Source organism: Rissa tridactyla, chromosome 5, assembly GCF_028500815.1.
Source record: "Rissa tridactyla isolate bRisTri1 chromosome 5, bRisTri1.patW.cur.20221130, whole genome shotgun sequence".
NCBI classification, from domain to species: domain Eukaryota; kingdom Metazoa; phylum Chordata; class Aves; order Charadriiformes; family Laridae; genus Rissa; species Rissa tridactyla.
In genome coordinates, this window is record NC_071470.1 from 18,586,137 (window position 1) to 18,658,225 (window position 72,089).

The following is a 72,089-nucleotide window of genomic DNA, read 5'->3' on the forward strand; positions in this document are numbered from 1 at the left end:
GGAAGTAGGATTGTGCACGATTGTGTGCTTCCTCTCAGTGAGATGAATTGCAATATCACTGCAGAACAATCTGCAGCAGTTCGTCATGTTTCTGAGGTCCTAGACTGTATGAGAGACCTTTCTTCTTTCTGACTGGTTGAATTCAACTATAGATGAATCAAGCACAGAGCCTGGATAAAATTCTAGCACGCTGAAAGGTAATAGTAACCCCCCACTGATTTCAATGGAATAATTTTCTGCTTTCCACATCTAAATTATCATAACTCAGGTAGAGTCCAACTGAGAAACCTAGATATGAAAACAATTCTAAGCTGTATTTCCCCACAGTTTTTGTATGCATAATGTTAGAGTTCATTACAAATGACCTTATAAAAGGTTAAGTACATTGTATTCTTAATGGAAGAAGAACTTTAGAACAGCAATTATTTAAATACAGATTTGTTGGGTATGTAAACAGGTCACTTACTTCGCTCCCATCTTTCCACAAAATTACAGAACTGTTCTCTCTTCTATTTTTATAAAAATACCACAATTAACACACACAGAAAATCTCCTATTTTAAATCTCGTTCTTGAAATTAAGTGGTTTGAGAAAGTCTGTGTAAGATTGTAGTCATTATATTTATTAAAGGTAACTTAAAATTTGGTGTTTGTAAATTCCCAAATCTCCCAGTATTTCCAATGTATTTTTTTAAAAGTGTTGAACTGCTTTTATGGCTTTGAAGCATATGCCATTATTTTAGGATATAAATCATATTTTGGAAGATCATCATAGCAAAGCTATCTGTATCACAGTCAATGCTTATTTTCACCTTCTAAACATGGTTTGTAACACGGTCATATGGAACAAACAGTAAGCATAATTTACTTTCTTCTCAAAGCATTACTGTAATTATGCAATCATTACAAAAAATATATAATGTTTGTACTTACTTTTCATTTACATTGTTATGTAAATAGCAAAGTTTCCATATTAACTTTCTTCTTATTATTAATAGTTGTATTATGTCTAATTACTCAGTCCATTCATAACAGATTTAGCAGGAAGTAAAAGAGTTTTTGACAAAATGTTTATTTTCAGAAGCTTATCGGTGAGAATGTGGATTGTCTGAAATATTCAGCAAGAGTTCCAGATTTCCATTCATGCCTTCAAGCTCCAATCTGCCTTAAAAATAGACAGGATGATTTAAATTGCAGTTGTGTTTTTGACAAGTGCAGCACTGAATATCTATTACAATATTTAGAAATATATGTGTCTGAATAAATCTAAAAGCTGATAAAATTATTTTTTCTCTTGTTTCTGCTTTGTTTTGATTGAGAATGGGGATAGAAAGCATTTTCCAAAAAACACCTAAATGCCATAAAAAAATAATTACAAATAATAAACAAATAACTAATCCCCAGGTCACCAGTATCTCGAAAGTTGAAACCAGTTAACAAGATTAAGAGGTGTTAGATTGCCAAGAACATTATCATCACTGCTTTTTGAAGATAAGGGCATGGTGCCATGGGATAGGATGAGTATTTCAGATGACTCTGGGCATCAAGGAAGGTTCTTCCTCAAAACTAAAAGGACACATTTTACCAAATATACATGAATATAGAAACGCTTTAAATGTAAAAAAGACTCAGGGAATAATTTAGTTCTGTAAGTTACAACACGCAATTTCAAAGAATTTCAGAGAACATGCTATAATGCTGTTCAAGACAAAACCACTGAGGTTTTCTCTGGACTTTTTCACCTTTTCCCTGTTCACCCAGCTGTCTCTACTGCCTTGCTGTCCTTACTCATTCAGTTATTCACAGAAGAAATTAAGGAGGGGTTTACAAGAAAAGTAGGCAAAACAGATGGAAAGAGCAAGATCATGTGACAATTAACTTAAATGCTGAATCAAAGTCCAAGCCCCCCAAATAAGTTGTGACTGATGGAGGAGAAAGAACATGCTAAATGTTGCTGGGTATGAGAAAATGAGCGTCTACCTCTCGTGCTGGAGTTTTCTCAGATGACAATGAGATGTTTAGACCAAAGCATACCCACAAATGTTAGTTCAACAGCTCACTCTGGATTTTTATTACTTTATACTGTGATAGGTTTGGGGTTTTTTTGTTCTGAAGAAGGACTTCATAAAAATTAGTATTGTAAAACAATTCTTAATTGTGGACTTGTTAAGGCAAATGCCTATACTGCTTTTAAGCTCTAGTTATGACAAAGTATATATTTTTTCTAACTTTTGAAAATTATATTTCCTGAACTTTTATACAAAATAGCTTCAAAATTCTGAATAAAGTCACAATAAGATAATCCCCAAATTCTTTGTTAAATGGTTTTTGGAAGAAAAAAGCTCCAAAGAAACAAACAACAAAAATTCTGCACTATCTCTCCCCTTATCCTCTTCTTGCACATGTTTACATTTTTATTTGCTGTCAGATATCATCGTCAGGACCCAATGATCTGATTCCTGATACCAGCAAAAAAGATACAAAACAGCGTGAGTTTCCTTTTGTACCCATCAGTGCAGTGAATGTTCTTATATTACATGACGCACTTGCTAGCTGTGCAGCATCTTCATTCAGATAAATGTTGCATGTGTCCCTAGACGTAGTACATTGAATTATTTTTGCTTTACATCATTTTGTGACACACACATAAGAAAAATCTTTATTTTTGATAGCAGTTCTTCCAAATATTGTGATACCACAAATACGCTGTAATCCAAAATACATATCATCACAGTTCACTAAAATCACATTAAAACTTTCTGTGAATTTAGAGTAGAAAGATACCATAAAAGAAAGAAAGATAAATATATCCGCACGTACCCCCACTCCCTTCCTGGAATCACAAAGAAAAAAACACGTTGGTTGACTTTGGTAGTTCTTACCCTGAAAATCTGCAGGGTATTCTTCATCTCTTTCCTTTTTACAAATCTTTTGCACAGCACTCCACCAGGTAATTACGACTCCAGAGGACCGATGTTATTTTAGGACTCAGTTCTTAACAAAGTATTCTAAGGATTTATGGATCTTTAAACAGCAGCAGGGTACAGATAAGATACCTGATTCATAAAGAAGAAAAGCACAAACTTAACCAAATGCTTTCAATCTCCTGGAAGGGCCTTCAGAAATCAAATCTGAGAATAAGAACACAAAGCAATGAAAATATTCTGTATTAGTACAACAGGTTTAGACCATTGGTATTATCAATTGAATATATTTATGTTCGGGTAAATAATTATAGAAAGCATGGATAAATTTTTGGATTTAAAAAAAATAACTGTACTATTTAAGCCTTAAATTGATAATAAAAAATGTGTGAACAAAAATAAAGAAAAGCATACACCAAGGTATGATCCGCTCTAGCAGTCTAACAGTTAGACATCCAGTTTAGCCAAGGCTGTGGATGACCAGCTGTGACCATCCTGCGGTCTGGCTTTTTTCTGTGTTTGGTGAAAAAAGGAACGAAGAGAGAAGAATATGCTCTCAAAGAGCCATCTCAGTTTCCTGAGATGTGTATCTTAGGATATGATAAATGATGTAAAAAGTGTATTTTTTATCCTGATGCAATGCATATCCAACATACACGCATGCATACATACATACATACACATAGAGTTTAGTTTCCATTTCGAATACTAGGAAAACTTCTGTTTCACAGATGGAGACTGACAGCATATGCAGAAATCATATTCTTTCCATTACTCTTACAAAGGCTTTCAGCTGTAAAATATGTTTTCCATAGATGCCCCCTATATTATCATCTCCAGATGCACCTGGTACAAAGATACACATATGCAAACAGATCTCTCCATTGACCCCAGACCAATGGTCTGACTTGGACCTCCTGGCCAATTCCAGCAGTCAACTCACAGACTCTGTTCTCCCCAGTATCCAGCCCAGATTTATAGCCACTTCAATACAATGGCTCCTGAACCTCTTACCCTACTTGTCAGCTACCCCAGCTTGATTTCTGCTCATAATTACACACTAATATCTACCTATATAGTATGCACATACTCTGGTCTTTGGCACCACAGTCCCTCTGACCTGTGATCTGACTCCTATCACTGACACGCCTCCATACATGCTTGTGCATACACAAAGGAGATACCCTCATCCAGGAAAACAACAACGGAGCACAGACTGTGATGAAGGGTGCAGGCACAGCCTGACAAGCATTTTGACCAGCAACATTTACATGGAACCCAGCTCACGTGTACATCTTCACGGCTCCAATGTGACATCCCAATTGCTATGATTTGTTTTTTGGGTTTCTCTCACCTGCTATTGTTCTTTTACATGTTTGGAGGTTTTTTTTATTGGTTTGGGTTTTCGTGGTTTTTTGTTCATGTGTACAAGTCTTTAATCACATAACCATGTTGAGGGAACTTCCTTTATAAGCGATGAAATTTTGATCACAATTATCATATATATATTCTTCTCAGTGTAAATAAGAGAATTTGAGTTAAAGACAAACACCTCTTTGGACGTATATTATGGTTTCTTTGTTCCAACCAACCAAAAATTTTAGATGCTAAGTCATAGAATAATACTGTTATACAAATTACAACATGAAAATGCTAACAGTATACAATAGATTTAGGCATGTAAATAGTTGCATAGAATTCAGTAGTACTTCTAATACACTTAAATAAAGTGCATATATCTTCTAGTGCATTGTCGAATATTTTTCCAAGTGTCACATGTGATTTCTGTACTTGTCATATAGATACATAAATCTCTGAAACAGCAAAATTGAATTATATATTTTAGATCATTAATACACAAAAAAGATTAATTATTTTATGTTATGTCTACAGAAGATAATGTCCTTTAAAATTACATCTGATGCCCACATAGAATTGGCAAAAAGCCTTAATTATGAACAAAGGCCACCAATGTCAAAGACCATTCAAATGATATTTCCTTTTTTTCTTTATTTTGTTTTAAGGCATTTATCTAAGTTTTCCTTTCATGAATGCAAGGGTCTTGAAAATTAAAGTTTGACAGATATGTTTTCCTCCTTTTTTACCCCAGTCATCTTCAAGGAAACAGCTCTAGCAATGCAGAAAAGATCGCAATATTGACAACACACAGGCACAAGAAAGGTCACTGTACCGAATACAATATTAGCTAAATTAAATAGAAACTGACAGGTCAATATTAAGACATTAAGGAGTAAACTGGTACATTTCATATTGATGATTCACTTTTTTATTCCATATTGAGTCATACTTCTTTGAAACCCTTTTCACTTGCACATTTTGCTCTATGTTTTGATTCCTACCTGATCTTTTCCCCTGAAGTTAATGTGAAGCTACTGCTCTCTTAGGTGTAAGGCTGGTTCTGGTGTAGCACTGACAACCTGATTTTTGCCACTACCAGTAAAAGCCATGGTCTTTGCAGTGACCCAAAAGTGCCCACAGAAAGACTGAAGGACTCAGAGAAACATTTGCAAGGAAGATTCCAAGACAGATAATAAGAAGCTTTAGATGATAGAAGCTTTAGAAAGAAATAACTTTAAATATTTTTCCATTAGAAATTTTGGGTGCCACACACAGAAATTCTGAAATTCCAGGGCAGCTACCAAGTGGATGTATCAAAAATCAGGTTTCAGAAGAAACTTCCCTCCTTACTGCTTTTAACTAGCAGCTCACTTTCCTTATGTTTCTTGCAGGCATGGCTTATATCCAACTCAGTCACCTTTTTTTTCTCCTTTGGAATTACCACTGCTGCTTTTCCGTTCCTTTAGACACACAACTATAATCAAAGCATTCCTCCACATAGCAATCTGCACAATAGGAGAGGTTTTGAATCTGAAGAATCATATATGAGTTCATATTTGTGCCCTACTTTTACCTATCTCAACCAAACCCTCCACCGCCAGAACAACAAAAACCCAAACCAACAAGACAACACCTTTTAAAAAAATCCCGTTCATTCATTTAGTCTTGATGAAAAGCATTAACTATGGGCAGTACCTTTCTGTCAGATGGTTTTGTTCAACTTTCAGCACAGCAATAGTCTTTAATTGGCAGGAAGAAGGTATATCAGCATAATTACTAGTGCCACTTAAAAATGTCAAGCTAATGTGAAAAATGAACACAGCTGTAGGAAACAGTTTTTATATAGTTAAAAAATGCAATTATTACAATGATTTTTTTTTACCGAAAGTTACCTTTTCACTTAGAGCTCCAACACAGTTATAGGATAGTATGTAAATAGCAAAATGGTCAGATAATTTTGGAAGGCTGCATAAAGAAACAAAGGTGTATGTTTAGCAAAATTGTTCTATTCCTTCCCAACCGGTTGTATTTGTTATTTATAATAACAGGTAAAATTCAGTATTTTAAAAAAGGTGTTTTCTTGTTTGCTAGCTACCGAGTTACAAATTTTCTGCTAGCTTTTATCGTCTTTACTATCTTTTTGCAGCAAGGCATTATGTATTTTTTCCTTCAGCAGACCTACTGACAATGTCTGTATCAGAGCATTACAAAAACTTTACCAATGGCCTCCCTTTGTAGAAAAACGCAGTTAAGTGGTCAAATGACAGTTGTTGAGGAGGGAACATCTTAAAAGGTACACTGAGACAGAATTTTCCTACAGCGGCATGTACTTCAGAATCTCTTTTTTAGGACACTATACAGAACAGAAAATGATTTTCCTTTCCCATTGATCAGAAATGCCACATGCAGCATTTCAAATGCAGTGGACCTCCATAGTTCAGGAAACTTCAAGCTGGTATTAAGTGGCTGAATCCAGTCCAATGCTAGGTCTCTTCACTATTGACCTCAGTCATTGAACTATGCAAAACTGAAGTATTTGAGCTGTCCAGTGGGAACATTTGTGAGTGCTTTTCTACCCCGAAGGAACAAATATAAAATGTAATTGACTCCAAAAGCAAATTGCAAAATAACTCGGCAAACAGTTTTAGAACATAAATGTGATATACAGTTCAAAGGGTGGTTTTATTTTTTTTCCTGTTGTGGTTTGGTTTTGTTGCTAGTAGAAAGCCTAAAAAAATACAGATTTTCTTGGTTGAAGTTCTGCTATTTCTGTACAACAACAATCGTAGCACAGCACTAATATGTCTTAAATATGAAATGTGAGATAAAATGTATCATTAGTAGATGTTACTCACAGTCTTTATGTAAAAACCAACAGCATATACTGGTTTATACCTTAAAAAAACATTTGCTTAGCAAGGCTCTCTGCCAGTGGCTATTATTTTATGGTCTGAATGATTGAGGTCTATAATAATAAAAGACGACATGTCACATTTTTGTCAGTACAGCTCTTGTTTTGTTTCCTCCATTTGCATAACTACTAGGTTTGTAAGGAAAGAAAAAAACTAACAAACAGATAATTTTTTCTAACACAAAGTTGCTTGTAAACGTAGATAATTTCGGAAACTGAAGCAGTCCTTGGCTAGTGTCGTGTAATGCTTTCTTAGAAAACGTACAGTATACAGTGAAGACAGGTGTGCTATGAAGGGAAAAGCCAAACAAAAACAAACAAACAAACAAATCTCAAAGAAAAAAGAAACAAAGAAAAGTAAAGGAACTAGATTTAAATTCCGCTCTGAGCTGTAAACTGACACACTGGGATCTGGAATTGCAGATTATACTCTGCTAATCTCAAAGTACTATGTACCTAACCATATATTATTTTAAAAGGATAATTACCATTATTCTCTGTATTATGTATTATCATGACTATTGAAAATTCTTCATGATTACTGATTACTTTGATGTAGTTATTATATATCTCAGTACAGGTTATTTAGAAGGACCTGCTTATCAGAAGAAATTAGGACACTTTTTGATGTTAAAATGATTAGCCAAAAACCTGAGGCAATTTACAATATCGATCATTATTAATACTTTATAAGGTAAAGAACTAGTTAGTTTTGGAAAAAAAAAACCACCTAGATTTTTAAGTCTTAAATGTAACATAGACATAGCTATATTGTTGCAATCCCTAACTCTTTCAAGTGTTTTTATATAGCCAAGAATTAAAGATTCTTGCTTGTGTCCCATCCTAAATGAGAGGCCTTTTTTTTTCTTATTTTTAATCACTCTGTTGTGCCTATGATTTATCGCCCGGTGTCTCTCTTTTATGCAAAAGAAATTTTCTACACATTAAGGTTTTGTTTGTCTGTGGTTTTTTTTAATTTGTAGGGTAAGTGGGTTACACAAAGATGAATAGTCAGATAGGTTTTCCAGTATCTGGATGGAAATTTTTTCAGATTGTTTTTAGCATTACTCCTTTGACTCTTCAATACCTGTTGTCCCCTTTCAAAACTTTCTGCAGATTGTCAGACCTATTGACCACATGACTGAATACAAGACCGCTGCAAAACAGAAAACAAATTTGGTTCCTGACTTTAAGAGCTTTTCATTGCTTTCTTATTTACATATTCTGTAGCTCCTTACATAAGGAAAATAAAAAATATCTGAAAACAACTACAGTGTTAGTGAAGTTCATGAAAGCTTTTTGTTTTCAGAGAGATGCATCAGAATAATACAGTATAAGTTTACGCCACTAATTTGAGGGAAAATGTGGACCCCATATTCCAGTATAGGTTAATTGGTTATAAGTCTGAAACAACAAGGAAAAAAACCTACTCAGTTAATTTAATTATATTGCTTTAATACATCCTCTACAATTTTTACAGCTCCTGCACACATTTCACATTATTTCGTCATTTGCAGTCGTAATGGATAAATGTTTAAACTGTTGTAACCCATGACTGGGCTTGTACGTTATAGGAAATACTATAGCAGGATCCACTCAAACCAAAGAAGGATGAGCCTTGAAAGACACCATTGTAGTGGTGTTGGACTAGATGACATTTAAAGGTCCCTTCCAACCCAAACTGTGATTCTGTGATTCTGTGATTCTATGGTTCTATGACCAGATCTCATGTTGGCAACAATCCTATTTCAGACTGAACGTTGGATCAGATTACTTCTGAGATTTCTTGCAAACAACATTGCTGTTAGTCTATGAAGTGAAGGAAAACAAAACCAAAACAACAAAAAAAGCTATGGATGGAGAACTTAGATGTAAATCAAAACAAAGGAGCTGTCCCTCCTTGTACTGACGCAACAGTGCAGAGTCTCGGGATTGGTCTGGGCTTGCCTTAGAATCATAGAATCATAGAATCATTCAGGTTGGAAAAGACCCTTGGGATCATCGAGTCCAACCATCAACTCCACTCTACAAAGTTCTCCCTTACACCATATCCCCCAACACCACATCTGAACGAGTCTTAAACACATTCAGGGATGGTGACTCCACCACCTCCCTGGGCAGCCTATTCCAGTGTCTGACCACTCTTTCTGTGAAGAATTTTTTCCTAATGTCCAGCCTAAACCTACCCTGCTGCAGCTTGAACCCATTCCCTCTTGTTCTATCGCTAATTACCTGTGAGAAGAGACCAGCACCAACCTCTCTACAATGGCCTTTCACGTAGTTGTAGAGAGTGATGAGGTCTCCCCTCAGCCTCCTCTTCCTCAAACTAAACAGTCCCAGCTCCTTCAATTGCTTCTCATAAGATTTATTCTACAGGTCCTTCACCAGCTTAGTTGCCCTCCTCTGCACTCGCTCCAGCACGTTGATATCTCTCTGACATTGGGGTGCCCAAAACCGGACACAATACTCAAGGTGTGGCCTCACCAGTGTTGAGTACAGGGGGACAATCACCTCCCTTGTTTTGAGATGGTTTTTACATTGTTTGAATAGCTGTCTGGTGGCCAAGTGACCAGTGAGGCGTCACCTGCTTCAGCTGAAGCTCTGTGAAGGCCATCCATGGTAAAGATTTGACCAATCTTTATGTCAGTCTAGCTGAGAGATGGTGAGAAGGAAGCAGATCGATGAGAAAACATATAAAATAGCTTCAGGTGGACCCCAGAACTAAGGGCAAAGAAACCTGCTCCATAAACACCATCCTCGTCTTCCAGCGAAGAATGCAGAAGTGATGATGACAATTTTCTGCAAGCAGCGAGGGCTGGCTGCTCTGCATGAGAAGGTGAGCTGAGTGACAAGAGTCACAGGAAGACAGGACAGAGAAGTGATGTGACCTGCAAGGATCCGGGATGAGGAGTCAGAAAGTCAGAGTCAGGATCAGGTCTGGCAACAGTATTCATAAATTCCTTTTTCTGCACAAAGACAATAAAGTCTGCCATTATTTGTATTTTCTTATAACTGGGTATTTTTTATTATTTGTTTTTTAAGCTTTTATATTTAATTTCATTTTAATATGTCATGATAATAATTACGATTACCAATAATAAGGCTATAAACTTATAAATTTTTAAAATTGTAATTCAGATACAGAAGTATTCCAGACTCAGATTTTTATGACACAGTGCCTAAACACTGCAAACATTTGAATGGATCATTTATCGTTTAATTATGCATATGTGGTTGGTTGACCTTCACTGGAGCTTGACTTTGGTTCCCACAAAAGCTGGTCTATCACTCCCCCTCCGTAGCTGGACAGGGGAGAGAAAATATAACGAAAGGCTCATGTGTCGAGATAAAGACAGGGAGATCACTCAGCAAATACTGTCACAAAAAAAACAGACTTGGCTTGAGGGGAAAAAAAATAATTTAAATTAATTTAATTTATTAGCAATCAAATCAGAGTAGGATAATGAGAAAATAAAACTAAACCTTAAACCACCTTCCCCTCACCCCTCCCTTCTTCCTGGGCTTAACTTTAGTCCCCATTTCTCTACCTCCTCCCCCTGAGCAGTGCAGGAGGATGGACAATGGGACTTGCAGTCAGTTGATCACATATTGTCTCTGCTGCTCCTTCCTCCTCACGCTCTTCCCCTGCTCCAGCGTGGGGTCCCTGCCGTGGGAGACAGTCTTCCATGAACTTCTCCATCATGGGTCCTTCCCACAGGCTGCAGTTCATGAACTGCTCCGGTATCGGTCCATTCCATGGACTGCAGTCCCTTAGGAACAGACTGCTCCAGCATAGGTCCTCCTCCCACTCCTTCTTCACTGACCTTGGCGTCTGCAGAGTTGTTTCTGTCACATAGTCTCACTCCTTTCTCCCAGATACAGTTGCACAGCAGGTTTTTTTCCCCTTCTTAAATATTTTATCACAGAGGTGCCACCACTGTCGCTAATTGGCTTAGCCTTGGAGCCAGCAGGCATTGGCTTTATTGGACTTAGGGGAAGATTCTGGCATCTTCTCACAGACGCCACCCCTGTAGCCCCCCTGCATAATATCAAAAAAAAGCCAATACTCCAAATGTGGAAAGACAAAGTGCTAAGAAACTTATCCAAACACCAGCATCCTGGAAACTGTCTTTATAATCTTATGGATACTAAGGATCCTCAGAATTACAGTGTGGAATTTATGCACTAAGGATGAGATAACATCACTGTTATAGTAAGAGTGCCCAGATGAAATATATCCAAATCTAAAATTCTGGATTACAGAGGCATAACTAGAATAAAAATTCTGTTTTCACTTTGTAGATAACTGTATTTTGTTGGCCCTGTGGTTCTGAATAATTCCAGGAATTTTTAAATAATATTAATTCTGAGATGATGGTACTTTGCATTGTATTTGATCTTGCAAAATTAAAGTCCTTAGTGATATCTTTCTTAGGAAAAGGATGAAAAAAGGCATGCAAGTAAAAAAGCAAGTCAAGTGACATCACGTAGGAGTTCTGCAGTTTCTGTAGTATCTTTGTTGAGACAGTATCTTTATTTTCTACAGTTAGCATTAACTACAAGTAATGTTATTTATTTTTTTAATTTGAAGGATTTATGTTCAGTTTGCATATTTATAAAATTCCTAAGAACATTTAAGAATATATGAAGCTATTACCTCCAACACTGAAAAGCAGAAATTCATGAGCCTGAGAGTTTCTTAACCTTCACATTGCAAATATGAAGCTATAATAAAATCTAAAATAGAATCTTCCCTGAGTCCAAAGGCCTAAGGAGTATCCTCATTGCAAATGAGATTCAGAATATCATGCTCCGCTCATTGCTGCAGGAAATTTCTATTTTTAAAAATCCAAGACTTTAAGGCATTCATTTTAGGAAAAAAAAAATCTCTAACAAATTAACAAATATTTCCCTCTATCTTTTTTTGATATGAAATTTTGAAACAACTTATTGCTTTTTCTTTTTTTTTACTGAGATTTTCTTCCAAATCCTTGCCATTAATCAATAAATATTTTTATCTGAATCAACTCTGCAAGAAGTGTAATCAGTCTTGATAACAGTATCATTTACTGTGCCACTGTATAATAAAAAGCAGACATTACAGTATTGCCATTCAAAACAATATCTAAATTATGTTTTCTTTTTATTTTTGAGGTATTTTAGCAAACATTTATTAATCACTAATCCAGTAGTGTGCTGTGTGGCACTTTTGAAATGTCATGTTATTAAACCTTTGTGAACTGCTGCAGATTACTGTCCAAAATCCTGAAAAGTTGCAGAATCATAGAATCACAGAATAGTTCAGGTTGGAAGGGACCTTTAAAGGTTATCTAGTCCAACACCACTACAATAAGCAGAGACATCTTCAACTAGATCAGGTTGCTCAGACCCCCGTCCAACCTGACCTTGAATGTTTCCAGGGATGGGGACTTCTACCACCTCTCTGGGCAACCTGTGCCAGTGTTTCACCACCCTCATTGTATAGAAATTCTTCCTTATACCTAGTCTAAATCTTCCCTCTTTTAGTTTAAAGCCATTACCCCTTGTTCTGTCACAATAGGCCCTGCTGAAAAGTTTGTCCTCATCTTTCTTATAAGTCCCCTTCAAGTACCGAAAGGCTGTAGTCATGTCTCCCCGGAGCCTTCTCTTTTCCAGGCTGAACAACCCCAACTCTCTCAGCCTGTCCTCATAGCAGAGGTGCTCCAGCCCTCCGGTCATTTTTGTGGCCCTCCTCTGGACTCACTCCAACAGGTCCATGTCCTTCTTATGTTGGGAGTTCCACAGCTGGATGCGGTACTCCAGGTGGGATCTCACCAGAGCGGAGTAGAGGGGCAGAATCACATCCCTCGGCCTGCTGGCCACAATTCTTTTGATACAGCCCAGGATACAGTTGCTTTTCTGGGCTGTGAGCACACATTGTGGGCTTATGTCCAGCTTTTCATCCACCAGTAACCTCAAGTCCTTCTTGTCAGGGCTGCTCTCAATCCTTTCATCCCCCAGCCTGTATTGATACCGAAGGTTACCCCAAAACAAAGTTCAGGAACTTGCACTTGGCCTTGTTGAATCTCATGAGGTTCCCCTGGGCCCACTTCTCAAGCTTGTCCAGGTCCCTCTGCCCAGCATCCCATCCCTCAGGAGTGTCAACCACACCACTCAGCTTGGTGTCATCTGCAAACTTGCTGAGGGTGCACTCAATCCCCCTGTCTATGTCATTGATGAAAACATTAAGATGTTATTTTTGATGCACTCCAGGAGCTTCCTGGATTGCATACAGCTCACCGTGCTACTTTTCCAGAAGATGTTGGGTGGGTGAAGACCCCAGCAGGACGAGAGGCTTCAATCACGATGCCTCCTGTAGCTGGAGTAAGAAGTCATCATCCGTAGGCTCCTCTTGATTGGGCAGTCTGTAGTAGTCACAGACTAGTCTACAGACTAGTCTATAGCTATTACATTTTCATTTGCCATGCATATATCATATTGCAATGCAACAAGGGAATGAAACTAATTGGCCCTCATGATCTGTTATTCTGATAAGAATACCAATTGATAACTTATTAGGAAAGTCATGATTGGGTATTCCCAATATTGTACATTCTACATCTATTCCAATATTCCCAATATGAAGTCCATATGTAAAGTTTTCTGTAACAGTGGGATCTGTACAGAAAGTATCATATCTAAGAGAACCCTAGTGATATTTATTGGTTGTCTGTAACTTTTTATTAAAGTCCTTGTGTGATTTGGTATAGCTCCTAATTCTTTAAATGTAACTTTTGTTATGATTCTTTCTCCATCTTGATTGATACTCATTTCAGTATCTTATAGTTTCCATTAAAAAAAATTATCATCTGCTACTGCATGTCTGTAAAATCTTCTATAAATATGCTGGACAAAGGCGCAAAATCCTGCTGAGATGACAGCTTTACTCCTTTCTGTTCTTAAAGATGGAGATATTCATTTGGGAAAAAAAAAATCCAATACAGGCAGAGAGAGAATATTCTAGAGCCATATTTTTGTGGTACAGAACCTAAATACTGCAACCATTTGGATGGGTCACTTACAATTCACTTACCAGTAGGTGAGGCAAAATTTCAACCAGTGAAAAACACGGGAAATAAAAGCTTACCTAAACACCAACATCTGGGCAACTATCAAATACGGTGTTTATTACTAGTGTTTTGATTGTTTTGCACTGGAATTGTAAATCAAGAGAATAACTACAGGAAATTAGAGACGATTTCAATACTATGTATGTAAGAAGTATAATTATTCTGGACTATGTCCAAACTTTGGTAGTAAAATTGAATTTAGATGTTTTGGGGTAATGATGTTACAATAAAGATTCAACATTATATCTATAAAAGAGATGCTACCTAGTTATCTTTTGCTGGATTGTAAAATATGATGATGTTTCTTGACACTGCATAAAAATATTCTATAAATTTTAAGCTATTTGATATCATGAGTTTATAATGATACCTTGCAGAAAAAAGTACATTTATTGTAAGTATTATGAGCTCATACAGGCAGAGGATAACAATGATAAATAATCTGTGTTGCTACAGCTGAAAAACATTTGTTAATTTCTTCAAGGAGAAAAGGAACATTCCACGGTTAAAGGTGCTATATAGCTGTCTTAGTTAATGAAAAATATAAATGTTTACACATAATTTTTCTACCACACTGGTGATATCTAATTCAAACATACTTTAATATTAATAGAAATCATAAATATTTCTTCTAATACAAAGCCTTAGTTTCTAGATGAAATTTTCACTGTTTCTGCAGATTCCACTGAAACATTTAGGACTTGATCTCACTACCCTCTTAAGTCATGGGAAGAATACCAAAAAGATCAAAAAGATTTGAGGTGAGTCTTCCTTTACAGAAACAGAGATATCCCACTCAGATATGAAGGTTTTTGACAACTCTGATGCACGCAGATAGAACTTATCCTCATGAACTTGCTGAAAATAAATATTGAAAAAGTGGAATTTTTCTCTTTAAGGAAATCAACAGCAACAGAACAATGCAATATATTAATCTAAAAAATGAAAACTGTATATTCAAAAAACTTTTTTCTCACAATTTAGCTTGTAATATTTTCCTTTACCTGGACCTATGAAAATAATAAAAAAGTGGGTTCTTTAATGTGTGATCTTACCCCAAGTGCCTGTTAAGTATCAGAATAGAAGCTTACGAATGCATTTATGTTATGAATTGTATTTTGTCCATGAACCTAGTTAGACTCCTTTTGTCATTACAGTGACATTACATGGACATTACATAGTCCATTCATTATATTCAGCTCAGTGGTGGCCAAATTAGAATCCTAGTGCTCTGTAGGGAAGTAAGTGTGAGGCTTTTAAAGGTTGGGGTTTTTTTCTGTAATGTAGTAATCTTTTCCTACATGTATATTTTCACAATTGAGTTATCTATAAAATTTTGTTATAAAATATTAAATACAAGGTTTTTTTCATTGTTATTGATTAATTAAGTGGTCTTTCTTTTCCATGCAAACTGAAATTTTATCTGTGCAAAACCATTACTGAAAACACTGAAAATGTATTTTATTTTACTTTTAATTTCAAAGTTTGAGCAGTGGTAGTGGCAGAGTGTTGTCTGCTGCTCAATATAGTATCTGAAGTCTTGACTCCCAGTGAACCACTTTCACGACTAAAACACAGGAAGAAAACAAGCCTCCTCCCTCCTTCTCCCAAGAACTTTATGGTGTTTTTAATAGATAATCGATGCAGGTGTCAAAGGTATACAAAAGGCCTTTTATTATTGTCTTTTTTCTCTCTTCCTTAAATTGCCAATGATTTCACAATTACTTTGGTTTATTTCCACTAAAGGTAACCTTTATCACTGTAACCTGTATCTGGTGAAGCATGAAAACTCCAGGCATCCCTTCATTGTCTCATTTATTCTTCTAATTCAAGATTACTAAATTGACCTTTTGCCTTCATTAAAAATGGACTCTTGAAATAAGCTTTAGAATAAAATTCTAACCATTGAATATCAATTATTTCTACTTTAGGAATTAATTTATTTAGACCACCAGGGAAATTGATCCTGTACATCTGATCCAAACCAATAAAATTTCTACATTTATCTCATTTAAAGCAGATGAGGATTTGACCAGACAGGTTGCTTTTGTCACTGTATCTCTAGAATTGCGAATTATGTATTATATATTTTATGTGGAGTTTGTTCTAATATATTCTTCATTGTGATTATTCTCTACAGGCACCTAAACTAAGACATCTTCATCATTCTTATTTCTTTCTAACTTTACACAGTGTATTTCCTTCATTTCTTTTTCACTTCTCCCACAAAATGCTTTGATCAGTTGAACGATAAGCTATTTCATGAATGCCAATCTCTTAGTCAGGAAAAAGACAGTACTTTCTAAAGTATTTGTATCAAGTTAATACAGTTTTACAACTCAGTAAATAACTTAAGCTTTAGGATTTTTTTACTACATCAAGAGATGATGACAGATTAATAAGAAATATGCACCTGAAGAAATTCCTCAAGGCTATTCTCTTTTGAAAGAAATTTGCCTTCCAGAGAGCTTTCACTCCAGTCTAGTTCCCTTATTACAAACCAAAACAAAATGGATAAAACAAGGGGTGTGGAATAGGAGCAGTTATAGCAACTATAATTCACACATGGATGAGGATCTCTAAGGATCATGATATTACCAACAATATAACAATAATTATATCTTTTGAGAATATCATTGATTGCAAGTCAGTACAGTATATTTTAATTCATCTCCTTCCATTTGAGACTTCATTACTTAAAAATATCTTTTAGAAACTATTGGACTGGAGAAATTTAGTAGAAGGATATTGGGAGGAATAATCCCATGCATGGAGACGTGCTGGTTGCTGACTGGCTGGAAAGCAACTTTGCTCAGAAGGACCTGTGGGTCCTGGTGGACACCAAGTTAAAAATGATCCAGCAATGTGTCCTCGTGGCCAAAGTGGCCAAAGACTTCCCAGGCTACATTAGGAGTGAGCCACCAGGTGGAGACAAGTGATCCTTCCCCTCAGCACTAGTAAGGCCACACCTGGAGTGCTCTGTCCAGTTCTGGGCTCCCCAGAATGAGAGAGACATGGCCATAATGGAGAGAGTCCAGTACAGGGCCACTAAGATGAGGAAGGGCCTGTAGTATTTCTGCTATCAGGAAAGGCTGAGAGAGCTGGGACTGTTTAGCCTAGAGAAGAGAAGGGTATAAGGGGGGATCTTATCAATGGTGGGATTAAGTACAGAAAAAAGTAAGTACAGAAAAAAAAACTGGTGGAAGGGAGTAAGAAAGATGGAGTCAGACCATCCTCAATGGTGTTCAGTGGCAGGTCAAGAGGCAACAGGCACAAACAGAAATACAGAAAATTCCCCTTGAATGTAAGAAAAACCCTTTTTCACTTTAAGGGTGGTCAAATACTAGCACAGGTTTCTCTGTGGAGTCTCCATCTGTGGAGATATTTAAAATCCAACTGGACTCAGTCCTTACTAGCCTGTGCTAGCTGACCCTCCTTTGAGCTGGGGGTTTGTACTATATGAACTCCAGAGGTCCCTTCCCACCACAACCATTCTCTGATATTTTAATTCTATGATCCAATAAAATGATCTAATGTGATCATAATTAATTTTTTTTATAGTTCCAAGTAATTTTCTACTAAATTGAATTTACCAAAAATGATTAAAAAAATCTAATTTTTATTCTTGATTGCTATGATACTCATTTGAAGCGATAAAACTTTTTTTTTTGGGGGGGGGGGATTTTCAAGGATTTAAGGATATTTACTTCCTAAGTTCTGTTAAACTTACGAAGTAAAAAAGTTTCTGTTAACCTTCCTTCTTGGGGAAAAAAATCTCAAAATACGAAAATAATTTAAATAATTTATTTGGTTTTTAACCAACAACACATCTTGATGGCATGTTTTCTAGAACTGATGCACACTGATATTGAGGAATCTTGGATCAAGCCTTTAAGTTTAATTTCCTGAACAGGCATCCCTCCTTTTTTTTTTTTTCTGTTCAACTTCAAACTCAGCTTAGGAGCCCAGAGAATATCTCTGTAACTCCATGAACAACTCCCTAACAACCCCTCTTTCTAGCTCTAAAATCTTTCTAATGTCATTGTCATATATACTTTGCTCCAAGACTATATAATCCATCAAAGTGAATACCAAAGAAAGCCATATTTGGGGAGTCTGGACCCACCTACATAGAGGACATAAGAAGTTCCTATACACTGTATACACATAGGAAGCTAACCTGACTCTCATGTTATTTCAGTAGCTGATCTGGATAGTTACTGTATCTATATAGTAAAATATAGCCACTTTGCTGTCTGTTGCTTATTAATGGTGTACATCTTAAAGTGTAGATGAGACTCAAGAGCTGAATCCAAGAAAGCAAAGGATGCAAAACCCTAGTGTTTTCTGCTACTTACTGCTACCTTAACTATCTCCTCCAAGTCATGAAAAGAAACCATTGTACTGGGAATATATTCCTTGATGTGTCACCTCCACAGTTTTGCAAAATATCATTAAAAAGCATACAAGGAGGGACTTGCAGGAACATATCCACCTAATTCATACTTCTAAGTGTGGCCAAATTTCTATTGATGCTTATTTTAAAAATTTAAATTTCTGATTATATAGATTAAAAATCTGTTAAAATGAAGTTAATTTTGGCTTTGGACATTAGTTGTTTTCAATACATTTTTACTTATATTTCTTACTCACCAATCTAGCATACTTATGCAAATTAATTTGCTTCTTTTTGCAGCATTTATATATATTAATTTCTCATTTACCTCAGGGTTCTTCACAGTGCTAATAAATATTACTTTATAATTTCCATGTTCAGTAACTCTGTCAATTGAGCTATTAAGCTGATTCATGCTTATCCTAGCAAAAGAAGTCAGTAAGCAGCTTTGAAACTTTCGGTAATGCTGCAGGAAGATTTCTATCCCAGCATTTGCCCCCTACCTCTTCCTCATTCCCTGTTATTTTCTGTCATAATGCTTCATTACAGACTGACGTTTGCTTCTGTACAAGTCAGCAAAAAAGAAATCGCATTGCCCACATTGGCCTCCTTTCTTTACATTAACTCTGTCAGTTTGGATTTGTTCTTTTTCTGAATTTTCAAGGACCGCCAGCTTGAGGGATTTTATCTTTATAGAAAAAATATCTTCTTTAATTTGGGGGGGTATTAAATTTTTATTTTTAGTTCCACACAAGCGAAAAAACAGATTAATATTGCAATACTGATCTTTATCAAGAATGTTTTATGCAAGATACTGTGAGATAGCATGTCTCGTGTTTGGAATAAGGGGTTTTCATGAGTCTATATTTAACTTTTCTTATAATTGATAGAATAGATTAAGACCAGTGCTTCTCAGCTTGTTTTCGAGTTAAGTATTGGAACTTACTTACATGGAATGTTAGCTTACTAAAATATATTTAGTAAAAAAACCCTGAGATATATCGTACATAGATATGACATATTTGATTTCAGCCATATCAATAAATCTGTCTGTGATAGAGTTAAGTTTCTTCATAGTAGCTTTTATGGGGCTATTTTTTGGATTTGTGTTGAAAATAGTGTTGATGACACAATCTTTTAGTTATTGCTGAGCAGTGCTTACACGGAGTCAAGGCCTTTTCTGCTTCTCACGCTGCCCCGCCAATGACTAGTCTGAACATGCACAAGAAGTTGGGAGGGGACACAGCTGGGACAGTTGACCCCAATTGACCAAAGGGATATCCCATACCATGTGACATTGTGCTCAATAAAAGCTGGGGGAAGAAGGAGAAAGGGGATCACATTCAGAGTTGTAGAATCATAGAATCATTTAGGTTGGAAAAGACCCTTAAGATCATCAACCATTAACCTAACACTAACAAGTCCACCACTAAACCATGTTCCTAAGCATGTGATGGCATTTTTCTTCTAAGTAACTGCTGCATATGATGAAGCCCTGCTTTTCTGGAGATGGTTGAACATCTGCCTGACAGTGGGAAGTACTGAATGAATGAACTTATTTTGCTTTGTTTACACAGCTTTTGCTTTACTTATTAAACTGTCTTTATCTCAACCCACAAATTTTCTCACTTTTACGCTTCCAATTTTCTCCACCATCCCACTGAGGGGGGGTAAGCAAGCAGCTGTGTGGTGCTTGGCTGCCTACTGGGGTTAAACCACAACTTCTGTTCATTACGAGGCCTAGGTATAAGTACCTAAATAAGTAAGGTAGGACTGCCAGAGAAAATACTGGACTTCTTTTTTTTTTTTTCTGGGGGAAAAATTAACTTTCATAATTTTTTTCCTTTCTGAGAATTTGTCATTTTGGCTCTGTGTGTGTGGAATAAAGAATGAATTTTATTAAAGTAATAAAATCAGATTTTTTTTAATGGACAGTGTCTCAAGACATGTATACAAAAAGTTGAAAATTGTCAAAATACACTTTTCAATACACCAATTTCAACAAATTTAACAAAAAGTGGTTTGGGAGCAAACTCCTCTTAAGCTATGAGGGACCCTTGCTGAGAATGAAAGGCCTCTTAGGGGAGAAGAGCAGGGGAAGAAGTCCCCCTTATTCCACCTGCTAAATCTGCCATGATGAAGCATAATCGTTAGTGTTACGGTGACTCTCGAAATGCCCCACAGACTGAAGCAGAGTTAATTGGCCTTCTGATTGACACACATGAAATGTTTGACATTAATACTCTAGAAGAACTAAAGCTTCCTGGAGACACTGAACTTCTAAAGGCTAGTCAAACAAACCAACAAATTAATTGCATGGACCAGCACACTGAGGAAATGGTGATGTGCCTAAGGGCAAAGATTGAGGACTGTAGAAGAACACCAAATGTGGGTGTTCCGCTGCAGTGATTGGTGTTAGGCTTTTCACAACAGCCTAAGATGACTGTAGAAACAGATGTTTACAAGTTTTGACAAAAATTGTGATGCTTTAGAGACCTTGTTAATTGAGTACTCCCTAGAAGAAACCTTTTCAATGTATTTAAATTTGCCAACCCCTACTTTTTTGTAATACAGAGTCCATTATTAATCTGACACATAGAGATAGCTGTGAGTACTAACTGATAAGAAAAATATTTTTTTATGTTTTGTTTATTTACAATTTTGTCCTTGGCTTCCAATTGGATGGGTTACACTGTGGTTTTTTTGAACTAAACATGAACAATTTTCCTTCGTAATACTAGAGATTTTGTCCTACTTTGGGGTGGAGCAGAGCCAGCAGCCTGTCCAGGGAAAGGCCCTTGCTCACACTTGTTGCCGTGGCAACCAGGGTCAGCTGACTCGGGTGTTTACCCTGTGGGCAGGTCAGGTGACCCAAACTGACCAATGGGGTGCTCCGTCCCATCTGCCATGCTCGGTGTCAAAGCTGAGGGAGCAGAGGGGTCAGGCTGGCTCCTCTCTGAGGGCTCTTTTCTGAGGGCTTTTCTTCTTTGGGTCTTCTCCATTGGGCTCTTTGTCAATGGGCTGTTTCCTCAATGACTGATGTCTGAGGGGGACCCCATCAGCTCATCTGCCTTTTGATCCCGGTCAGTGTGTTCCAGTTCCCATTTGTCACTGAGTCCAGTCTGGAACTTTCCCAGTGCCTGCCAGTGACATCTTCGTAGGAACTTGATCTGGTTTTGTATATACTTATTTGTATTGTATCTATTTCATTATTTCCTTTTTATTATTAATGTAGTAGTAGTTTAGCTTTTTCTAAACTCACAAATCTCTTTATTTGACTTTTTCCTTAGAGTGAGAGGTGGGAGAGAGCATCTGTCTTCTTGTCATTGGCCAACCAGGCCCAACTCACACCAGATCTCCTTGAAGAGCAGTATTCATATAAACTCATAGTTAGCTTACAGCTATTCAGACTGTGGAGGTATTTTTGTTTCCAGTTCATGCTATGCTTTCTTTACTTTTAATAGAATCAAACAAGATACTAGCTAGAATTTGTATTTCAGCCAATCATTGCTGGATTATTCAGAAAACTTCTCTGCTTTTTTCACTGTTAGAATCAAAGTTATCATCTTCTGGCAATGAGATGTGAACATAGTGCTTCTCTATTCATCTTTTCATAATGAGTAAGGAGAGAACTAAAAAGTGTGTGTTTTCTTTTTTGTGTCTCCATTACGTGTCAATTCAATTTTAGCCAAAATTATTTTCTCTGATGAAACAGTTTTGCAGTTAAAGCTTCTCAATAGAGGGTTTCCCCCACAGCCCTTCCCCCCCCAATATTGACCGTTATCCCATATTTGTTAGGGTTCTCAATTGTTGTTGTGATGCTATGATAAATTATTCAAGTAAGAATTCAGCAAAGACAGCTTGTGATTTCAAGGTAACACTCTTTCAAAGAGATAAAAGATGGGGGGCGGGAATCTAACTTTGCTGAGCTTACCAGACAAGTCATTAGCAGTGCTTTGAAAGAGAGAATGAGTTTACAGAGAGAAGTGTCCAACATCTCGTGTTCGTTGCTACTTGCTTAGCTGTCAGTACTTCCTAATGACTATTTCTCAAGTTGTATGATAATGGTTGTTTTATGAGCATGTATAAAGCTTCTTGTCACTAAGCATGTACTACCTGAATGTATCTCAATACACTTTCTCAAGTATTTATCCTTTAGCTATAGAAAATCATCAGATATGCAGAGTATCTTTTCTATGTATTTTGGAGTTGCTAAATGATGAGAAACATTTTGGTGAGAGAAGCATCTTCTGACAGCATATAGAAGTTATAGAAGCTCCTGATTAGATCTGGAGGCTGATTCTTTGATTTCGGTGCACTACGGCAGTATTTGAGTAAGGACTTCAATAAACTTGCTGAGCTGCATTTTACTCAGTACTTCTGACAATCCTGTCTTTTGCTATAGATAGAAATAGTACCTCTATGACTATGTAAAGGTTTTCAGTCTTGCAATTTGGTGGCTCACATCAAAAGATATTCAATCACTTTATTATTCACAGTGGCAGTTGAATGGAAAATTTTATTTCTTGATGCCAGTTCCCTCATTTCATGCTTGAAGTACTCTGTACTTTTATCTTTGAAATGATGGTGCTATACTTGGAGGAAACAACACGGGCTGAGTGGTTTTAAATTCACTAGTTAAGACTTTTATTTATTTATATATTTAAAATTTTTAGTTATTACCTAATGTAGTACAGTGGAAGTCCACCTCAATCAGTCAGGTATAAATGCTGTTACAAGGTTCACTTTTTGCTTCCAGCCAGATGGAAAGGCCACGTAGTCACTTTTTACCAACTGCTTGTGTTGAGCTCATTTTGAGACTCTGTCTGTTCATTCAAATGAACAATTTTGTCACATAATAAGTTTGAACTGAGACTTTATGTTTCCTGTCTAAAGCCATTGACCCATGGGTGCACAGAGAGCAAACAAGATCCTCAGTAAGTAGGAAAGGGAGTAGCAAACGTAATTATAACAATGCTTTTCTCCCCTTTGTAATGATTAACCTAGTAAGCAAGAATTGGTGCTGAAGGGATGTGAATAATGGTGCCAAATTGCTGGGAAAAAGTGAAATTCATTAAAAACAAAAGGTAGTCCTGTTGGATTTTACAGAATTTAATCATTTTAACAATAGTACTACTCCACTGTGCATTCTATAACTGACAGTACAGAAGAGACAGCCAGTGTCTGAAAATCAATGCTACAGCCCAGCACGGGTACAGAATACATATTGCTGTTACTTGCTTTTCTACATCACCTTTTTGGGATTTGAAAGAAATAGTCCAAGGACCTTAGAGGTTTATAGATCATTTAAGATTTAAGAAATTTTATTATTTCAAAAATATATAATTAACTTTAACCCTCTTAAGCTTTTAAGACTAAAAAATTTTAACTGTATATTTAAAAATAACGTGAATGGAGAGATGGTCCAATGGAATTGAAAAACTTTAGAAAAATATATGCCCAAGTGTTTTACTACTTTTTTTGATCTATGATAGAACAAAATATTTTCAGATTTTTTCTTTGTTGTAATACAAATGGAAAATAATCTGTAAGTCCTGTTAAAATACCTTGCTGCTATAACAGTATGGTTGTCAAAATAAATTACGTATCAGTCTTTCATTTCTCAGCATTGCTTTTGTGTTTTTTTTCTTTTTGCTCTCTACACAAAAACTAAAATGGAATAGCATACTTTAATGAACTCTATCTTAAATGACTGCCCTAGGCAAAATGCAATTTAAGTACAAAGACTAAAATGAAACCTTAATATGTGTCAGTAATCATGAATGTACAAATGAATCCTGATTTTTGACAAGAGGTTGTCTTGTCAAAAGACAAACAGCCTGTTGCCTCAGGAAGATAGCACTGTAACCTAAATTGTTATAGATAATTCTAGTGTCATCAGCATGACTATTTTATATCATGCGCATTTTCCTTCTGAACTCTAGAGGCTCGGTTCAGCAAAGGGTTATGCTGTCACATTCTCTGTTTTGTTTTTTTTTTTCCTCCCAGACTACTAGTGAAAAGAAGTGGAAACATTATATTCAAGTATGCTTGCACGCGTGTTTATTATCACTTTCACCCTCTCAGTGTATTGCAGTTTATTGTGTGCTCTTTTACACTAGAACATTTCAGTTCGGTAGAAGAAATCCCAGGGAAGGAAAAAGAGAGGAAGGCGCTCAACCCTTCTAATGTAATGATAAAGATAAAAACAGTGTAGCCTTGGTTTTGTAATACAGAATTACCAAATTACCCACTATGTGAACTGGTACTTATCTACTGACCAAATGAGTACCAATTCCTGATTGTCCAGTGGGTCTTCATATCTAGACAGTTAGTGGTAAAACTTTTTTTTCCTTTTTTCTAAATATCTTGAGTTCCAAGAAGTTCATACTCTTTTGCAAAGTTGAGAATAAAGCCATATTAATATTCCATACTTTATGTAGGTTATCAGTGAAACATAGTAAAATTGTTTATTCTTCTTAGGATAACATACATTTGTTTTATTGTATTATACATACTATACATATAGGTATTATACATGCTTTATTGTATTATTAAAATGAGTAATTAATGATTTTTTTGTTAAATGACAGATAAATCAACCACTGATTTGTATTCTTTTCTGCACTCTCTACATTCCAAACTCTTTTATACCGTTAAGATTTGAAAGGTGTTTCGGTAGTATGAATACCACATTAAACTTTTTACTTTTACAGAAGTAGTTGTACATGACTTATTTTTTATATGTCAAAATTCATGTATCAGTGATCATAAAGAATTCAAGCATTCTTCCCATGAAAGGAAGAATCCTGTTACTCCAACGTCATAATTATCTGCAAATGAGATTAGTTGCCTAATTTAATTTTACAGATAGAGTTACTGTTGCTCTTACAGAACCAGATGATGGCCCGGTCTGTTTCACTCTCTTTTGTCTTTAGAGTTGGGGTGGGGGAAGAGCTGTTATAGGGTGCAGATTTTTTACTTCGCTTATTCAGTTTACTGCAAAGTATGAGCAACACACCTGGAAAGCATGAGACACATACTTGCAGGCTGACCGGAATGGTGATGCAAAATGCCCCTTCCCAGCAAGGGAAATTGCTAATGGAAGGGCTTATTTTTGTGAAGATATGAATCACAGACTATACATAGCAAGACTGCATCATCGCATATTCAGGGGTCATGGCAAACTTACAGTTGAACTCAGATTCAAAAAAGAGCTTTAATTTTATAAGTTTTAATTCATATTTTGTTGAGTCATATTACCATTTTAATTTTAGTGGTATTGTTTACATTTTCATACTGTGTTTTCTATTTAACACCAATAGGAAAACAACAATAAAAAAACACTTCCAGAAATAAAATCATAAACATTGTTTATGGATTTTCTTATAACTATAGAATCGTATTCTTTTTAAGCAGTTCTGTATGTTTTTATCTCTCTTACTCTGAGTAGCCTAAAAGTAATATCCCGGACTTTAAAGTGATAAACAGCAGCCTCTGAGTTTTAAGTGAATCAACACGAACAAATGTAAAAAGTGAGTCCTAACCACATGAAGATGTCGTCTAGGTTAAAAGGATTCAGGATTTAATTACTCTCAAAGTCTGAGTATTACAGGTGTTTAGGTGTCTTAGCCTTATATATTATAAAATGTAGCCTACATATGGTTAAATCTTCAACCTGTCATTTTCTGACATGCTTATACTCTACATGTGCTATACTTTTATTTATTGAATTACTCTTTGTCAAGTAAAAGAGAAATATCCTTAAGTATAAAAAAGGATTAATACTTCCGGGATGTAGGGAAACTCCAAAACCCATTATACGCTAAACATAAAGAGAAGAGAATGCCGTGCTGCTCTCCACATCAAACAATAGAAGCAGTGTCTTTATTCTTTAACAGGAGAACATTGAAAAAGTATCTGAATGGCTGCATGCTCAGCAACATGAAATTTATGAAACTTCGCCATTACCAGATTATTTCAGAACTATTTGGTACATCTCCCATCTCAACATTTCTCATTCAAAAATATAGTGGATTATTTCTGCTGATTACTGGGTAATGTTTAATCTGTATTATTGATAAAAATACCTAAAGCATTATAATGATGAAGAATGTAAACGCTGGGTCTCATTCATGTAGTCAAATGCGTAGCTTGTTCTTCTTTTTATGCTAAAACAACTTACCAGAAAACATGATACTAAGCAACTTCCAACACAACTTTAGTGAATATCTTCCTTAAAGGCTTACAGAAAACATGAGTGAAACATATTAAGCTCTCAAGGAGATTATGTATGAAATACATAATTTATATGTCAAAACACAACAGGCTGAATGTCCTGAAAAAAGATGAGATACATTGTATAACTGCTTACTTAATTTCAAGTATCTATTTGAAGACCTCCTTGGAACTATCAACCATCAAAATACCATGCATCTGCACACTCAGTCATGGATACAGCTATGGATTCATTCATTGCCTTGAATTTAGAATTGAGTTATATTTTGAGGTGAGGTAATAGCTCTATGCTTTAATTCCCCTTTTTTTCTTAATGAGGTATCATAGAATCACAGAATGGTTGCAGTAGCAAGGAACTATGGAGAGATCCCATCTAATTCAAATCCCCTGCTCAAAGGAGGGTCAGCTAGAACAGGCTGCTGAGGGTTGAGTCCAGTTGGGTTTTGAATATGTCCATAGATGGAGACCCCACATATTCTCTGGGAAACCTGTGCCAGTGTTTGACCAACCCTACAGAAAAAGTTCTTTGGTGTTTAAGTGGAATTTCTGTGTTTCAGTTTGTGCCCATTGCCCCTTGTCTTGCCACTGAACACCACTGAGAGGAGTCTGGCTCCATCTTCCTTACTCCATCCCATCAGGGAGTTGATAGTCTGAAATACTTTCATGTTGCTTAACAATGTAACACAAATAATATAAAATGTAAGTAGTAGAACCTAGCCTTGAGAAAGCTATGTATTTATTTTATGCTTATATTACTAATTTTTTATTCTTTCTGAAGATAAATGCCTGTTCACAGAGGATATTATAACATATTTTATGTATTTTTCTTCTTTTCACTTAATTTTCTTGGTATTCTGTATAGATAGAACAGCTCAACCTTTCTTATTGTTGTAGAGGGCTGCTGCGTATTATAACAGAGTATTAAAGATGTAAATATCTTAAGGATGCTCAGTCAATAACAGGCAATAGAGTACTTGCCATTTTGGGTTCTGTGAAGGTGTGCTTGTATTTCAGTTACCAACTTTTACTTATTTTGTATACATTCTAGACCTGAAAACATTTTTTAAGGCATTCTCTTATTCATAATTCTGTAACTTACTAATAATTCTGTAAGAGTACTTACATAGCTCAGCTTCTGTTAAATTAATGGATGCACTCATCTGACCTAAATGACCGGGCCTAGTTATCATCACTTCTTGCAAAATTTGAACAAAATTGCTTAAGTCCACTGTAGCTGGTATTAGAAGAGGAACTAACTTCACCATGAAGTTTGGATTGTTAATCTATCCCAAAAAAAGACTGCTGTCTGTTTTCAATCCATGCATACAGCTGCATTTGATGTCAATGGAAGTTTGGCTGGAGTCGGATAATATGCCAAAAGTGAATCATAACTGGAATATATGCTAAATGAGCTGTCAGTTTTCTTGAAAAGGATCAATAGAGTTAAACAAAATAATGCAGAAGCCAGGGTCCCTGATATAGTATTTGTCTAAGATTTATCCAGACATCTGAGCACAAGTTCTTGAATAGATGGGTTTAAAAATAGATCAAGACTAGAGGGAGATACCACAGGGCAGGATCAAAAAGCTTGGTGAGGGGAAAAAGATCACTGGATTTTGTGAAAAATGATTATGTTCCCTAAAAAAGAAATAGAAGTGAGGCTAGAGAGACCTGAGAAGGTATTGGATTCTTGTTCAAGAGCCCTGTCTCTGCAGAAAATACTTTAAAGAGATGAAATCTTGGCTAACATTAGGAAGTAAAAGCCCAGCACCCAGGATTTTTTTTTGCTGGATTTGGTGTAAAAAAAATTATATTTTAAGACACTGATGGATGGTGTCTGAGAGCTAATCAGGGCTTTGTTTTTGAGAAGCAAAGGAAATACTGTTAGTCTCAAAGATTCAACTTTGCTAAAAAAACATACAGCTGATAAAAGAATTTTCATATAATATCATGAAAAAGTGAGGACATTGAAAGAAAAAGAAAGAAAGGAAGAAGAAAGAAAGAAAGAAGGAGAATATCCAGGAATAATTCTGTCCTTTTGAGCATAGCAGACAGGAAGATGCATTAGTGTAGTCAGACATTTTAATTGAAGAGAAATTGCCACTATATTATATTAGCAAAAACAATACTGTTTTGTTATGTTTGTAATCTTCATGATGCTCTTTAAATGGCTTATTGACACCACAGAATAATTCTCATCTTGGATAAACACCCAAAAGGTCACACCTAATACGAACATCTTATGCTTAATTAAAATATCCAAAGCCCAAGAAAATTGTGTTGACATAGATCAAATACGTCGTGTAACATGTCAACAAGGTCTACCAGTTAATTTATTCTAAAGATATCTTTCTGACAGTGCATCTAATGATCATTTCTCCTGTCTTAGTTCACAGAGAAAAACAATTTGAAAGTAAGGATGGACATTATTCCATTTCTACAAGTAAAAATTCTCAATCAGCATTTTTGGTTCATAAGATCATTGTGGACAAATTGTTGCCATATACTTGACTTTGAAACAGGAATATCTTTCAGTAATATCACAACTAATTATTATTTGCAATGTGATCTGTTTAAAATTCTTCCTTCCACACTTCAGCTTGATTGTTTTAAAGAAACATAAGATAAAATGTTAGGAAAAAAACATAAAATGTAGTTCAGAATTCCATTTCTAGGTAGAATATACCATTCTATGTAAATAATATATAGAAGACATTTCCTGAGATATATTCTGATGATGAATATACAAAATTCAACAAAGGTATATGTACAGTGCCTTAATCTGGGATGGACTAATTCTTTTGAAACAGTATAGGCCTGGAAATGAATAACTAGAAAGCAGCTTTGAAGAAAAAGGTCTGAAGATTGTTGTGAACATGTTGAATATGAATCAACAGGATGCCCTTGCAGCCAATCACATAATGGTCTAGTTTAGAAAGAGTGTTCATCTTTTGTGAAACTGGATGCTGAGTGCTGTGCTCACTTTTGGCCTCACCAATACAGGAAAGACACAATCATACTGGAGCACGTTCAGTGGTGGACAAGCAAGGTGGTCAGAGGGCTGGAGCAGGAAAAAACTAGAAACTAGGCTTGGACCATGAGAAAATCTGGGTTGGAAAAAAAAAAAAAAAGATTTACTGTGATAGTGGTCACACATGTGAATAGGTTTCCTGGAGTGGCTGTGAATTGCCACCCTTGGAGATTTTCAGAACTCGACTGGACATGCTCTGAGCAACCTGTTCTAACTGAATGTGCTTTGTGCTAGAGGTAAAACTAGGTAAATGCTGGGTTTCCTTTCTAAGCTACATGATTCCATGATTCAATATGGTAGGAATTAAACCTGGAAGGTCAGATTTATCTCTGGTGTCACTGCATTTAAAAAATCATTAAAATGAATTTGAGAAGAGGTATTTAGGTACGTTGCAAGCATACACTAATTAAAAGTGCTAGCTAGATGCAAACTCCAAATGTGTTCTATCAGGTAACGCCCCCCCCCCGGGGACTTTAACTTCTGCTGTAATACAGTTTATTGGTTCTGTTGCTTTCTTTAGAAAAGACACAATGAGGGAAATGTGTTTCATAGGTATGGCTTTTATTAGTTTGCCTCCCTTTAAAGAAACCCTGTAGATACTGAAAGAGTTTAATGGTTAATTTGCACAATCTGGGGTAGGTGAAATGGATGAGAAAATCCTTATGTTAAATGAAGTAGTTCTCAGTATGCTGCAGGTAACTTAAAAAAAATAATAAAAATTAGACCTAAAAGGAATAACATTCAAAGTTTCTATTGACCTTAGGCACTGCAGAACTTAATCGGCAGTAAGACTTTAAATCCATTTTCCTTACTACTTAATGCAGTGATTAATATCAACTTTTTTCCCATCTTTTCACAAATACCTGCCTTGCTGCAGGTTAGATCTAGCAATGGCCCCATCACAGGAGTAAAGAAATATTTTAAGTTCAGTCAGTGAGGTGATGCTGTGGACCGGTGCTAAGGTACAACGAGCTTGATTAAATAATTTTCACAAGCCCACAACCTACAGCAGCCAAAATGCATCTTACTCGTAAGTCTTGTTCTTTAGCTTTCCTAGTTGCCGTCAACCTGTATACTCAACACTGACATTTGTAATATTCCAGAGAAGGTAATTTACCTTGCAAAATAATGCAGTTGTGATCTCCCTAGAATTATATAAAGAAAAATAAAAAAAAGGAATTCACCTAAAATTTCACTTTGCCTCAACTTACCGAATCTACTTAGAAGTAAAAGACACTGTGGGTGATACTGGCTGGAGAGTATTGAAGTTATTGCCTTAAACCTACAAGGCTAATGACCCAAGTGAATAGACTCAATACATCTATTTAGGTGAAAACCAATTAAAAACTTCTAATTAGAGCCCGTTAGAATAAGGGCTCTTACTTTCCTTGAGTACGAACCAGGAGAAATATGAATGAGCCAGTTTGCAGGGGCATCCATTATATATATTTTTTTTTTCCTTTTGGATCTTAGACATTTCTTTACACTGAAGTGCAGAATTACTCTAAGCGTTATGATTACTACAATGGCTAAATGTTTGAAAATAATTAAAATTCTTACATTTAAATATTATTGTCAGTCAATTGAAATTGAGCACAAGAAGAGTATGTACCATGTCAATTTGTTTCAGGAAGACTGTAATTAATTATTTATTAGAATAATATAGATAAAAGATACAGTTCTGACAATGTATATTGTAAAAAGGGATTTTACTGTAATGTACTTCGTTTATCATTCTGAAAATAGTTTCACTGACTAAATAATGCGTCTGGCAGAAGAACAGCTGAAATTACCATAATATACTTACTTAAGCTCCAGTTATGATTCTGGAAGTGAAAGAAGGATAGAGCAGATACATGCCAGGAAATACAGGAGAAAAAAAGGATAAAGAATAGAAGGAATATAGGACTGCTACATAAAACCAGAAAAAAGATAAAATGTCACTACAATAATAGTTTATGAATTTAAAGTAATGCCATATATTTTCATTTTGAAAAAGCTATTAAGAGTTACCAGGAAAATGTATATATATACATTGTAATAGAATCTCAAAAGGTTAAAGACAGGAGGAAAAGAGAAAAAAGTTTCTCTTACCACCTATGTGGGTCATTTCTTTCTAGGGAAGCAGACTCAGCTACTTCCCTCCGTGAATAAGCATAGGCATACAGAAATAGTTTTCTTGTATTTTCATAATATTTAAGGATATTCTTCTGATCTAAATTTTAGGAAGTTATTAGTGGTTTAGAATGCTTCCTATTTTGAGGTGTATTTATGGAAGTACTCTCAATTCTAGAGACTGTCCTAGATAGAGGTTAGCCAAAATCACGAGTCACCTTCTGTACTCAATATGAAAAAGGTATAGGTCAGTAACAAATCTCAGCTTAAGACTCTAGTTTCTCAGTACAGGCAGTATTAATGTATTGTTTTAATTATGGAGATTGCCACATCTAGTTCTAGAGATGTTGGCCACCACTAGAGTAACTGAAACCATTAACATATATGTAATTTCTCTGAATATTAATTGGCAATAAATGAAGTTATTTTTCTCCAAGTCAAGTTTGTTTTGCCCACCACAGTAACTGGTAAGTGATCTCCCCATGTTTATCTTGATCGACAAGCTTTCTCATCCCTGGTCTTTATAGTCTCTCTCCTTTCCAGCTGAGGTGAGGGGAATGAGTAAGCAGTGGGATGAGTGTTGGCTGACAGAGAGGATCAATCCACCGTAGTACTGTTCTCCAAGTTCAGCTCCCTCCAAAGAAGGGGTACTGTGGAAAGCTATGAAAGTCACAATGTCACTAGTAAGTAAAAAATGCTTAGAGGAAAAGTCTCCAAATAATGAGAAGTGGTAATCTATAAATGGAGAAATGCTAGTCATAACTACTTCAGCAGCTGTTCATTTGTGATTTCAATAGTATGCATCTAGGAAGGTTTATCACAAACCTCTGAAGGACAACAATTTAGGACTGTACTTATTCAACATGCCTAGTAAAAACAATTTAAAAAAATAATTATGTTTCATGGAGCTAATGTCTTCTTACTATCAAACAACGTAGTTAGTACTTAAGGTGGCATTTTGAATTCATTTTGATGCCCAATGACACAATTTAGCCATTTTTTTTTCATATAGAGCAAACCCACTGACTTCAATGGAATTACTCCCAGTTTACCATCATGTGGAGATCAGACCCTGATTACTTTTTTTTTAAATTCACTTCCATCAGTAATATATTAAAGGATACTTAGCACATGGATATTATTGATGTAAGTATAGTCACCTGCTTTGAAAGTGACAGAATGTGGGCTTGGCTGAATATGAGCTGGCAATATGTCCAGATGGCCGAGAAGATCAATAGCATGGCCTGGCTTGTATCAGAAATAGTGTGACCAGCAGGACTAGGGAAGTGATTGTGCCCCTGTACTCAGCACTGGTGAGGCTGCACCTCAAATACTGTGTCCAGTTTTGGGCCCCTCACTACAAGAAAGACATTGAGGTGCTGGAGTGTGTCCAGAGAAGGGCAATGAAGCTGGTGAGGGGTCTGGAGCACAAGTCTTATGAGGAGCGGCTGAGGGAACTGGGGTTGTTTAGCCTGGAGAAAAGGAGGCTGAGGGGAGACCTTATCGCTCTCTACAACTACCTGAAAGGAGGGTGTAGCCAGGTGGGGGTCGGTCTCTTCTCCCAAGTAACAAGTGATAGGACAAGAGGAAATGACCTCAAGTTGCGCCAGGGGAGGTTTTGATTGGATATTAGGAAAAATTTCTTCACAGAAAGGGTTGTCAAGCATTGGACCAGGCTGCCCAGGGAAGTGGTGGAGTCACCATCCCTGGAGGTATTTGAAAGATGTGTAGGTGTGGTGCTTAGGGACAATATTTAGTTGTGGACTTAGCAGTGTTAGTTTAACAGTTGGAGCTGACGAAGGTCTTTTCCAATCTAAACAAGTCTATGATTCTATGATTTGTCCCAGTAAGTGACTTTTTGAGACTGTGAGGCATAGAAAACTACATTTGATGCAATGAATATCTGTTGATCTCTCTGCACTTTTATGATACATTTCTCTAGATGGTCAGATAGGAAATTTGTAGACACATTCCTTTATCAGGAGGCAAGTTGTTAAAACTAGATTAACATATTTGGGTATAAATATAGTGCATTCTTTGCTGCTGTTAACAAAACAATATATTTGTTGTAAAGATAAATCCATCTTTTTCAATTAGCAATGCATTTAATCTCAGAGACAACATATATAGAATAGCTAATATGTCTATATCAAAAAAGTGAAGCACCTGTTTCAACAAGCGACATTTCTAATTTGATAAGAAATTACTTTGGTTTGCTAGTTGATACACAATATCTGTCTCCATATGAAATCTTTCTTCTTTGCAGGTTTGAGCAGATGATGCATGTAGTATGTGTTCTGATAGTCAGCACGTGTTTCAATAAGAAATATAACTGATTCAAGTACAACATATCTTATTCAAAAGGAAAACCATCTCATGTGATGGGTAATTTATGAATGTCTTCCAAAAGATGAAATATCTATGACCTATATCAAAATTACCGAACATTGCATTTTTTCAGTGTCTGGTGTACCAGATTTTCTTGGTCTCAGTAATTCGTGTTTTATATTCCTGCTAGTATTTTAACATATCCATATCCCTTGTATTTTTTCAAGTGAACAAAAAATAGATATTATAAGAAACGAAACAACACATTACATCTGCAATAAATTCAATCTCAACTCCATTTCCAAATCAACTGTGTGTCACATAGGCGTACAAAATCAAATTAGACAGGTGATAAACTCAAAATAAACTTTATTCTAACCAAAATTATCAGTTTATCAAAATCATTCAACACTCCAACAACATCAGTAAAGCACAGGTTCAGGATGTATGAGGAATTATTACTGCAGAAGCAACTCAAGAATTCTTAAGTTTTAGAAATGAGGATCCACAATGTGCACATTCACTCACCTATAAGATGAGGGCTCTCAATCTTGAGGAGTTTCCTTGGGTGGTGTCCTAAACCAAGGGGAGAGTCCCTGACTGCAGACCTGCTGCTCCAAGGAGGACCAACTCAATTTGCTCTCTGGCAGGACTCCATTTATACACTAGTCGAACCTGATCTGTGCTCGTATATGGTCATGTTAGTTCCCAGTGGCTGAGGGCCCCAACTTCCTTAACCCTTGACCAAGGTGTATACCTGACCATAGTCACCGAACCAAGGTGTGTATGTGATAGTTGGCACTTACCCGAGGGAGGGCATACATGACCATAACATAAAGGTGCAAAAAGTAAGGTCATGAAAAGTAAGGACACAGAAGTCCTAAAGCCCCTGGTCTTTTACCAGGGCAGGTGCACCTGCCACACTGTGATACTCCAGTCTCTCAGTTAACACCACAGCATTGTGTAATGCAACGTGGTGGTATGTAAAAGCAATATGAGTATTTTTTCACCTTAAACACTTTACAAAGTTTTTACTAGATTTTTAAGGTGAAGTTTACATTAACAAAGAATTTACAAAAATAAGGGAAATAGTGTTCCTAAACATATACATGCTCACATTAAATCTACCGAATCCAACATACTTTTATTCGAGTTTTCAAAGCAGCCTTAGGCAGTTAAAGGTCCTTCTTCTACATTAAACTCGAACTTTCACAAGGTTCACATCTGTTGGATTTTTTGAGGTTCCAAAATTCAAATTAATTAAGTTTGATCTTATTCCCACTGTTGTACATATCTACGTATGCATTATTTCTCCTCTCTTTTCTGATGTTTCCTGTATTTTTGTCAGGAAAGCTTGTTTGAGTTTGTCGTGCTTAGTAACAGTAACTAAATCCTCATTTTTATTTCAGTTTTAACTGATGTATTTCAGGAAATTAAACAGTACTTTTTTTTTTTTAGAAAATTTAGTTTATTTTCCTATCTGTAATAGTTATAGAAACACATTAATAATTCTCTTAAATTGTACTTCTGTGATAGTCTAATTTTAATTTGAAATGAAATATATAGAGTAACAGCATGTAAAAGTGACAAACTTCCCACTGTAATTCAAGTAAGTAGATGTGTTATTTCCTATTCATATTATGAGGAATATTTCAACTATTGCAGAAGAGATAAATATTGTAAAGTATGGTTTCATGTTTATGTAAGAAATGGCTTGTTTGTTTAATGAGCCCTGAAACAATTTGGCCAGTTTAGTCAGCAGGTCAACTCATTGATTGCACTACAGTCTGCATGATTATCATTTGTAGTCATGCGGCATGGGAAGAAACATGGAAAAAACTAGAAAAGATGCCATATTGTGTCAAATATATTGTCCTTCTTGCCTGTTATTCTGCCTGCGATGGTGGCAGATGCTCTTCAGGAAGAATGTGCGATCCTGTCCACTAACCGAGGTCTGTTCCCCTCATTACCACTCTCACTCCACTCCCACTCCACTCCCTCCCCAGGCCGTGGACAATAGCTCAATTAGGGCAAATTCTTTTTCTTATTTTCTTCTAGATATTTTTTTATGAATTTGCCTAATCCCTTCTTGCACTTGCAGGTACTATCTGCTTCCACAGTCTCCTGCAGCAGCAGATTCAAAAAATTCACTAAATGCTATGTAAAAAAGTGCTATCTTCATTTTAAACTGATCCTGTACTACTTTAATGACTGTCTCTTGGCTCCAGTAATGTGGGATTGTGTTCTAAACTCAGCTTGTTTATCACTTGTGGTTTTTTTAACCTAAATCATATCCTCACCCTGTCTTTCTCCTCCTTGCATTCAATAGCCACAAGCCTGTTAGTGTCTCCTTATAGAGCAGTTACTGCATTCACCTTTCAATTGCCTTTCTCTGTACAATCTTGAATTCTACTACTTGTTTCGTCAGATACAGAGACTGTAACTTTTTATAGTAACTGAGGATGTGAGTGTGCCAAGATTTTCTACAGAAAACTGTGGTTTTTCTTTTTCTCAATTCCCTTCCCAATGATGCTCAGTATTTTGCTGTCTTGTTTTTGGGGTTTTTTTGGCTCTTGCCAGGGACAGAACTGGTATTTTTAGATACATGTCAACAATGACATAAAGATTTATTTCTTGATCTGTTTCCACCAGTTGCCTGTTCAGCATCACACGTATGTGGTTTCTACTGTTTTTCCTGGATGCATTAATTTGCATTGATCTACTTTGAAGCTCGCTTTTCACTGTTTTGACCATTGAACCACCACCATCAGGTCTTGTGAAAATTGCTTATTAATGCCATCATATTTCACCATCCAAAAAAGCTTAGTTTCATCATAAACTTATAAATTTCAGTGTACACTCCCTTCCCCAGGTAATAAAAACTAAAATGTTCTCCAACGTCTGCACAAACGTGTTTGTCGATCCAGAAAGATACATACGTGTGGTTTAGCATGTTACAGAGTCTGGTAAAATGTTCCATTGCAATTTAAAAGGGCGTCTCAGAGGAAACCAGATACTAGCTTGTTATCAAGCATTAAATGAACTGTGAAATTAACTGAAGATACCCCATTCCAGATCCTTAAAAAACAGTTTCAGTCTTTTCTAAACTGTAAGTAAAATAAAATCTTAAAAAATCATACATACTCTCTTTTAGGAGCAACACAACTCGAACTATCTTGTATCTGAACAATGTCTTAAAAGTTGTTCAGCACATTGCAGGAAATTTAATGTTAAACTTATAGGAAAGACTGTTTTTCTTTTCTTTTTTTTTTTTTTGGGGGGGGGGGGCGGACGGGGAGTGTGTGTGTGTGTGTCTTTTTTGGGTGCCTGGATCTAGAGAACTTCAAACAGGATGTGATCACTACCATGTAATACAGCATACTGGGAGATTTTTGGCAGCCTGCAATGGACCTTTTAAAGATTAGGAGTGCTAATTCCTCAGAAACAAATCTGAAATTTAGGAGACGCTAATGTTTCTGTGTATACCATCTAAAGCAGATTTCTTCTAAGCTTTTCAGATGGTTTATTATATACATATTACCTTGAGGAAAGCCATGGATCGTTTCTATAAGTATACATTTTTTGTAGATGTTCAATAATAATAATAAAAAATATATGGCATGTAATACTGACACTTTATGGTTCATGAAGATTATTCATTTCAGTTATACTGTTATTTTTTCAAAAAATCATCAGCATATAAAAACAGTATAGACAGTAAAGCTTTAAACTCTTAAAGATGATTCTTTCAAAGAGTAACAATAATTTCTGATTTACTATCATTTAAGAGGCTTGAGAGAATTCAGAGACCCATTATCATTTTGAGGTGAAACTCAGCATTATTTTTGTAGAGAGAGATCAGACACTTTCTGTTATTGTCTCCTTTGCATAAATGTACACAAACTGACAACAAGAGAGTATGGCAAATGGATCACTACTCAAGCAGGTGAAGTATACTGCCAGATTAAATTTCAGTTCAGAGCAAAGCTTTTTTAATAATTCAGGGAATAGCTTTTATGATCCCACATATTAGAACAATGGTATTAATCAGTCATTTTAAAATTTGTCTTGGAGAATATTAACTAGGTATTTATAGGAATATTTTAACTCTAAAGTTAAAGAAGATGAACTCCATCCCTTGTAGAGTGATTTTGACCTGACGCTGATCTGAAGTAACAGTTTTGCTCACACTGAAGTTGAGTGCAATGAGATGAAGTTCTGGTTCTGAGTTTAAATGACAAATAATTTCCGGTGACGTTTGAAGAGATCCTCAGCATGTAGATTCAGTCTGTGCAAACACTGTGTTGTTAGAAATTATCAGGGCACTGTTCACACTCTTACACCCAGAGTAAAAGGCAGTCATAGTTTGCATAGAACAGCCCCAATTTTAAGGAAAAGTGAGCAGTCACAGAAGGGTACAAATACCATATGACCTGAAAGGAAGTCAAAGTTGTTAAGCTTTTAAAGTAACACCGGAGTCATCTTCCTCTTTTTATTTGTTTTATTTGTTTTGTTTTACTTGTTTCTCTTAGGAAGAAGAAATATCCAAATTTCAAAAGAAACACTAAACTCACATAATAACAGTCACGGTCACTTGGCAGGCTGTTCTTTCTGAGTCTTTGTTCCAGATGCATGAACATATTTCAAGTGAGAGATCTTGTCACTAATTCTGTTCATGATGGCACCGTATTGTTCAACCAGCCATTCCAGGCTGGGCATCTGTATTACCTGTGCAGTTTCTAGCAGTCTCAGCAGGTTAAACAGATCTTGGAGTTTCCTTGAAACGTCTAAAGAAACAGGACATGTGGTGCCATTGTGAAACAATGGATAAGTGGCTGAATAGCAGGAAGAAAAATCCAAGCCATTTGTTCTAAATAATAATAATCCTTCTAAATGATAAGGAAAGAAAGAATGTAGAATAAATAATTTTATTGAATTACAAATGACAGAATTACATATTCCACTCTAAACTTTCTTTGTATTTTTGAAACTTCTTTAAATATCAAACACAGATTAATTGAAAATCCAACTCCTGTTTCTATCTTCCTCAGCAGTTTAGAAGTCACAAGTCTACTCGAACTTATGTGTGTAGATAGATAGTACTCTTAAATCTCATCTTTGCTTTTTTCATCATTCCCTTTTGAAGTCAATGTGCAAATGGCACAAAACTGCTGTGTTATGTTTATGGTTTAACTATATAAGAAGTAAGAGTTGTAGTCAAACATCCATTTTCTGATAACTGAGATTGAAAAATGAATAGATTAAAATGTAGGTTTTGATGGTTAATGAAATGAGTATTTAAAGAAAATTGTTTTGTAACTGTAGCTAAAAGGAAATTATGTGTCACCAGGATACAAATACAAAATTGCAAGAGCATACAAATGAAAAGTAATTATTCAGAATACGCTTAAGCAAGCAATCAAAAGTGTTTTCTTGGAAATGTAGGGAGAAAAAAAAAAAACAAAACAAAGAACCCAACCCACACAGAACAAAACAACAATAAAAAATAGATAACAATATGAGATGAGTATTCTTATAATCTGTTGTACAAGTTCTTATTCATACATGAATATCAAATCATTAGCAGGGAGGAAATAAGTCACATCCTCCCCAACCTTTCTTCAGTAACAGTCATTAACGCTGTCTCTCAGCTACCTCAAAAAAGTGCTAGAAATAGCAAAATTGTAATCTGTCAATTACAATCGCTGATACATTAGACAAAGCAATGTCACTACATCTGAATGTAATATATAATCAGCCTCATTGAGACATGATTTTTTAACAATTATAGTCAAGAATAATCAGATGATTTTTGTAGAGGTGAAAGCATTAACTGAGGTGACAGAAAACAGGTGAAAACTACTAAAATAAGAAAGTAGAGAATAATTTAGTAGTTGAGGTTTTACTTCCTCTTCTACACATACACAGCACACAGCACAGCACACACACACTTCTGCAACAAGCAGATCTTGATGGACAGCAGGGTAAATTACTGAAGAATCATCTCCAAATCACCAAATACTTGGTGTTCTTGGGAGGAATCTCTTTTCCTTTTGAAAATTGTCAACTTTATATGGAATATTTAAATTACACTGGTGCACATCAAGAAAGAGGATGAAGCAGAGAAAGAAAGAACATAAACCTCTTCCTCTTAGTAGCTAAAGTATTTCTCAGAAGACTTTGTGACTTTTAATCTTACTCCACCTTTAGAAAAGCTTACTGAATTGCACTAGCATGTTTATAAAAAACAATGCCAATGCCTTCCTATTTCTGAACTCACGTCTCTTTATGTTCATTTGTGTAGCAATGTCTATTTTAATATTTTATTGCTGTGCAAAAAATTTACGTGAAGGTGATACATGGGGAGCCTTTTGTGACATAAGGGGAGAAACATAAGAGTAGCTAAATTAGGTCCGACCAAAGATCTGCATAATTGAGTATGCTCATCCATTCTCTGGCGGTGGCCTTGGAAAAATACCAAGGTAACTATGGAATAATGAAAAACCATGCTGGATTCTTTCCCAGAAGGCTTTTCCAATCTCTAATAGGTTGCAGTTCAGACATTTTACAAGTCAGAGTTTGTATGCCTGCATTTAATAGTCCCTGAGAGAGTTTTCTTTTGTTAATTTATCCAATAGATTTCTGAATATGTGCAAACTTGCATTCACAGTATCCTGTGGTATATTACAGGATGGTAAGCCTATGGTAATACCTCAGGCTGTTTCACTGCCTCACACTTTATGTGATGGATCACCTTTCGTTGTTTTTTTTCTGAACCTGCCTCCTTATAATTTTATTTTATGCTTCAAAATTCTTACTAGCAGAGACAGTGAACAAAGTCTTCTTCCTGTAAAAAAGGTTTAATTCTTGCAGTTATTCCTTCTAGCACCGCTGTTATGAGAAAGAGTTTTATGGCTTTCACCTTTTTGAGATTAAACATCACAATAGTGAAAGAGAAACATATATTCCCTAGTTTAGGTAAATAAGAACGTCAAAAGAGTAATGATGGATCTCAGTGGCTATTTCCACTTTGCAGAGTATAGCCACACCAGGTGCCCTGAGGGTTGCCTCCTGTGTTTGCAATTTACTATTTTAATCTGTGCATCTGGAAGGAGTTATAGGTACACATCCTCCACGTCATTGCATTTACTTTGGAAAGACAAGTAGATGTGCAGGCAGACAGGGAGCCACGTATTGCCCAACAGAACAGTATAAATATTACAGACGGTACCTGCTCTGCAGGATATAAAAGTATTGGTGGTGGCTTGAACTTCCAGACAACCACCCATCTGCTCTCTCACTCCCCACCTCAACAACACAGGGGAAGAAAATAAGGTGGAAAAGAAAATGAGTCAAGATAAAGACAGAGAAATCACTTACTAATCACCATCACAGGCAAGACAAACTCGTCTTGAGGAAAATAAATTTAATTTATTATCAGTTAAAACCAGACTAGAATGGTGAGAACCAAAGGCAAAAACTCCAACACCTTTCCCCCACCTAGCCTTCATCCCAGGCTCAACTTCACTTCTTCATTCCCAACTTTTCTGCCCCCTCCCCCTTCCCCAAGCAGAGCAGGGGAAAGGAGAATGATGGGGTTTAATCAATCTGTAACAGTGGCAGCCAAATATTTCTCTGCTGGTCTACTAAGGCTGAAATAGCCACTAGCTAAATAGAAATGCTGCTGTTGTTATACTGACTACATAAGAGATTCTATTTATTGACAACCTGAGGTGTTAAATCAGATTTCATAATTATTCTTGTGTTGGCAAGGGCTTACCAGCCAAGGAGAAAAAAGGATGATTTCAAGATGTGAGGGTTCTCCTACAATGTTGCCTTCAAACAAAACAGGAAAACAGATGAACTTTGGTGTTCACACCAAATGAACAAAGCAGCCTTTGTTCATCTAAGCTACTTTTTCCTTTGTGATTGTTTTGTTTCATTTTTTTAAACGTGACTGTTGATTCTGAGATTTTGCCTATCCTGTAGCTTAACTTGTTCCATGAACAAGTTTTGGGTTTTTAAGTCGTTTGTGTCGTGTCCCCCAAATCACCTTTTATACAACCTCTTTGCATTAACTGCATTTACATAAGATATTTCTGCCAGCACTGCCACGTCAATGAAAGATGTAGGTATTTAAAATCATGATCACCAGAGCTATGCTGCAGAGTAGAGCTGAGTGTCTGTTCATTGTGTCACCTCTGATGAATGGGAATACAATTGTTTTGATAGATTGAACTAACTGCTTGTTTATGCATTCACACAAAAACCTGTCTTGCACTTTTTCTCATAAATTATGCAGGATTATCATCTTGACATGACTTTCCCTGTATGACACACCCAACCTTTAATCTTTCTCCACTGCACGGCATTGACTCACATTTCATAGGTCTGAAATAAAAAGCTCAGTCTACTTTGTGAATTAGGATTCTGATATCTTGTATTACTCAACAGTGTACCACTGTTCAAAAAAACCCCCCATAAATGGAAACTGAATGCATGACACCAGGCAACATAATCTGCACCTGGATGAAAACACTCTAAATGACTGGGAATCCTCAATTTTGGACTGTAAAGTACTAACAAGAACGTTTTGAAGTGTCACAACAGGAATTTCTTAAATTCTTGATCGTATAGCTCAAGTGAGGATATGCTATTGTAGAAAAAGTAATTGTTGAGCTTACAATCTTTTTTCAGTTTCAGTAAAAGAGAGTTTAAATATCATTTAATTCTGGTAAAAATAGAAAAAAAAATTAATCTAAGGATTTTTTTTCAAAATTAATTATGCAGTCTGTAGTCTCCATAAACACCAAGCGACATGAAAGAAACAAAGGCAATGAATTGGTCCATAGTTATATAAGAAGTTCAGAGAAAGAAAAAAAACCTAAACTTTTGCAAAAAACTTGATTGTAAATGGACACACATCACTAATGATGTTTCAAGTGTGCAGCCTGAAAACATGCTGCAAGGGAAGAATAGTGGTACATTTTTCTTTGAAGCCTTTTAGGATGGGCAATCCAAATTAAAGACTGCAACATATCTAGCTGTCTGTTTTACTTCCCTTGGAAGGAAATACTTCACCAATTTAGTAGTGCAGCATGTAATTTAAATGTACCTTTTTAACAGGCAATCATTTAATTTGGGATTGCATCTATTTTAGTGGCAATACTTTTCCTAAAATAATATTTTAAATCTTTGGCAAAGTTATTTGAGAGGAGGGAGAGGCGGAAAACTAATCTGTCCTTTGAATGGTGAAAAAAAGTCAGTGAGAAAACTCATAGAAAAAATGATGTACCTTATATTTTGAGCTAGGATACCGTGAAAGACTCCTATTGGCTTTAGAATTGTATATTGTGGAACCTGTTTTCCACAATACTATGTTCCCATGCTTAGAACAATGGTTTTGCAAAAGGCAGAATTTAGTTCTTTTTTTTAAGATTTTTACTCAACCAAAACTTTACTTGCTTAACAGCAACGATTGTCTTCTTGGTCATGATCAAAATTCAGTCTCAGCCCATTTTTCCTTACATTCACATTATTTTCAGGGCAGAATGTTCCAAATTGTAAGCACAAGTGATCAAACACCTGTGTTGCATTTTTTCTCACTCGGCATGGAAGAACTGAATAAAGGAATTTATTGCATAGCCTGGTTTCAGAAAATTGTGATGTTTCAGAGATAGTGAATGACAGAATTATCTCTAACAATTGTGGAGCTTTGCACCAGAGCAACCCAGTGAGCATTTTGTAGCTGCGGAATATAAATACTTTTTAATTAAAATTTCAGATATTATTAGCTAAAAAAAACCCCAAACAAATGAAGTATCTAATGATAGACTGTAGGTACAGAAGTTGGACAGAAGTTCTTAAAAGGTCAAATCAATTTCTAAAAAAAAGATTAGCAAATATAGCAGGTTTCCTATTAACCACTAAATATTTTATCAAAAGTTCAAGTTCCTGCTGAGTCACAGACAACCTCTTCCACATTATGCAGATCATTTAGACATGATTTCAATTATAAAGTGTGCACTTAAGAATCTTCCCTTTTAGGTTAGTTATGTGTATTCATATGTTAAATGCTGGATTCTGGGATATAAAGTGAAGTAAGTTCCGTATATAAATGTGTGAGGGAAAAGTTTCAGAACACAAAGTCTCCCTAGATCTGCTGGGGATTTTTTGTTGTTTATTTTGTTGGGGTTTTTTGTTTGTTTGTTTTCTTAAAGGAAATTAAAACAAACACACAAACCTCAAAGACAACAAAAATCCCATGAAAAGACCTTTCAATATATTCTTCTGGCAACTTTCTTACATTTACTACTCAGAAAAAGATAATGAACTTTTTTCTGTTTCCAGTCAGGATTATAATTAAGAAAGCACACAGAGTTAATGTGCTTTCATGCTCCAGGCTACATACATTTTAATGCAGATCAGTAGGGAAAGAAGAAAACAAACAAAAACCAACCAAAGAAACTGCACTTTCAGGGTACTGTTTTTTTTCGGTTTTGGCAGGGGGAGATGGGAGAGTGTCAATTGTTAGAGGTTTTCTTGCTTAGAAAGTTTACTGTACTAACATGCCATTAAAACCAGTACATATTAGAAAGTGATATCTTTTAAAAATGAAAGATTTGCTAGCATTGATTTAAAGAAAGGCTTAAAGTTACAGCTCTAAGCAACGGGTTTCAGATACAAGCTCTGTCAATTTTCATTTGCAGTACACAGAATTTGTGAAGAATCTTAGAGCTTGTTTTCTCATCACTTCAATAAATCAAACTCCAAATTAAAGCCTAACAAACAAACAAGAAAATGAAGACTACACAATTAAAAATGCCTTGAGTAACTTGACTAACATCAATGAGGTTTTGTAACAATTTGCAGGATAAAATCCAATCTTTCAGGTACAGGGTGAATGAAATAGTCCAATAAAGACAATTAGAACAAGGCTGAAAACTGCTTTCACTTGACAATACTAGCTTTTTTTTCATTACATTGTGATACTGATTATGGTGCATTTGTGATGAATTTGAGACTATTCCATAGAAAATGAGTCTATAATACTTAACAGTCTTGTTTCACTTTCCACACAGCTAATTCCGTGGATTTAACTAACAATAAACTTAGATCAAAATTAAAAATATTTATTTTCCAGTGAGTAATACCAGAATCAGACATTGATCATTCAAGTGAATCAGAATTAATATTACATACCTGAGGATCAAATATTTGACAATAGTGGTTTTCACAACAAATTCATGTTTGGGAGTCGCATTGTCCAGACAACATACAATCTCTACCCTAAGATGCCTTATCAGATACTGTTTGAAAATATTTTAAACTCATAAACCAGTACAGTTTGGATATTGTACACTTCTAAAACTATTCACTGTATAGAAGTAAATCCTTTTCCCTTTGTATGCAATATCCTAAGGTTTTGTTTCTCTGTTTTCTTTTGGTTTGTGTTTTTTTTTTTTCTTGAAAGAAAACACTACGTTACACCAAAAGTGGTATCAATGACAGAAATTTTCACCACTACCAGTATCAGGAGACTAAAATAATCCAAGTCTTTCACTGTATTTTCAAGTACAGTCAGTAAATTTACCCACGTGATTCTTACATAGAGCAATAAATTAGACGACAATGTTAGATATTACTAATCCTATCTTTGCTATTCTTCTTATTTTTCACTGCTTTTAGTCTTGAACTTCAGGTATTGTAGTGTAGAATGCCATCAAAAGCTTTTGCAGAGATATTGTAGAAACTGTCCACAGCCATTGAAAACGGTTCTGCCTCTGTATTCACTGAACCTCTCTCACAGGAAAAAGAGTTTATGGGGAATATTTTAAGTGAAGTTTTGCTCTATCCATCTATTTTGACAATTTTTCTTCTGTCGGTGAAGTTTCACATAGCTATGTGTCTGAAAACTTTAAGCTGTTCCGCACTGTGCAGTTTCCGTTTTATCAAAAATCAGCAAATAAAAAATGAATCAGGCATCTTCATGTTTGACTGTTTTGTTTGGCTTTTCTTTGCATCATATATTTTGTGCATCTGTACTACAGATGTCTGTTGACTGCAACAGTTTTCTGATATTACACTAAAGCTATTGGGAAGTAAATTTAAATTAGCAGAATATATGGGTTTATACATCCCTTTCTTATTATCAGTTGCTAACGTTCTCTAACTTTTCCTCACAGTAGAATCTCCTGTGCATTTTAACATTTGCAACAATGAAGAAAAACAAAAAACCAACAGTTTGCTTTTATGACACTAGCAGCAGACACTGTATCTTTTTTCTGGCTTTCTTATGAATGTTGTCCTGAAAAAATAAGAAACCCTACAGAAGCTTGGAATACTCAGAACACTGCAAAAGTGACAATAAATGCAGTTTATCATTCTTGGACATCCCATTCCAGATATCCTATAAAAAGAGATGGCAAGCATCATTACAGGAAAAAAGCTGTTAATTTATTAAGGGTGAAACTGATCCTTTCGAAAAGGATCCTAACAATGCTTAAATGGAAAGGATTTTTTAATAAGTCTCAAGCTGATCTCATGTCAGGTGAATTTACACTTCTTGCAAGACAAAGAGAGTATTACACTTGCATTTAATGTATAATATTTTCAAGGGCAGTGGAATAGACATGCTTTAGATGGTTTAGTTTGTGGTGTATTTTTTTTTCAGAAGTAGAATACACACTAAATAGTATTTCACGTGTGATTACATTTTTTAAAAATTTGTTACAGTTTATTTTTAAGTGAATATGGAAAGCAAAAATTAGAGGGGAACTCCATGTAAGGGTGAGGGGAGTCAATACACTCCAGTGCTAAATGGCTGCTTTTCTCTTAAATAGATAGATATGAATTAACTAAAAGATCTTTCTCCTCTGAGGCTAGACAAGGCTTTTTGGGGGGTGGGACATGGAGGAGTGAATTTTTGTTTGTTTTAAAAGAGTTTTGTTTTTTTTAAGGCCAATCTGATAATTAATCTTCAGTCATTTTCATTTGTATATCTTTTATTCTACTTGCACTGGTTCATTTACTACAAAAAAAGATACCACCGCAACTAGATAATCTTTTTTTTTTATTTGTAAACCTGCCAGATAATCGGAAAATTTTATTTGTTTAATTTAAGGCAGCATTATTTTTCCTCAGCTATAGGTAATATAGATATTTTCAGAGACTTTTTTATCTTCCATGCTTTCTCATTTGCTTCTGATTGAAGTCCAAGGAGTTTCTGAAGTGCTTAGTTAGTAGCATCCTTCAGATCACCAGACCAGGTCTGGTATTCTATGACCATTGTCGAATCAAAGCTCCCTTTGCCAGTTTTCCTGTTAGTTGATTATAAGTGCCATCATTAGCCAAAAGAACCATTGAATAGTTAAAGAACAACTCATTATTGATTACTATTTTGGGACTAAATTTTAATTTTTGATTGTGATATTTTAACTGCGTCTGCTTTGAAATTTGTTTTTAAAAATTGTCAGAGATGTATTCTGTCGGTTGTCTTCTGGTCAGCATTCCTGACGAAGAACTTTGTACGCATTTAAACCAGACATATTAAGTATAGGAAAGACCATGGTTATTTAACGTCTGTCCCTTCGAGTTATCCCAGAGCTGATCATTTTGATTATGAAATGCTAATTTGTTTGTTTTGCTAGGGCTTTCACAGGGTGATCCAGCATAGCGTAGGTCAGTGGTGCCCTGGCTTTCAGCCTGTGTATTTTATAAGCCTCTAAATCTGCCTGTCAAGAGAAAGAACAGAAAGGTAACAACTGCTAGTTAAATCAAATCACTTCGACTAAATTGGACAAATTTGGTTAGCCTCTGTTGCACCCTGGCCCAGGTCCATGTCAGCAAGAATGATTGTGTTCAATCAAGGCTAAACTCGTGGGTGAACAAAACACAGTCCAAGCGTACCACAGAACATGCTGTCTGCAAATATATCTTTATATGGGCAAAAGGATGTTACTCAGACCTGATGTACGGATATGGCTGGAAACAAGCACTAGGATATTTTTCGTGATAATAATTCTTAGAGAACAGCCTAAACTTCACAAATTAAAAGAAATTCCTGGTTATTTTAGAAATGAATTTCAGATTTTCAATATATTCAGCTTAAATTTATATCTCCAAGATCTTATGGTTTTATTTGAAAGAAAGATATAATAGTAGCAGGAACACCTAATGCAGCAGAATCTAGGAATCACAGATCTGTTATTTTTAATATAGGCTTTCAGTAAATAACATCACATTTATCAGTACCTCTAATCTTGTAAGTTTTTATCAGTATTATCATTCCTGTAAATAGCTGGTATGTTATCCACATTGAAAGCAGGATTTCCCACTCTGAAACATGATCTATTTAACAGAGCAGTTACACTTCACAACATTTTACTCTAAGCATAGGAATGAAATAAATATACTAAATTTAACTGACAGTATGAGAGAAAAGGAGAAAATTAAATTGTCCTGGTTTAATAGTTTCAACAAAAATTTAATTCTGACACAGGATATTTTTTAGACTAAGGTTTTAAGATTTTTGTTAAGTTTCTATATAAATTGCATTGTAGTACTTTTTTTTTTTAACAGAAATATCACACTTTAAAAACAATCACCCATGATTAATAATCTCATTTTTGTTATCCTCTTTCTTTCAGGGTAGGCCTTAACCTAGCTCTGTTCAGTCTTGCCTTGCTGTTCCGAATGTACACAATCTTATGACAAGACTCATTTGTTATGTTTGGTAAGCCAAAAGCCTTCCTTCTTCATGTGACAGATGATAAGAATGTTAGAAGTAAGAAATACAGACTTAATGTTAAAGAGGTAATATTTTCAGCTCTGCAATGATAGGATTAGCATGATGCATTAGAGCCTAGCATCGACTAATAAAGAGATATGTTGCCTGATGAATGTTAGAAGGCCAAGCCATACATTCAGCCACTTCATCTTCTTCATCTATGGGAACATGCATGAGTAATATTAATAAATAAATAAATAAACAAACAAACAAAAAAAAACAACCCAGGATTATAAATCAGCAAATTATCAGAAGATCATGGTTTTTCCATAGCAAAAGAAATGCTAATGAGTAGGTTGTACTGGTCCACTCTCCACACCTAAGAAGGCTTGAGGAGTTAAAACTCCTGTTAGAAACCAATAAATAAATGAATAAACTACAGTAGATCCTTTACCTTTCCTAAGAACTAAAATATTTCTAACACTATTGCCCTTGGGTCTTTTTAGTCTTTAGAAGAGAAGACTGAGGGGGATCTTATGAATGCTTATAAATACAGAAAGGGTGGGTGTCAGGAGGATGGGGCCAGTCTTTTTTCAGTGGTGCCCAGTGACAGGACAAGAGGTAATGGGTACAAACTTGAACATAGGAAGTTCCACCTAAACATGAGGAGGAACTTCTTTACTGTGAGGGTGGCAGAGCACTGGCACAGGCTGCCCAGAGAGGTGCTGGAGTCTCCATCTCTGGAGACATTCAAAACCCACCTGGACGCGTTCCTGTGCAACAAGCTCTAGGTGACCCTGCTCTGGCAGGGGAGTTGGACTAGATGATCTCCAGAGGTCCCTTCCAACCCCGACCATTCTGTGATTCTATGAACTTTTGCCCTATTTTCTAATAGGGAAGCTTCTCACGTGTATTAGTGATGACTTTAAGTGTCTTTTCTCCAAGACTGCAGTTCAGCTACCTTCAGGTTTATGGGACTGACAAAAAGGCAGCTGTGACCAAGTCACAAAACTGCAAGTCTGTCCTTAAAATTTTTGGTATTCCGTAGTGGTTAGAGAGAATCCAGTCTCTCCCTGTGAACTCAGTAACTTGATAAGTTTTTTTGAAAAACCCAGTGAACATTTGGAATAAATGTGTAGAAGACAGACCGCTGGTTGTTTATACCAGCAGTTAAAAATAATGTCTGTGAAAGTCAAATATGACATGAACTAAAAAATCTTACAAAATGTCACAGGAAACTGCAGTAGCTGTTATAGAAAAAACGCCTAGTTTTAATATAGACAGATGTTATGTAGAAAGCACGTGTAGGACATTACGAAGTGGTATTGGGTGTCCATGGCAGCGGGGGGCAGTGGGGCCAGCCTCTGTGAGGAGCGGCCGGGGCTGCCCCGTGCCAGACACAGCTGGTTCCAGCCGGTTCCAACCAGCTCAGAGGGACCCACCGCAAGACACAGCTGAGCCCCTCAGCTAAGCCAGCGGTGCCTCTGTGAAAACATACTGCTAATAAATCAAATGTTTACTAATAAATCAAAAATACATTAAAAAGGGGGTTTTAAGAATTGCCTGATTTAGCTATTCTTGAACACTCAATATGTGTCTGTCCTGTTTTGGAATGACCAGCAGAGAGATTTCTCAGATGACCTCAGAGAACTTGACTCATATAAAACTAGGTCCATGACGTGCTGGTTTGTTTTTTTTTTTTCTATGAACTGCTCAAGGAAACTGGTTACTTTGGTGAAAGGCTTGTCTCTCTAGTTATACTTCCTCTATTCCTTTCTCTTGAAGAAACTAGATGCAGGGAACCCATGTAATGTTCAGTTCGCTTGATATTTTTAGTTGATGCTTTGATCATAAATTGAATATCTATGCTGCAATGAAAGCACTGGTAAGTTGGAGGAAAAGAAATGAGAACTGACCCTTAAGTGAACACACACACGGACACTTGGTATACAAAAAGAATAAACATGACATGCTGACCTTTGGAGAGATGTTTATGATATTTTTAGGAGACCAGCTACAATGCTCCAACTGTTCAAAGGAACCAAACATGAATATATTTAAAGAATATAAATAGATCAGGGTGTTTCCAACATTTAAAAAAAAATACTTCCTGAAATGATAGTGAACCAGCTAGTATTAATCATCTGTTAATCATCTATCACTATTAATTATATTTTTGCCAGTTCCTGAACATTGAAGAAGCCATGCATGTAGTAGATCATATTGCAAATTAAGTTTCTATATGCAGATTTAGCTGTTCAAAAGAAGAGCATGTCATAATGATTGGTATTTGTGCACCAGTTTTAATCTTTGTATGCCTGTCTTTTTTCTGGGGTTTTTTCTTTTTTTTTCCTTTTGGTATAAGCTACGGATGAAATTAATAACACAGAAGATAAAATACTTCATTGTAAAGCCAATACATCCTGGTGAACCCAAAGGTTTTAGAAATGAAATAATGTAAAACTTAATACTTGCTTCCTGTATAATTTTCTCCAAGGTGCAAGGAGAATGTTTTGTAAAATATGACCCAAAAGACTGACATGAGCTAAAAAGCAGTATTAATCCCAAAAGAGAAAACACATAAACTACTATTTCCATGTGACATTTTCAAAATAATTTATTTTTCAGATAAAATCTGTATGTTTTTTAAATGCTATCATTAATTTCTAAAACTTACATAACTATTCTTATGATGAGTTAATCTGCTGGTGTTTTAGAAAACATGTTGTTAAAAAGAACTATAAGCAATACCCTTATTTCTATGAACTGCAACAAAATTCATAAATTGTTTTGCATCTTAGGAGATGAAACAAGGAGAGAGAATAATTCCTTGCTGATGTCATGCTATGAACAGAGCACAAACATAAAAACATTTAGAAGTGCAGTTGAAAGAAAGAAAAAACCAAATACATTCTGTTATGCTTTACACATCAAATAAACCCTGTGTTTTATGTCAATGTACAAAGGGTAAGAATACAGCTTTCCCTCTCTACATAAAGTATTACAGTTACCATTTAGCCTTGAATAAACATATAAACCAAGCAGGGCCATAAAATCCCCACAAAATTTATGTCAGGAGTATACCAGGGACAATGTGTACCATCCAGTACAGAAGCTAAATGAGCCAGTATTTAAGGCTGTTTTGCAAAGATATCTACTTTATCTTCCAAAACCTGTAATTTGGGGATTGGTGAAAAATGTGCTGACAAAACATATATAAGGTTTTGTCTTTCATTGAAAATCTTCCTCATTTTGTTTGCTTTGTTCCACAATTGAAATCCTATGTTTTCCAGATAATGCTAGCTAGCAATACTAGCTAACTCAAGCATTTCAAATTAATATGAAAAATTAATTATCAAGATCTGTTTCAAGTTACCAAAGCAAATCTAACAGGAGCTGTTCCCTTTCTACAGCTCCTGTTTTCATTTCATTGTTTTTCCTTGAATTTCTGTTATCTTTTTAATCATCAAAACAGCTCTGATTGCCATATCTAAACCTATCTTTCTTCTCTATCTGTTTAGCAATAAAATAGTACTATAAAAAGCAGGGTATTTTTCACATAAGGACACATCCCCATCTGGCAAAAAACAAGTCAGTCTTCTCCTTTTTAACAATATCTGAAGGCAAATTGATCAAAACAACCTGATATATGCTAACAATTACTTTGGAGACATCCTCAGGAGACTATTCTATGCTATGAATTCTAAATGGACAGGAGCTTGCTACCTTGGAGCTTCAGGCTACATCAACACAATATAACCGCGGTTGGTGCAACTCTAAGCTTACAATAACAAGCCCTACTGAGAGACAGAATATAACTGCACAGACTTACTACCAACTTTACGTGCAGACACATTTTGCTTTGTAAGCCTAGACCCAGCTTTCTTCTGTCAGCAAAATAACACGTAGATCTACCTTAAATAGAAGATCCCCAGTCTTCAGGAGCTGCCTTTACTTCACCCCCCTTATTGTGTAAGCACAGGCAGCCCACTACCACGTGTGCTGGATGCTGTGTGTCTATCATGAGTTGCCTAACTCTCGCCAAATCTAGTCCAAACGATCCAGATACTTTAGGTTCCCGTCCAGGCATGTTAAATACCATACCCCTTCATAGAATAGGATACCACTTCAAATGGGAGGCATTGGGAAGAGGGGGTAGAGAGGGGAGCCTCCTCCATATGACTGAGGGTGAAAACAAAAGGAACTCTAAAGAAATCAAGTATGTCATGAAAATAAATAAGTGCTGTAGTTTTAAAACACCACAAAGCAGACCTGCCTTTAAAACTTCTCAATAAAAATCAATCTTATTATTTTACTTTCTTCTTACTGTTCCACCTTCTGCAGAGATTTTTAATAGCAAAATTACCCACCAGACCCTGTATGGCAATGTACTTACTGTCTACCTGCGTGAATACGTTGAACGCGGCATAGCTGTCTGGTGCCTATTGTTAGTCAACGAGGAGGAGGAGGTTAAAATATTCAAAAGCTTGTGAACTCCATAGAAAGACATTGAAAGCAAGGTACTACAATTTTTGTTTAAGTAAGCATCTAATTAATAATGTTTTACTATATTGTACAATAAAGAAATATAATATAATACCTCCGAACCTAGTGTAACATGAAAAGGCATTAGTACATTCTTTCGTCTTTTCTCAGTGTTAGTTCAGAGTGCACTGCATTATGGCTCTTGTGTTAATGCCATATATAGATAAATATTATTTTATATTTAAAATATACAATATAAATATTATTTTAAAAATATTTTTGGTTTAATGTTTTATCTGTAAATATAACTCTTTATGATGAGATATTGTTAATGTTACCTGATTGCTCACCTGAAATATTTAGCTATTTTAATAATAACTTCTCTGCACAGTATTGAATACAGCAAGAAGAGAAAATGTGTATAAATGTAAATGTCTGTTTCTTGTACAAGCAAGTATAGAAGCTCTCTTACATTTTCTGTTGTTAGAACTCACTGTCTTTCTTACCATATTTTTTTCGTCTCCCCCACATCCACCTCTGCATCGTCACTTTATGAATACTGAAACACAACACTGAAGGAAGCAAACACAGTTTAGCAAATGTTCCCTAACGACTGAGTCTGTCAAACATTTCAGATCACAGTTCTTGCTGGCAGTCAGCCTTCAGCTGTTTAAAAGTGTGACACACAATTTTCCACTCTTCTCTGTAAAATCACATCACTCTTTAAGGTTAAGTTTGTAACAGAATTATAAAAATGATTTGAGGATGATTCTGCCAGTTTTTTTTTCATGTGACTAGCCCCCTACTGGCTTGCAAGACCAAAGCCTAAGAACAGTGCTCTTGCAAGATGAAATAACTGCTATACGTGTTCCCAAGGAAGTTTCAGAAGGTGCTGTGTCTTTTTAAGTGGATGTGGTCACAGTTCTTTCTGAAGAATAAATTGTCAGAATCTTTTCTCCAGTATAAAGTTTAAATTACAGACTTCTCTGGTAGAGAAATAAGAGACTTTCAGATCACATTTGATAATATTACTCAATATCTTTAACTGCTTCTTAAAAGTAAGTAAAAATTAAGTATCCTAAGACACATGACTTAGCTTTTTCAGTTATTATTTTAAAGTTTGCTTAAGCTAATGAACACTAACAACCTTCAGAAGATTGGTTAGTATTGGATGCATATTTCCAAAAATGTAAGTTCATTTAAAAAAACATTTTAATTTTTAAAAATGTGTTTCTTGCCCTTTTATGTGTCCTCTGTGAATCTTTTATCATCAAATTTTATTTAAATGGTCTTAAATATTTTTCTTGTTTCCAGTTTGTCTAGGTGGAGGAAAAACTATTTAATATTATTAGTCTTGTAACTAAATTTTTTGAAATAATGATGCTATAATTGAAAAATGAAAATGTACTGACCATGAGAAGTTAAGCCAGTTTTTTGTTGTGGTTTTTGTTTTTGTTTTGTTTTGTTTTTCCAAAAATGGCTTTGCTTAAAACATGGGACATCTAATTACAGTCAAGTTTGAATCAACATCTCCTAATTGTAATGTTTGATTTGTTCTTCAAGACTTTTAATATTGAAATTGTTTACTCTGTTTTTAAAACTTACTGAAAATTATAAAACAGAAAATACATGTTGGTAACATTAATGTATATTCATTTGATAACATGGTTTCCTCATAGTAATTCACAAGTATATTAAAAATTGATGAAAGGGATGCATCTATAGGAAGAAGGAAATGCAAAAATTTGTGCAGTATGTATATGTTTTATTCTTTATGTACAACTATGATTTTGTCCTTTTTGTTCATAGTCCCTTAGCCAAATACCTGTTGTGAGGTTTGGGTTTTTTCCTAGCCATATTAACAGATATGTGTATTGAAGAGAGACTTTAAGGGCAAGAAAGCAAATTTGATCAGGTAGTAAGTTTTCATGTAGAAGCTAAGAAGTAATGTTTAGTGGCTAAGGCCAGAGTGAAACTAGGTATTTAGACATATGGAAAAACTGATGGTGGTAGGAAAGGTTTCCAATGAACATGAATGCCACATACAAAAACATTTCCTAAAATACCATTTAAAAGCTCACAAGTAACTACTGTTAATTTTAGCTGGAAAAACTTCATTTTCCTTTAAGCAGTCCATGCATAAATGTGTAATTTTTTAGTGAGAGGAGTTACCTATGTATCTGCAAAATTGACAGTGTATGCAATTGACATATGCAGTTTCAGGGGGAAAAGGAAGTGAAATACTAAGGTTACTTTTCTGTTCCAATACAAAATAAATTTTACACATTTATTCTGAATAATTTGTAAACAGCCTAAAGTGTTGTTTGCTGAAAATATATGGCTACATCCTAATCATAAATATTTTGCATCTTTTATAGATAATTTATGCACTGTTAGAAGCACAATAAGTCAAATTAAATATAAATAATAAACAATAAACTGACATCGGTATTGGTGAAGGATAAGAAAATAAACAAATACAGATGCAAACCAAAACACAGACAGTATTTTCCCTACCGTGAATTGTAACTCTTCTAAGATTCTTCCTACCTAGTTCTCACAAAACTCAAAAAAAAGTCAGTAAAACCATCTGTAGAGAGTGAGGTAGACCAGGCCAGGTCCAGTAGGTGGTAATTGGTGATACGAAGTCTAGTTGGAGGCCAGTAACTAGTGTTGTACCCCAGAGGCCAATACTGGGTCCATCCCCATTCAACATTGTCATTAATGATCTGGATAATAGACAAGTAGAGGAGGTGGAGCCTTGGCCGCAAGTACCATGAGACAGGATGGTTTGAGATCCTGCAATAATTAAGATCTTGAAGTGAAGAGAGCAAGTAATCTAAAGCCCTAAACAAAGACCCCTGGCTTTATGATGGGTATTTCCACATGTTCAGGGAAGCGGCAAGGAAGATCCTGTGCAGGGCAGCTCTAAAGAACAAAGGAGCCCAGGATAATTGGTTAGTCTTTGAAGACAACTTCCTCAAAGCACAAAACCAATTCACCCTCGTCTATGAAGCACAGTAAAAGGCCAGCTTGGCTAAACAGGGAAGTCCTCCCTGTACTCAAACACGAAAACGACACGTATGGGAGGTAGTAGCAGGGACAGACTATAAGGGATGAGTACAGATGAAATCTCAAGCATGTAGGGTGAAGTTATAGCCAAAGCTCTGCTGAAGCCTAAGCAGGTGTGTTAGGTATAAAACCAAAGGCTTCTACAGGTATGTCAGTAGTAGAAGGAAGACCAAGGAAAACGTTGCCCCATTGCTGGATAGAGCAAGGAATCTAAAGACAAAGGAAGTGGAAAAGTTGGAGGTTCTCAGTGCCTATTTTGTCCTGATCTTTACTGGCAAAGTCTGCTTTCAGACCTCCCAAGTCTCTCTACCTAGTCACAAAGTTTGAGGGATGGGAGTGTTATTCATGAGAGAAGAGGATTGAATTAGGGATAACTAATGTAATTTGAACATCTCTCAGTCCATAGAATGAAAGGAATACATCCAAAAGTGATGAAGAAGATGGCCAATGTCATTGCAAGGCTGCTGTGTATCATCTCTGAAAGGTCATGTGAATGGCAGAGGTGTCTGAAGTCCAGAAAAAGACAAATGTATGAGCCATCTTCAGGAAAGACAAGATCAAGGAAAGAGGATCCAGCGAACTGCAGACAGGTCAGTCTTGTCTCAGGACCAGGGAAGATTACGGAGGAAGTCCTCATATAATCCATTTCCAGGCTCATGAAGGACAGGGAGGCAATTATTCTACGATCCATGGTGTATTGGGAACCTTGCAGAAGACACTGTATATGAGGAGTTAGTGACTTTGGGCAAGTCATGTCTACTCTACTGGGCCCTGTACTTAAGGTTTGAGACGTCCGTATGTTAGCATGAGTAACTGCTCTTTAACTCTATGTATGCAACACTGTAAGGGAGCCTGCTGGAATGTCCCATACTGGTCTGTGCTGCACTCTAGTGGATAGCATGAAAGTGGATAGCATTCCTACCAGTCAGGAGAAGATACATGGTTTGGTTTGTTACATAGGACAAAAGGCGCCACGGCCCAGGAGAGGCAGAACGTCTCCATAGATGGGATATGCACAGTGAGCTGTGGGAATTCATTTGGATTCTGTCTGATGCTGCACAACAGTGGGACTCCCAGCAAGTGATGGTACATGATTTACTCACTACTATATTTTTCTTCCTATTTCCATTTTACTATTAAAGATATTCTGATTCCCTATTTGCTGTCAAGCTTTTTTTATTGAGGTCTGGAAAGAACCCTGCACTCCTCCCACCCCCCCCACCCCCCAGTGCCGAACACATGCTCACAATCAAAAATCGCTTCACCCATTTATTAAATGTGTCATTAAAATTATAACTGCCTTCCTTTCAGCTATGCTGAGTTTTTAAACCTTTAAGGTGCCCAAGACTATCAGAAATAGATAATAAAGCAATAGGGTAGTACACTGTTGCTAAAATTGTTATTTGCTAGCACAGCTGCTTAACAACTAAAGGAGAAGAGGTAAAAGAATAAAAAAATTGGAATTCTAATTTCAGATTTGAGTAGAAAATGTTTTAATCTGGGTCATTCTGAGAAAAATGGAATATTGCTCAAATATGCCCTAAATTCTGGCAATATAGACTGGTATAAAAATTAGATTCAACACATTTTTCAATTAATACTGTTATATTTGTATTGCCTGCATTAAATGTATTATGTCAGCTACCTCTTACTATTGCTGGAAATGGATATTTGAATAAAACTGTGAGTGGAATATCTAATATTTATACAAATAATGTCCTTTTCTTCAAAATAAAAATAGCTCACTATGGGTATATTTATCTGTGTTATTTTTTAAAAATGTTATATGAACCTTGTTGATAAAAAGTGGTTAATGATATATTTAATAAGTTTAGTCTTTTAATAATTTCTCAATGTAGGATACTGTTATCTTACATCAGTATCAAATGCTCAATATCACAGCAAGGTTCCTGCAGGCTCAGCTCTGTTGCTCTGGACATCTGGCACATATGATGAACAACATGAACGCCTTAAGCTATTTTTTATGCCCATTAAAAGGATGGAGAATGGCTGACAGGTAGGCCATTGAAGTCTTGTAAGGACATGCTCAAGGCAAATTCTCAACTGTGTGGTACCAGCTCTTTCCCACAAAGTGGGAAACTGGAGCTAAAGACCATCTGTTATAGCGAAGACCGTGCACCATTGCCTTGAGAGCTTTTGAGCAAACCTGCAATGACGGAATGGCTCCGTGCTGTACTACTACTGTAGAAATGCAGGCATAGCTTGTTTAAGGAAAAACATCTGTGACATTTGCAACTTCTAACATGCTGGGAGAATCTGACTGATTTTTCATCGGCCAAGCTACAAAACAGGGAATACCCAGTTATTAAAAGAAAAATATACTTCTTACATATATTTTTAAAAATATTAGCCCATTCTAAGCAGATTAAACTACCATCTGCTGTGTTTAAATAAAGACCTATCTAGCAATCCTTTGCAAGCCTAACGTGCGGGTTTTCACCCAAGTTCTACTCATCAAGCACCCTGAATACAAACTTAACGAGCTGCAGTTTTGAAAACAGTTGGAAACACAGGTATTAGGCTGAAGATCTTCAGCTAGTCAGGATGTGGACTGCTTTTTGTTTACACTGGATTCTATGCCATAAGAGTTTGTATTTCAAAGTGTATTTTCTGATGGCATTATTATTTTTACTGTTAATTTCACTTATAGAAGTTGTCTTTCAAACAACTGAATATTGACACTACTTTTTTAAAAAAAGTTTAAAATTTTGACCAATTTAAACCTAGATTTTATCTAAGGGAAGAGGGGCTTATTTATTTCATAGTATCTATGATTTGTGTATGTCTTTTCTATATAGAATATTTTTCAGCAAAATACAGAAGAGTGAGTAAGCATGGCAAGAACAATATTTTCTCTAGATTTAGGTTTAAATTTTCAGTCTCTTAGATCCCAGTGAGCAAGGCAGTTGAAATTTCCCCTTTATGGAGCAAATAATTAATAATATGAATATAGTAGACAGAAAGAATGAAGGTGATCATTGATAGCAATCAGAAGAGGGGGTAAGTACATGGGGGGAAAAAAGTCCTTGAGCAACACTTTAATGTGATGCTATTTGATAAAAAAACTGCATATGTTAATGTATCATTCCATCAACCCTAATTTATGCTGGAGTATTGTGCAGCCAGAAAAGGTCCAAAAAATATCTATTAGATTACTAAAACTGATGCTTAGACATTGAATGCTTGGATTTGGTTGAAATATTCTACTACAATCATATAGATATTACCAGTTAGAAAGGTATGATACTTACAAGCACCAATTTCCTGGAGCATCTTGGCAGCTGAGGGAATATATGTAATTTTTGAAAGAAGCACAGATGGAATTAAATGACTTGTTCAAGTAATTAAAGTGTAGTACTTAGATTTAGGAAAGTTGATTTTCCTGTGAAAAGTGATGTGTTTCGACATATGAGTTTGAAAGGCATGGGTGCTTTCCAATTTAGAAAAAAAAAAAAAAAGGATAAAAAGAATAAAGCACTTTAACTTCTCTTCCTGATCCAAAATGGATTTTTTTTTAAGAATTAATTTTATTGTAAATCTAAATATTGAATAAAATACCTCTAGTAGTCAAGGAATAGTTATAAATTATACTATTCTGTTTGTGTACATTCACAGGCATAAAGGAGAAGAGGTTGAATGTATTATATGTTTGTCCAAACTCTTTAAGTAACTTGTTATTACCACTCCCTTATCGGCTCAAAAAAGAATTAAGCTTTATCTCACTAATCAGTAATGAATTTGTAGTAGCTGAGGACCTAAGAGGCAACAAATAAGAGTTTACATGAAACATCTTCTGAATGCAGCACCCTTCCCATCTGTGATATGTCGTAGAACAGTTCACCAAGGACTATAATTTTGAGCTGCTTTTTTTCTTTTTTATTTCCCCTGTGATTGTTATAACTTAAAGAAGGAAGCTTACTACTCTTTACAAAACCACAGCTACTCTGGGTATGCCTGTTTATTCCAAGTCAGTGCTAGACCAGGTAATTTCCACAGTGCCTGATTTATTTCAGCTTGTTTGTCACTATTCTCAAATTAGATTTATCCTCCTTTTAGAAAGCAAAGCTTTTTAACCTTGCAGATCTCATCCCCCGAGTTAAAGCTCAACTGTTTTCTATAAAAGTAAAAGGCTTTGGTAGTCTTCTTCCCCATAGAGAATCAGTCTGTTCCAAGAGCAGCACTCCAGACGAGTAATTTACTTTTATAAACAGTATAAATAAAGCAGAAATAGAAGAAAATATCTCAAAAAATACAACATGTATTTCTTTACAGCACCCTGGTTGGTTTATTTTATATCTTGCAGAAGGTCTACAAGCTGTTGCAGTTGGCTGTCTGTGGGAGGTCCTCAAGCTGTTCACGGAGAATTTAGGTAAGTAAAATTACAAGGGTCTTTTTCCCTCCTTACTGGTAGAGGTACAAGTTAAGGTGCTACCACAGAGAGTTAATTAACCACCTGCATATTTTTTAAATATTTGTTGGTGATTTTACAACTATATAAAGGTGGTCTTTCCATAAGAATGAAAAAAAAAAAGTTTGTGATCTGAATTCACCTATCTATGCATTAAAACACATTCATGCATAAATGTGTTTGCTGTAAAAATAACATAATAGTATTTATAAAAAATAAACAAAATGCCCTTAACTGTGTAGTTAGTTTTAACAGAATCGTTTCATACTGCTGCTATATGGTTGGTGTCAAATAGACGATCCCACATAGAAGAAGAGGAGGCATTTCGGGTTTTTCCAATTTAAGTTCATGAGAGAAAAGACAAAAGGAAAAAAAAAACCAACCAAACAAACCATAAATCATTATGATTATTTGGATACAAGAGGTCTGAAGAAAAGAAATCTGATCAAAGCCTACATTCATTACACGGGCTAGGTTGGTAATGGTAAGTATAGATATACTAAAAGATGCACATGTAATAATCCTTGATAGATTCATTAAAATGTATGCTGTTTCATGTTGTTAAAATACATATTAAGCAGATTAATAGCAGGTTGACTGATTTACCTTTAAGACAGTGATTAATAGGGAACCACATCTAAATGGGATGCTTAAAGTAGAGTTCTGAGGAAATTGTCAGTTAGGAAGTAGGTAGAAAGTGAATAGTTTGGTAGGAAATCTGTATTTATAGTAAAAGAAACACATTGGATATGCATAGCGTCTTTAAATGGCTTTTGCTCCAGAAAAAAAAAAGAAAACATGTCAACCACTGTATGGAGGGAGAACCCAAAATAATTTTCATATAAAATGTGTCACACATTTTAAGTATCGAGGAATGAAAATAAAGTGAAAGCAAATATTAATAGAGTAACATCTTCATTGTTCCGTGCATTCAAAGAAAAAGTCAGCATTTTTCCGGAATCTGCCCTGTAGCAAAACATACCTTATTGAGCTTGGTACCAGTGATAGTTAAAGAAAGGCAACAATGTGTGATGTGAAGGTCTTCCTATTGTGTGACCCAGTGCGATATTGTAGCTTTAAATTCTTTATGAAAATAATGGCTTTGATTTAGAAGAACACAGAGTAATGCATAATTTAAAACAAAACAAAAAACCCCACGAAATAAACCAAACAACAAAACAAAACAAAAAAACCACACACAACAGAAAACAAACGGAAGACTGAAGGATAGTAGATTTTGACCATTAAGAAGTATGAAGAACTGCTTCTCAGTTGTTGGCTTTCTTGACTCATAGATGTTCAGATTTATCCAAGGTAGGTAAATACCACTAATTAATATCCTTTCCTATACTTAAAAAGAATGGGAATACATATTGCTGTAAGTATGCAAAATAATAAAATATAAAATCTTTTTCTTCAAAGTAAATAGTAAAATCCTTTCATTGCCAAGACAATGAGTAAATTCATCAGCTCAATTTGCACATAAACCTTAAGGCTTATCAATGTGCTAAATAGTCCTATTGGATAAAGAATCTAAAACATAAATATCTATCTCTAAAAAATCCAGTGAAAAACTAATGTTTATCAATGTGCTAATGAACAGTTTATGTTGCTAACAGATTCAGTACTGAAAGTTCTGCTATAGAATTTTCTTCTTTTTTAATTTGCAAGAATTCCTTGATTTAGAAAAGCTGTAAAGCGTTTCTTAATTTTTAAATGGCTGATTGGTCGCTGATATATTAGGCAAGTGCTATTTTTTTAATTAAATAATAATGCAAAAGTTATTTTTTGAGTCTTCAATGGTTTATTCTAGCAGTTTTGTTAATCGGTGTCATTGACTACAAAAATTTAACCACATTTTGGGCCATATGCTCTGTTACACTAGTTCCCTTGAAGCTACTTTCAAGTTAGAGGCTGTTGATAATATAACTCCAGTCATGCATTCATGAAGTCCATGTAAAGAGATCATAAGGGCAGAGTTACACCTGCAGCATCCTGACATTTTTGAGACTGAGGCAAAAAAAAAAAAAAGCTTGTTTAAAACTTTTTGATAGAGATATGGAAAAAATATTTGTTTACTTTCAGGTAACTAAATTTTCCAGAAATCGTTGATCTAGAGCAAAATTATTGCTGATTTGCAGTTTGGCTGTCTTGTTCTGTTCAGTATTTCAGCAATGTTTACTTGTTTAGGAGCCAGGCCAAAGTGTTCATCAGACTATAGAAACTGACTTTGGTTTTTTTGTTGTGTTTTTTTTTCCTTTTTTATGGACTGGGATGCCCAAAGATTATCCTGAGTAGGATAATCACTTGACAAGTGATTCAGAGATGACCACAGGTATGTTAACTGCATGCAGTGGGTTAACCTTAGCTGGATGCCAGGTGCCCACCAAAGCCACTCTATCACTCCCCCTCCTCAAATGGACAGGGGAGAGAAAATATAACAGAAGTCTTGTGGGTTGAGCTATGGACTGGGAGGTCACTCAGCAATTACCATCACAGGCAAAACAGACTTGGGGAAAATTAACTTATTACCAATCAGATCAAAGAGGGGTAATGAGAAATAAAATCAAATCTTAAAACACCTTCCCCACACCCCTCCCTCCTTCCTGGGTTTTTCCCAAATTCTCTACCTCACAAATTCTCTACCTGCTCCCCCCGAGCAGCACAGGGGGATCGGCAATGGGGGTTGCAGTCAGTTGATCACACGTTCTCTTCCACTCCTTCCTCCTCACATTCTTCCCCTGCTCCAGCGTGGGGTCCCTCCCACAGGAGACAGTCTTCCGCAAACTTCTCCAATGTGAGTCCTTCACACAGGCTACAGTTCTTCATTAATTGCTCCAGCACAGGTCCTTGTCACAGGCTGCAGGTGGGTATCTGCTCCACCATCAACGTCCATGGTCTGCAGGGGCACAGCCTGCCTCATCATGGTCTTCACCATGGGCAGGGGAATCTCTGCTCTGGCACCTGGAGCACATTCTCCCACTCCTTCTTCACTGACCTTGGTGTCTGCATGGTTGTTTCTCTCACATGTTCTCACTCCTCCAGCTGCTGTTGTGCAGCAGTTTCCCCCTCCCTCCCCCGCTTCCTAAATATGTTATCACAGAAATTCTGCCACTGTCACTGATTGGTTCAGTTTTGGCTGGCAGCAGGTCCATCTTAGAGTCGGCTGGCATTGGCATCGGACACAGGGAACCTTCTAGCAGCTTCTCACAGAAGCCACCCCTGTAGCCCCCCTGCTACCAAAACCTTGCCACACAAACCCAATACACTGCATTAAATTACATTTAATATGGGAGTGGTTTTCATTCTCTCCCCTGATCATGTGAGTGAGTGAGTGAGTGAGTCATGCCAAATGATGGATAACCTAATTCAAAATTTCCCAGGTACAAATATCAAAGATCAAATTGTTTTGACTTCAAAAAGTATACTGTGTAATGGTTACCATGTTGTCTAAGGCTAAGAACACCTCATAGTCACAGAGGTTTTAGACTGGTTGCAGCAAGGGACCTACATTATCAGGTCAATGGCTATCATTCACACAGTAATTTGTTTTCACTCTCCATTTCCCGTTCTCTCAAGTTCCCTTTGCCTTTTATTTCTACTTATTTCCCCAGACAACCTTCTGTTGCTGATACAGCAGTACATATGCAACCAAGGGACCAAAAAATGGATCAATTTCTTAAGAAAGTGAATCCTTCATATTATCCATTATGTAAACAAGGAGAAAAACAGTACAGAACACAAGCACTTGAACTGAACAGCCTTAGGTTAGAAAGCACCAATCTTGAGCAAAATGCAGCATATACTGGCAGGATTACCTGGGCTAGATCTTCCTTGACATATTTCTGACATAACCTTGCAATAACAGCTTGCTATATGACTATCTACTACTTGTAAAATTAAACAAATAAAAAAGTAGGTAAAAGATCACACAAAAACATGCTGAAATAATTTAACCCAGAATGCGACATTTTCTCCAAAAAAAAGCACTTTTAATCTCTATTATGAACTCTAAAAAATATACGGTTCAAAGAAAATCATGCTTCTCTGACCAAGATTTATCAGTTTTTTGAAGGCTTGTTTCAAGACACAAAGGTTTAGAAATATTAAAAACTTAGAAATGGTTTTGGAAAGCTAAAATCTCCAAAGATAAATTTATAGGCTGACAAGTTTAGAAACTCTGTAAGTATCCCATGAATACAAATTCCCCTGGATTTTTATTTTTATGTGAGATTAATACCTACCTATAGAAAAAAAGAAAAAAAAAAATCTGTAGCATGAACATACCCTTTACTACGCTATCTTAACATTTGGTGGGGGCAAGAGAAATCAAGAAAAATCAGGCTATACATTTTTGAGTTAGGATTATTTTAAGATGATTTCTTTACTACTCTGGTGTGAAAAGAACCCATTTTGAAAATTAAAGAAAGAAAAGCCCTGAAATGAAGCAATAATGGTTTACATGAAGATTTATTTCCACATGAGCAAAAAAGATATTTTAAAAATAACTTAATATTAACCTTACAGTTCATCTATGGAAAAAAATCAATATTTTTGAAAGAAAAGATAAAACTGATACTTGTTTCTTTATGTCCTGCTTAACCAGAATCTATGGCTACACTGAGAGTAATAAATTGAAATAGACAGAAGGTGGAAGCAGGGACTAGTAACCTGGGAGAAATATAGAGACGCTATCAAGCATGCAGAGATGTGGTTAAAAAAGACAAAGCCTACCTGAAATTTAATCTGGTGAGGAGCATCAAAGGAATAATATGGGCTTCTAGAAGAACATAAGTGGCAAAAGGAAGACTAGGGAAAATGTGGGCCTGCTACTGAATGGGGCAGGGAAACAGCTGACACATGACGCAGAAAAAAGACAAGCTAGTCAATGACTTCTTTCCTTCAGTCTTTACTAGTAAGACTGGTCTTCAGAAGTCTAAGGACCTGGAGACCAGGGGGAAATTCTGGAGCAAGGAAGACTTACCCCTGGTGGAAGAGGATCCTATTAGAGAACACTTAAGCCAACTGAATCCATGGGCCCTGATGGGATGCACCCATGAGTGCTGAGGGAGCTGGTTTATGTCCCTTGATTATAGTTTACAAAGTGAATAAATTCATTCTACGGTTATGGGTCATTGCTAAAGTTGATATATTGTAGCAACTTTCCAAGCAGCTTCTAAACTAAATATCTTTGACTTGTTTTCTTTTCTTAATTGTGTTGGTAATTCCTTACCATGAAGTCCCATTCCTGTTTTAATTTTAAATATTTTGGAAGACTTCCATCTAATGGCAAAAAGAACAACTCGTCGTATTCCTTACCGGACATGTTAAAAAGCTTTTTGACCTTTAGTCTTCTGGTTTGTCTGTTAAAGATAAAGGCAACTGCTTCATATAATAGCTCAACACTTCAAGGTGCTGTTATGGACTATTTATTAATGATTCACAAATTAAGGACTCCCTAAGAAATCTTTGACATGATAAGGTGTAACAGGTACAAGCAAGACATTATGGGCACTCATGTCAGCTAACAGGGGTGCTCCACTGATATTCCACTGGAAAAAAAACAGGAGTGAAGCAAAGGAAAGCATATATCTGATTAAAAGCAAACAAAATAACTAGATCTCATTTATATCTCATTTATAGCTTCACAGGGAGGATGTTTGTCCTGATATCGTACAACTAAACAGAAAATATCTGAACTCTCATCACATGACTTTGTAATTTGTGTTAGACATTACATGGATAGGTTTTGGGACTGGCTATCCAAACTCTGAGAAGAGTAGCTGCAGCTAGTACTAAATAAGCTGGAAAATCTGGCTCCCAATTTCTTTATTTATAAACCTGAACCTTTGCCCTTTGTTTCTGTGATTTGACAGATAATCAGTTCACCCCAAACTAAATTCTTTCCTCAATGAGAAGAGAGCAGGCAGACGCATGACTCACACACACACAAACATCTCTTCCTATATATGTATAGAGAGGTTTGTGTTTATATACACACACTCATCACAACACAGTCCATTATGCTTGTCTCAGATGTGTGGGAATTTGGACAGCATTGTGTTTTCTTAACTTTGTGGCAGGGAGGAGGGAAAAAGGTTGAGGAGGAAGGAAGAAGACGTACTGGAATAAACAGAGTTTCTCAACGTAAATTAGTCACATTAAATAGTTGATTTTAAAATGTTCGAACAGAAGTGAGTAATTGTACCATCTGTTAAGAATATTTCTAAGCAGTGTGAAGAGTGAGGATATTAAGAGGGATGGCTTCTCGAAAAAAAAAACGCTTGTGAATTCTATAATTTTCCCAAAGTTTTCTGCCCTTTCATGGGATAAGTGCAATCTGCAATCCAACACCTTTTTATTCTAAACTGAGAATTGACTGTTCCCAGAAAAGAAGAATTCATAATATTTCTTCTAACACTGAGCTATGGATTTCTTATTTTAAAATAATTCCACAGGGAAGTTGGAGATAGAAGTCCTTCTCTTCAGAAGGATTCATTACATGAATAATTTAGTCTGTAGTATTGCAGATTTGCAATTGTTAGATCCTACAGGATATTAAATACGAGATGTATATTAAAGTTCCTGTAAAACATGACCTGTCATGTATAAACAGGTTAAATATGAAAAATATCCATAAGTATGTTGAATTTTTAAACTTCATAGACATAATATGTAAAGATTTTTAGAGTTATTTTCTTCTCAAAATCTATAAATTTGCTTGTTAGGTGTTATAATCCATTATTATTCCTTATAGTTAACGACTCTACTGTCAGCTATATATTTTTTTTAAAAATATCTTTTTCAAGGCAATGGAAGTTCTTGTTTGTCTTTAGAGCAAAACCGTGGTACTTAGCGTTATATTGGTTTAGATCTTCCAAAAAAAGCATCACTTTATAAATGAAATAGCCTTTTTATTTTCACTATGGAAGTATCTTATCCAAATATGAAGTGTTTATCACAAAACCAAGCATATTTCTGCGATTTATTGGTTTCAAATTTTTCGATGTTTCTTTGGTTAAAATACTATAAAAACTAAAATGTTCCATGAACTATCTTAATTTCCCATTCCTCAAACAAAATGCACAATTATTCTCATTTTTTTAATACTTATGAAATAGAAAATAGCAAATCCATGCTATTGTTAGCTATTTGAGAGTTGTTTCAAATTGCACACTTTGCTTAAGTAAATGCCTTAAGTACCTTTTTTTCGTAGCTACATCAATTTTTGATTCCATCAAGTCCATGAGACACCTGACAGTCCCTTAGGTTCCATTGCTATCTCCCCTCTCTCTTCAGGTAAACGCATTCTAGGGCTTTTGAAAAGAAAATGAAATACGCATAGATGAAAAATTAAATCTGGTTAATATTTTGTCATTTGTATAGTGAAAGAAGTCATTCTGCAACTCAATATTTTCTCTGAATATATTGGAAAAAATAGAAATGTTGTTAATTATATTAACTAAACAAAGAAATCATTTGATTATATAAATTAAATGTAATTAAATGTAATTTAAAAATAACTTAGGGGAACACTTCAGCTGCTAAAAAGGGAGGATAGCGCAGGGCTGGGAACTGTGACTGTAATGCTTTTCTGCAAGGACGTAAGTATGGAATCTCAGAATGATACCTCCGAGGACTAAATATTTGAGTTCTGTTTTGCTATATAAAATTTCCTACTGGGGAGTCACAGAAGTTGTGTCATGAAGGAGAACTTGGTTTTCACTAATACTTTGAATTCTGAGGATCTGTACTTTAAAAGGTGAGATAATATCAAAGACTGACTCTGAATGAGTGCAAGTTTTATGCTGCCGGGCTTCCCTGATATGTTCAGCAGAATAGATGATGATTTTTTTATTTTTATTTTTTATACACTTACCATTAATATTAATCAAACTTCCTAGGGTAAACGAAAAATTAACAACAATTTTCACCGGTCTATTCAAAGGAATAATTACTGAAATATACCAGCCTAGTTTCTTCAATCTTCTTTAATTCCTGAATTCACTTAGATGAAAATAAATCAACTTCCAGTGGTTTACAGCTTCAATATACAATACATTGAATCCTGAATGTAAAGTGTATACATGTATCTTTGCATGAATTTATGTGTGGGATATATTTATCTGTTTAAAAATTTGTATTATATCCTTCAACAACCATGAAAAACTCATAAAAAAGCTGAATTGGCTTCCGAAGTAAATGAGGGTTCAATTTAAAGCCTAAATCTATCGTCTCATATGCTCTAACATGATAAGAAGCAAAGCAAAAAAGCAAAGCTGTTGTACATTTCTCAGCATTCAAAAGTGATGGCAATGAGTCCTTCTGCTTTACTCATTTTTTGTCTAATGTGCACCCTAACATCACAAAGTAAGAAGGTTCTTTGGGATTAAATCTTTCAAATAATACACACAGATGTTCAAATTGCCTCCTACAATAACATCAGGTTGCACATGCTACAAAATACTAATTACAGCCCAAAGGAATATTTCTTTAAAAATTGACCTCATAAATTTTGCTTAAGGGTTCGAAACTAACAATCCTTTGTAGTTTATGATTAACTGTATGCATAAATGAATAATAAAAAAATGATTACATATTTTCTGAAGCTTACTAACACTACTCTACATGAAGAATAATGCATTATTCATCACTTCTGTTCTGCTAACATAGGGTAACTCAGGATACAAAATTTTATTGCAGTACCTATATTTTAAAAGAATAACATGTATTGTTTAATTCTTCTAGAATGAACATCCAAAATATTTGGAGTTTTTTGTTCCTTTTTGGATCAATACATATTAGGAGGAAGAAGAACAAGAAAATTATGTGACCATTGCATCTAAATTTTAAATACTTTTATGTTATAAATTTCTGCTTTTTAAGAAATGCAGATTCATAGCAATGCAGATTCATACCAATAAAGCTTGTTATAGCATGTATAGTCAAAAAAAATAAGTATGAAGTGAAGAGCGTTCTAGTGTCAAACATTTTTTTACTGACATATCATTTCTGGAGCCAAGAGGAAACTCTGCTTAGAAAATTGTGCATTTTCTGTAAAACTTACAAGAAGCAATGATATCATACAGAAAACAGAAACAAAATTGATTTACCTTAATAACAAAGAACAAAACTTAATCCACATGAAGTCTGTGCTTGAATCATAGCTGCCCAGTTTTGAATTTTGTTTGGTACTCTATGTATGGTACTCTATGTACCAACAAGAGTTCTTCTCAGCAATAATAAAAGTTAACTTTTATTATTTTTAACTAATATAATAAAATTTCATTTTATAGTTTGAACAGATATTATTATTATTATTATTATTATTATTATTATTATTATTATTAACTATTTCGTTATTTTTAATTTATTATATTGAGTAGGGGATATTTAATGGAGGTAGAAGAACTTTAAGATGGGCAAGCAAAGTTGCAAAATAACATTCGATATTGTCTCCATTGGCAATATAACAATCTAAAGTGTCTATTTGCAGCAGTAAAAACAGTGACAGAAAAATCTATTTAAAATATGAAAACAATTTTACATTTAATTCTAGAATAAAATTCTGACACCATAAACATCCAAGCAGACCATACGTAGTTAGATTCTATATGCTTTGTAAGAATAAGCAAAAATTACCCAGTATGCAAGTGCTTATGAAAATGAAATCAGGTAATATTGGCAGAGTGAATGCTTTATTATATTTGCTAAACTTCAATATGTCAAATTCAAAAGAATAAGAATGTGGTTATAGAAGTGCTGAATCTCTTTATTTAGAGACCTCACGTCTGGACACTAATAAATATTAGACATTTTATTTCTTCTTTTAGTTATGCAAAATATCATTGAAAAAGTCACTTTATTTTGTCAATTCTATTTTGAATACTTTTTGTCTGACCTCCAGGTCCCTGGAACTCATACCTTTGCATTCAGAGCAAGTTTGCTGTCACGATTTTTTGAACAAGAGATATCACAATAAACTAAAAGAATGCAAAAATATTATAACAACATATAGATTCTATAGTTTCAAAGACCCCGAAGAGAAAGGAGATCATTAAATTGAATATGACCTAAATATCCCAGATCATAACATCATTGTTATATGATAGCTGTGGGATTTCATCCAGGTACTGAAACTCATTTTCCCTGCCGTCCAGCCTCTGCTAATTCGAAATGGGCACAGTACTCTTTCTAACTTTAACTATTTGATAATCATTTTCTCTTTCCTTGCCCTCCACTAATTAGAAGCTGCTGTCAGTCATATATTTCAAAATATAGCTAATTGTGTTTTGCCCTCCAGACAATGTGGATTCCACATTCTCCACAGAAACTGTTTTGCTGTGAAATTTTTTAGGGAACAGAAATAATCTGGTATCAGAGCCGAAATATTTCATTTCACTTTCCTGTCTTTGGATTTTGTTATGCTTTTGTCAAAATGCTTGGACACCTCTGCTCTAATATCAAACGCTTTTCAATATAAAAATAACAATTATCAACTCACCCCCTACAAACTACATGTGTTTAAATTAACTTCTTTTAACAATGTCTTCTCATTTTTAATTTTTTTTACCATCTCTATTTTTTCTCTTCCTTTCAATTTATTCACTTGAACACAGATGCACACAAAAGTAGAGTACTTTATTATTAGTCCACAATGAAAACTTAGAGACTAAATAAATTTCCAACCTCCAGTAGGCTTTTCTCAGTCTATTCCTGATTAGGTGATTGTTTCAGTGCTCATGTTGATGTGGTTATCTACTGCATGCTCCAATAAATCACTTAAAAGAAAGAAGAGGAAGTAGTCATTATTTTAGTTGCCAAATGTAATAAGTTTCCTGTGATGTTATTAAAGACATACCTTTGGATTATGACAATTTTAATGGGAACATTTATTCATTATTAACATTCTAGTATTTATAATGCTATGTGTAAATCTCTTAAAGTAGTATTATTAGCCCAGTA